Genomic DNA, 65,463 nt, shown 5'->3' with positions numbered 1-65,463 from the left:
GGAGAGAGAGAAGCTGGAAAAATAGTGAATCTCTAGTCAAAGCCTCCGTGCAGAGGCTTGGATCAGCTCAGCCTTGAAAATATTGATCTAAGAATTGCTTACTTCTCTTTCAGATACCCCAAGGACTGAACAACTGGCATAAGGAAGGCCTGATTCCCTTCCAGATGTCCCCCAAGGACTGAAGCGTTCGGGAAACCACACTGCTCCCTAATGAAGCCCAGCAACCACTCCTGTCCACAGCTGTGAGTGAGGCTGTGAGTGTAGTTTGGGTTAGGTCCTGAACCCAGGAGGGGCTGAGAGTCCCTGGGATCTGCAATAATTATCTCAGGCCAGTGTGGGATGTTGATCTTGGAAAAAGCTTCTCCAGCCTTAATCTCTGAGTCAGAGCTCCCCTAAGGTAAGTTAGGCCAGAGAGTAATTAACAACTCCCATCCACACACTATCATCACAAGCCTAGAGGAAAACACTATATGCTAGGACCCGTTCGTGCTTCATGCACATGAGTAGAGTTTAAATCAACTTCACCATATACCTGGCAACATCTTTTGAGGGGGAGCACTTAAAGGGGAGATGGTGGGGTGCCCGGCTGGCTCAGTTGGTGGAGCATGTGACTCTTGATCTTGGGGTTGTGAGTTTGAGCCCCACGTTGGGTATAGAGATTACTTAAAAAATAAAATCTTAAAAAAATTAAATTAAAGGAGAGATGCTCTGGGGAGAATTTCATCTGCAGAATTGTAGGGCAAAAGCAGCCATAGACTTTACTTGAGCAAATAGACCTGTGTTCTTTAAAAAAAAAATTTTTTTTTAATGTTTATTCATTTTTGAGACAGAGACAGAGCATTAGCAGGGGAGAGGCAGAGAGAGAGAGGGAGGGAGACACAGAATCTGAAGCAGGCTCCAGGCTCTGAGCTGTCAGCACAGGGTCTGATGTGAGGCTTGAACTCATGAACCTCAAGATCGTGACCTGCGCTGAGGTCAGACACTTAACTGACTGAGCCAACCAGGCACCCTAGACCTGTCTGTGTTGTAATAAAACTTCACTTATGGACACTAAAATTTGAAACTCATATAATTTCCTTGGGGCACAAAGCATTATTCTTTTCTTTCCAGCCATCTAAAAATGTGAAAACCAGGCACCTGGGTGGCTCAGTCCCTTGGACATCCGACTCCAGTTCAGGGCATGATCTCGTGGTTTGTGAGTTTGAGCCCCACATCAGGCTCTCTGTTGTCAGTGCAGAGCCTGCTTTGGAGCCTCTGTCTCCCTCTCTCTCCCCTGCACCTCCCCTGCTCATACTGTCTCTCTCAAAAATATATAAGCATTAAAATTTTTTTAATAAAACAAACCAAAAAAAACCCCAAAAATGTGAAAACTATTCTTAGCTTGTGGGCCATACAGAAACCGGCCTCTGTCTGGGATTGACCCACAAGGCCATTGTTTGCTAATCCGCTCTAGATTGTAATTCTGCATTCTCCACAGATCTGCTTCACTAAAAGACCAATATGCTTTCTCTTCAGAGCTCTCCAGGAAAAGGAGAATTGGGCACAATGACTAGCATAAACAAGAACCCAGTGGGGCATATTGTCTGGAGGATCTTGAAGCCAATGGATGGCAATGGGAAGAACTGGCTTTAACTCACCAGTACCAAGCCATCATTCTGGCAGACCCTTGGGACAAGATTGTCCATCTGGGGAGGGAATCTCAGAACTAAAGCCACACTGGTTTTCGGGCGAGAAGGCTGAAGAATCGAGTTTGGGAAGGGGTATGACGTAGTACAATTCTGGAGAGCTTGACATCAGGAGTCATTACAGGATGGTGTAAGAGTAATCTGGCTGAGACAGCAGTGTCTCTCTTGGGTATATAGAAATGAAAATCTATATTCACAGAAAACCAAAAGAGGGAAACAGCTGATGAACAGATAAAACATGGTGTATCCACACAATGGTTTACAACTCAGCAATGAAAAGAAAGGAAGTATCAGTACATGCTATAACATGGATGAACGTTGGAAACAAACTAAGTGAGAAAAGCTAAACGCAAAGGACCACATGCTGTATGATTCCATTTATATGTAACATTAAGAATACGCAAATCCATAGAGAAAGTAGATTGATGGTTCCATGGGGGGGCTGGGCTGTCCAAGGGGGAGAGGCTAGTGGGAGATGGGGAGTGACCGATAGAAGGTAGAGGACATCTTGTTGGGGTGGGTGATGAAAAGTTTTAAAACTGATGGCAGTGATGGTCTCACAACTCTGAATAAACTAAAAAACACTCAATAGTATACTTCACATGGATAGATTATGTAGTATGTGAATTAATACCCCAGTAAAGTTGCTATTAAAAAAAAAGAATTGGAGCACCTGGGTGGCTCAGTTGATTAAGTGTCAGGCTCTAGACTTGAGCTCATGTCATGGTCTCACTGTTTGTGAAATCGATCCCCTTGTCGGACTCTGTGTGCTGACAGTGAGGAACCTGCTCGGGATTCTCCTTCTCCCTCTCTCTCTGCCCTTCCCTCGCTCTTACTGCTCTCTTGCTCTCTGTCTCAAAATAAATAAACTTAAAAAAAAAAAAAAGAATTTAAGAGAATGTCCTTCCCCTCAGCCTCTCAGACTGGGAAAGGATTCTGTCTCTCTGTCTCTCTGTCTCTCTCAATTTCACACACACACTCACACACACACACCCCTCCCTATCTGCCTTTTTGCATCTGTGAAGGGAGAGCCACACAGATTTCTCTTTGTGTCCTACTCAGATGGCCTTAACCTGTCCCCAGCTGCTGTGAGTACCAGCTCATAACTCATGATGCCCCCTTTCCTGAAAACTGCCCTTACTCAGAAAAAAGCCATGTCTCCTGAGAGGTTATACACACACACTCCAGAGGCCAAGTTCAGCCATTGGCACACAGCCCCACCACCCCTTTGCCTCAAGGTGGAATTTGCTTTGTGCTGAATTTGTGCTCCAGAGCTGCTTTTTTTTTTTTTTTTTTTGTAGGATCAGAAAGAAGCTGGCCTTCAGCTGAGACCACATTCTCCTTTTTTTTTTTAATGTTTATTTTTGAGAGAGAGAGACAGAACACGAGCAGGGGAGGGGCAGAGAGAGGGAGACACAGAATCCAAAGCAGGCTCCAGGCTCTGAGCTGTCAGCACAGAGCCCTACACAGGACTCGAACACACTGACCACAAGATCATGACCTGAGTCAAAGTCGGACACTTAACCTACTGAGCTGCCCAGGCGCCCCAGCTGAGACCATAGTCTTGTCTTGACTTTTATTCTCTGCCCTATTCTGCTTCCCTCACTTTCTTAACGAATCACACAAACAGGAATCCCTGTCTCTGGTTCTGCCTCCGGGGAACGGGGCTAAGACAGGAAACTTATGGAACAGAGAAGTGAGCAGGGCAAGGGGGAGGTACGACTGGAGGAGAGAGAGAGACAATGGAGAGGGTAGATGATGTCTTCAGTCGACAGGCAGATACAGGACGTGGTGTCCCCAGAGCAGGGGCAACTTCCTGCACCTCTGAGCTCAGGCTGTATGGAACCCAGCCGGGAGGTGTGGCTCGGAGCTAGGCTGAGGCCATTCTCCCCGTCTCTCCACTGAACCCCATAGTCTTCGGGCACCCCAAGGGTTGGAGGCAACTGGGGCAACACTGGCATTCCTGGACAATAATGAGGCTTCTCCTGATAGCCCCTGTCCTGCAATCATTCCTAGCAGCAACCAGTGTTGCCCCCTCCTTCACATGAATCACCCAGAGTTGCTTAGACACATATATGTATATATACATGGGGGTGCCTCGTAAGAGAAAGGAATCTGTCTCAGAAGCCTTTCCCAGCAGACTTCCCCTTAGTTCTCATTTGCTGAGGTTTCAACACATGCTCATATAAAAACAAACAAACAACAACACAGCGACACCCCCAGGAAGGGAAACGTGTGACCTGGCCACACATTGGAATCACCTGGTATTTTTTTTAATGCCAGATGCCAGGGGCCCAACCTCAGGCTATTTAAATCAGAGTTCAAGGGTCTAGAGTCAGTGAAAAATTACAGCAAATCTAAAAACTAGTGCTGGGTCATCTCCTATGGGGAGGTGGGGAGGAAGGAGGTGAGGAGCAGGAAGGAAAGGAACAAGTGGGTGGGGCCAATGAGAGGGCAGGGAGAAGAGGCCACTGTGTCTCCGGGGTTTAATCAACAATTCCCCCACACAAGCTCTGTTCCTCCTACTGGTTCACGTGAGCAATAGTTACTGCGCAGGCCAGTCCCGGGCGAGAGGGTCAGAGCCGAGAACGAAACAAACACGGTCCCAGCCTTGTGCTTTTTCACTTCATGTCACGCCACTGACGTTCGGGCGTGTCGTGGCAGGTCCTTGAAATTCATGGTGTGGGCTGCTGTCGGTACTCACGGTGTGATTATAGCACAGTTGATTCATCCGCTCTCCCCCCGAGGGGCATCCGGATTTCGGGTCTGGAAAGCAATGCTGATACGAACCACTCTGTCCATTGTTCAGGAGTTTTTCCTGGTGCAGAAAGAGTGAAACCACTCCGTCACAGAACATGTGAATATTTAACCCGAGGAGATACAGCCTAACTGTGTTTCAGTAGACTGTATTCCCTGCACTTCTGTGTATGATTTTATGCTTCCGTCACCAATGTATAAGCGGCCCATATATTTATAATCCAAGTGCTCAGGATTTGTGGAATGGCATTAAATAAGTAAAGAAAAGGAGTATTAGTGTCAGGATCAGAGGAATCTCATGGAAACAGAGAGTAGGCAGCTACCTGGCTCCCTCTGGGGGCAGACCATCCTCCACCTCTGCTTTTCTCTTTCTGGGTATTCCTGTCTCCTTCTGCAGGTGAGCATCCTCTAAAAGGCTCCCGGTGCCTGTCTGCTCCCTAATTTAGACCTGCCATTGACTGTGTGTTCCACGGCACCAGCTCTGGCCTGGATCTCACGGTATCTCATAGTTCCAGGGCTTCCCGAACTCTCCTTCCATCAATTCAGATTTTAAGGTGCATAGATCTATTGACATCGCTGGGGTCAGGCATCCATGCCTGGTCCACTCTGAGGCCAAGGAGTCTTGGTCACTTTGAGGCAAACATGACTTCCTAGGTCCACACTTTTTGCGGGGACTCTAAGAGCTATTCCAAAGTAGGAATTACAGGTGAGGCATACATCCCCAAAGCATTTTTCACGCCAACTTTGCTCTCCCTAAATCAGAAGAGGCCACAGCAGACATACATGGCCACTTGGCCTCATGCAGATAAACTAGCAATTCCTCCCTTGGCACTGGAAGGCATGAAGCAAAGAATTTAGCATACTGTCTCATCCTACCGTGTAATTCTTACATGGTAAGAGTTAAGGCAAACAGACACTCTCATCCAGGACAATAGACCACTTGTAGGCAAGAAATTGAGTTCTTAAGTCAATATGTAATTCAAAAAGCAAGTGCAGGGAAAGTTATCCATTAACCACGAAACACAGTATATGTGGCTTTGTATCTACAAACTTGCATGGTAACCAATACATCTAACTGAATAACTTATGTCAGATAATGAGATCATGAAAGAAAAATCGCTGTACACCCTTTGGCAGATGCTCTACCTCATCTCCTGACAACAGAATTCAAACTATTAGTTTTCCTCATTTCTGGGTATGTAATTGGAGTCAAAACAGTTAAAACACAGGTCTGATACAAGTAGTGGGTCAAAATCTAAACACTTGTAAACATCTCCGTTCTCATGGAAAGCTCAAGAAAACTACATAAGCCAGGCGGTTTGCATGTTTCAGGCCTTGAGATACTAGGTAATGATGTTATGAAATCCTCACAATTAGCAAGACTTTTAAAAACTAAGCATCCAATTGAACTGTAGTCTTATGAAGACAAATGCCACTTAAAACTACACGCAGATACCATTTTTTATTTTTGAGATTGGAAAAAATCCAAAAGTTGGGTAAACACTGTGGAGACTGTAGAGAAATAGGCATACTCATCCATTACGAGAGGGTGTGTTAATTGGCCTAACCCCTGCAGAGGTCACACAGGCACCATCTATCAACATTATAAATGTGTATACCCTGGCCCAGCAGTTCATCTCCTAAGAATTCATGTTACAGAGACACTTGGGCACTTGTAAAATGGCATGGAGGTAAGGTTATTTGATGCAGCGTTTTTTTCCACCAAAACCCTGGAAACCACCCAAGTGTCCATCGGGTTAAATAAAGTACCAAGCCATGAAACACAGTGAAGCTATAAAAAAATTTTTTTTTAATTAAAAAAAGGAACACTTCCTACAAAGTGATATGGACAGGTCGCCAAGATATATCAAATGAAAAAAGTAAAGCACAGCACAGTGTTTATCAGTGTGAAAAAACATGCGATCTTTTCTGTAAGAAGTTGAGAGAACACAAAAAAATATGTACAGATATGTATTCATATTTGCATAAATACACCTTGAAGATACCTAAGAAACCAATAGAAGTAGTTGCCTGGAAGGTGGGAGGGCACAGTACAACTTGGGTGGGTGGGTCACAGCAGGTGAAGGGGAAATTTCACTTTATACTTTTTCATCTGGTTAGGTTTGGGGTTTTTTTTAAATAGTGTATTTATTTATTTTTAAAGTTTATTTATTCATTTTGAGAGAGAAAGAAAACACAAGCAGGTGAGTGGCAGAGAGAGAGGGAGAAAGAACCCCAAGCAGACCCCACACTGTCAGCATGGAGCCTGACACAGGGCTCAAACCCATGGACGACGAGATCATAACCTGAGCTGAAACCAAGAGTTAGACACTTAACCGACTGAGCCACTCAGGCGCCCCTAATTTTATTTACTCTTTTTTACTTATTTATTTTTGTTTTTAAATTTACATTCAAGTTAGTTAGCATATAGTGCACAATGATTTCAGGAGTAGATTCCTTAATGCCCCTTACCCATTTACCCCATCCCCCCCCCCACAACCTCTCCAGCAACCCTCTGTTCTCTATATTTACGAGCCTCTTATGTTTTTTTTTTTAATTTTTTTTTCAACGTTTTTATTTATTTTTGGGACAGAGAGAGACAGAGCATGAATGGGGGAGGGGCAGAGAGAGAGGGAGACACAGAATCGGAAACAGGCTCCAGGCTCCGAGCCATCAGCCCAGAGCCTGACGCGGGGCTCGAACTCACGGACCGCGAGATCGTGACCTGGCTGAAGTCGGACGCTTAACCGACTGCGCCACCCAGGCGCCCCACGAGCCTCTTATGTTTTGTCTCCTCCCTGTTTTTATATTATTTTTGCTTCCCTTCGCTTATGTTAATCTATTCTGTGTCTTAAATTCCTCATATGAGTAAAGTCATATGATGTTTGTCTTTCTCTGACTAATTTCACTTAGCATAATACCCTCTAGTTCCATTCACGTAGTTCCAAATGGCAACATTTCTTTCTTTTTGATTGCCAAGCAATACTCCATTGTATATATATATATACCACATCTTCTTTATCCATTCATCCATCAGTGGACATTTGGGCTCTTTCCATACTTGGGCTATTGTTGATAGTGCTGCTATAAACATTGGATGCATGTGCCCTTTCAAAACAGCACACCTGTATCCCATGGATAAATGCCTAGTAGTGCAATTGCTGGGTCGTAAAGTAGTTCTATTTTTAATTTTTTGAGAAACCTCCATACTGTTTTTCCAGAGTGGCTGCACCAGTTTGCATTCTCAATAGCAGTGCAAAAGAGATCCACTTTCTCCGCAACCTTGCCAACATCTGTTGTTGCCTGAATTGTTTGTGTTAACCATTGTGACAGGTGTGAGGTGGTATCCCATTGTGGTTTTGTATTTCCCAGATGATGAGTGATGTCAAGCATTTTTTCATGTGTCTATTGGCCATCTGGATGCTCAGACATGTTCAGTAAGAAGTTTCTGTGGCCAAGACCAAAGAGGTTTTTGCCTGCTTTCTCCTCTAGGATTTTGATGGCTTCCTGTCTTACATTGAGGTCTTTCATCCATGTTGAGTTTATTTTGGTGTCTAGTGTAAGAAACTGGTCCAGGTTCATTTCTGCATGTCGCCATTCAGTTTTCCCAGCACCACTTGCTGAAGAGACTGTCTTTATTCCACTAGATATTCTTTCCTGCTTTGTCAAAGATTAGTTGGCCATCTGTGTGTGGGTCCATTTCTGGGTTCTCTATTCTGTTCCATTGATCTGAGCGTCTGTTCTTGTGCCAGTATCATACTGTCCTGATGATTACAGCTTTGTAGTACAGCTTGAAGTCCGGGATTGCGATGCCTCCTGCTTTGGTTTTCTTTTTCAAGATTACTTTAGCTATTCGGGGTCTTTTCTGGTTCCATACAAATTTGAGGATTGTTTGTTCTAGCTCTGTGAAGAATTTTGCTGCTATTTTGATAGGGATTGCATTGAATATGTAGATTGCTTTGGGTAGTATTGACATTTTAACAATATTTGTTCTTCCTATCCAGGAGCATGGAATCTTTTTCCATTTTTTTGTGTCTTCTTCAATTTCTTTCATAAGCTTTCTATAGTTTTCAGTGTATAGATTTTTCACCTCTTCGGTTAGATGTCTTCCTAGGTATTTTATGGTTTTTGGTGCAACTGTAAGTGGGATCGATTCCTTGATTTCTTTCTATTGCTTCATTGTTGGTGTATAGGAATGCAACCGATTTCTGTGCATTGATTTCATATCCTGCGACTTTGCTGAATTCATGAATCAGTTCTAGCAGGTTTTTTTGGTGGAATCTTTTGGGTTTTCCATATAGGGTATCATGTCAAATGCAAAGAGTGAAAGTTTGACCTCCTCCTGGCCAATTTGGATGCCTTGTATTTGTTTGTGTTGTCTGATTGCTGAGGCTAAGACTTCCAATACTATGTTGAATAACAGTGGCAAGAGTGGATATCCCTGTCTTGTTCCTGACCTTAGGGGGAAAGCTCTCAGTTTTTCCCCAATGAGGATGATATTAGAATTGGGTCTTTCATATATGGCTTTTATGATCTAGAGGTGTCATCCTTCTATCCGTACTTTCTTGAGGGTTTTTATCAAGAAAGGATGCTGTATTTTGTCAAATGCTTTCTCTGCATCTATTGAGAGGATCATATGGCTCTTGTCCTTTCTTTTACTGATGTGATGAATCACGTTAATTGTTTCTCAGATATTGAACCAGCCCTGCATCCCAGGTATAAATCCCACTTGGTTGTAGTGAATATTTTTTTTAATGTATTGTTGGATCCGGTTGGCTAATATCTTATTGAGGATTTTTGTCCATGTTCATGAGGGAAATTGGTCTATACTTCTCCTTTTTAGTGGGGTCAATGTCTGGTTTTGGAATCAAGGTAATGCTGGCTTCATAAAAAGAGTTTGGAAGTTTTCCTTCCATTTCTATGTTTTGGAACAGCTTCAAGAGAATAGGTGTTAACTCTTCTTTAAATGTTTGGTAGAATTACCCTGGAAAGCCATCTGGCCCTGGACTCTTGTTTTTTGGGAGTTTTTTAGTTACTAATTTGATTTCTATACTGGTTATGGGTCTGCTCAAATTTTCTATTTCTTCCTGCTTCAGTTTTGGTAGTGTATATGTTTCTAGGAATTTTTCCATTTCTTCCAGATTGCCCATTTTATTGGCATATATTTGCTCATAATATTCTTTTATTATTGTTTTTGTTTCTAGTGTGTTGGTTGCGATCTCTCCTGTTTCATTCTTGATTTTATTTATTTGGGTCCTTTCCTTTTTCTTTTTGATCCAACTGGCTAGTGGCTTATCAATTTTGTTAATTCTTTCAAAGAACCAGCTTCTGGTTTCGTTGATCTGTTCTACTGGGGTTTTGTTGTTGTTGTTGTTTCAATAGCATTAATTTCTACTCTAATCTTTATTATTTCCTGTCTTCTGCTGGTTTGGGGCTTTATTTACTATTCTTTTTCCAGCTCTTTAAGGTGTAAGGTTAGGTTGTGTATCTGAAATCTCTCTTCCTTCTTTAGGAAGGCCTGGATTGCCATATACTTTCCTCTTATGACCGCCTTTGCTGTGTCCCAGAGGTTTTGGGTTGTGGTGTTATCATTTTCATTGGTTTCCATGTACTGTTTAATTTCCTCTTTAACTGCTTGGTTAGCCCATTCATTCTTTAGTAGGATATTCTTTAGTCTCTGTTACCTTTCCAAATTTTTTCTTGTGGTTGATTTCAAGTTTCATAGCGTTGTGGTCTGAAAATATGCACGGTATGATCTCGATCTTTTTGTCCTTGTTGAGGGGTGATTTGTGTCCCAGTATGTGGTCTATTCTGGAGAACGTTCCATGTGCATTGGAGAAGAATATATATTCCACTGCTTTTGGATGATCTGTTAAGTCCATCTGGTCCAATGTGTCATTCAAAGCCATTGTTTCCTTGTTGATTTTCTGATTAGATGATCTGTCCATTGCTGTAAGTGGGGTGTTGAAGTCCCCCACTACTCTGGTATTATTACCAATTAGTTTCTTTATGTTGTGATTAATCAATTTATATATTTGGGTGCTCTCACATTTGGTGCATAAATGTTTACAGTTGTTAGGTCTTCTTGGTGGATAGACCCCTTTGATTATGATATAATGCCCTTCTGCATCTCTTGATACAGTCTTTATTTTAAAGTCTAGATTGTCTGATATAATTATGGCTACTCCAGCTCTCTTTTGTTGACCATTAGCCCGATAGATGGTTCTCCATCCCCTTCCTTTCAAACTGAAGTTGTCTTTAGGTTTAAGATGGGTCTCTTGTAAACAGCACATAGATGGATCTTGTTTTCTTATCCATTCTGTTGCCCTATGTCTTTTGATTGGAGCATTGAGTCCATTGACATTTCAAGTAAGTACTGAAAGATATGAATTTATTGCCATTATGTTGCTTGTAGACTTGGAGTTTCTGGTGGTGGTCTCTGGGCCTTTCTAGTCTTTGTTGCTTTAGGTCTTTGTTTGTTTTTTTTTTTATCTTTTCTCCCCTCAGAGAGTCCCCCTTAAAATTTCTTGCAAGACTGGTTTAATGGTCACAAACTCCTTTCATTTTTGTTTGTCTGGGAAACTTTTTATGTCTCCTCTTTTGAGTGACAGCCTTGCTGGATAAAGAATTCTTGGCTGCATTCAGCACATTGAATATATCCTGCCACTCCTTTCTGGCCTGCCAAGTTTCTGTGAAGAGGTCTGCTGCAAACCTGATCTGTCTTCCCTTGTTGGTTAAGGACTTTTTTTCCCTCACTGCTTTCATGATTCTTGCCTTGTCTGAGTATTTTGTGAATTTGACTATGATATGCCTTGTTGATGGTCGGCTTTTGCTGAATCTAATGGGGGTCCTCTGTGCTTCCTGGATTTTGATGTCTGTGTCTTTCCCCAGGTTAGGAAAGTTCTCCGCTATGATTTGCTCACATAGACCTCTACCCCTTTTTCTCTCTCTTCATCTCCTGGGACCCCTATGATTCCGATGCTGTTCCTTTTTAATGAGTCACTGATTTCTCTAATTCTTAAATTGTGCTGTTTTGCCTTAGTCTCCCTATTTTTTCTGCTTCATTATTCTCTGTAAGTTTGTCCTCTGTATCACTGATTCTCTGCTCTGCCTCACCCATCCTAGCTGCCATGGCATCCATTCGAGATTGTAGCTCTGTTATAACATTTTGTATTTCATCCTGACTAGCTTTTGTTTCTTTTATCTCCGCAGGAAGGGATTCTAATCTATTTTTGACTACAACTGTATTCTTATTATCATGATTCTAAATTCTGGTTTAGACATATTGCTTGTATCTGTGTTGGTCAAGTCCCTGGCTGTCGTTTCTTCCTGCTCTTCCTTTTGGATGAATTCCTTAATTTCATCATTTTCAAGTGAGAAAAGGAATTAATGAGGTAAAAAAATTAAAATTAAAAAATATTAAAATTTAAAAATTAAAAACAAACACACACAAAAAATCAAATAAATGATGCTAGATCCTAGGTGTGTTTTGGTCTGGGTGTTGAAAGGGGCTTGATAGATCAGAGAAAAAAGGGGAAAGAAGAAAAAAAAAGGAAATTGTTTGAAAATTTGGGTAAATGAATACCCTGAAACAGAATAAAATGAAATGATGGAAGTAAAATAGGATTTGAAAAAAATTTACACATGCATAAAAATTATAGTAGAAAAAAATGAAAGAAAAATATTTTAAATAAAAATTGAAAGTAAAAATATTTTTTCTTTCTGTATTCAAGAAAAAGAAATGAAAAAGAGAAAAAGGAAAAAAAAGAAAATTTAATAGATGGACCAGCAAACAGAGTGAAATACGATTGAAATTACTTCGTTTTCCCTAGAAGTCAAACTGTGAAGCGCTCTACAGTCCATAAACTAAGCAGGCGGAGAGACTTGTGTTCCTGAAGAGCGAGGTTGGCCCAGTTGGCGGGGCTTAGTGTACTGGCTCTGTTCTCCCCTAGATGGCGCTGCTTAGCTTACTGGGGTGGATGGTTGGAGCACCTGTAGGTGCATATGCGCATGCACGGGAGCGGTGAAAATGGCGTCACCCAGCCACCCAGTCTCCAGTGTCAGAACTCTGTTCTCCCCGATCAGCAATCGCACACCCGTCCTTTGTTTTCGGCTTCCCACTCCCCGCTTTTATACCGTCTGTGACCAAGCCCCAGGCAGAATCTCCCTCCTGAGTTTTATCTCAGATGCAGCTGTGTTTCCCGACCCCTCACTTCTGAGGAACTGTAGCTTTGACCCGTTCTGCCCCTCTGTGGAGGGTCTCACACAGCAATGGCCAGGTGCCAGCTGCACCCAGGAACGTTTATAGGAAGGCGTGCTACTGCCGAGGCCCAGAGACTGCGGCCGGGTGCCAGCCCGCCCCAGAGAAAGTTCACACAATCGTGTAGCAGCAGCGGTTTAGGAATTATGGAAAATCACAACACGCGTCTGGCACCAGGCTTCGTCCTCAACATCCTTGTTCCAGCACCAGCGAATGTGGTTGTTCTCCAGGGTCTGCTGGGGCCTTGCCTTTGGGGGACCCACACAGCCTCTACCAGGTGTCCTCTCAGCAGGGGAACCGCTTCTCCCCATGTGGCCCAAAGACCCCTGGACTCTACTCTGCCCCTAGGGATTCACCCTTCCCACCAGAGCACCACCAGGTATCGATCTGAGGAGTTTCAGACTCTGCACTCCCCTGTTTATAGAGTCTTAATGGAACTTAAACCCTCTCCTTTCTCCTTTCTCCCTTTTTAGTTCAGTCCCTGCAGCTGTTTCCACTTTTCTACTTTCTCTCCAGCTGCTTTGGGTGGGGGTGCTTTTCCCACACTCTCCCCCCACCCTCCATCTCCATCCTCTCTCTGCATGTTAAAACAGCTCCCTGTTTTCTGAGGCTTCTCTCTCCCCCAGTTCACCTTACAGCACTGCATACCCGCTGAGTTCTGTGGTTCAGGTTGTGCAGATTGTTGTGTTAATCCTCAGATCAGTTTTCTAGGTGTGCAGGACGGTTTAGTGTTGATCTGGCTGTATTCCATGGATGCGAGATGCAAAAAAACTTCCATGCTGTTCTGCCATCTTGTCTCCTCCTTTTATTTATTCTTTTCAAGTAATCTCTATACGCAATGTGGAGCTTGAACTCATAACTCCAGGATCCAGAGTCACACACTCCACCAACTGAGCCAGCCAGGCACCCCTCATCTGGTTAGGTTTTGGACCATGTGAATTTATTCCCTATTCAAAAATTGAATTATAATAATTGTTTAGTTCAGTGTAAAAGAAAATAAAGTCTAACATCCAGAATATAAAGCCAAAGCCCTGCAGTCTGAGAGTAGAAAGCATTTTATTAACAAAATCTGATTTTAAAAGTATATGTCAACCCTAATGCTTTCATCCATGACTATCTATGGGTATCATATCAAAATAATTATGCTGAGTAAAAGGAGCCAGACTCCCCTCCCCCCAAAAAGGTACATCTCATCTGATGCCACTTTCATAAAACTCCACAAAATGCAAGCTAATCTATAGTGACAGAAAGCAGCTCGGTGGTTGGTGGGGGTGGGGGTGAGGCAGGAAGTGTGGGAAGAAGCAATTACAAAGGGGTACTAGGAAGCTTTTGTGCATGCTGGATATGTTCACTATCTTGATTGCATGATGGTTTTATAGGCGTAAACGCATGTCAAAATGTATTAAATTGTGTACTTTTTTAATATGTGCAGTTCATGGTTGATCACACCTCAACAACGCATTTTTTAAAGTTAATGTCACCATTTCCTCTATTTTTTAAATGATTTTTTAACGTTTATTTATTTTTGAGAGACAGAGCATGAGCAGGGGAGGGGCAGAGAGAGAGAGAGAGGGAGACACAGAATCTAAAGCAGGCTCCAGGCTCTGAGCTGTCCGCACAGAGCCCAACACAGGGCTGGAACCCACAAACCTGGGAGATCATAACCTGATCTCCCGAAATTAGGCGCTTAACCAACTGAGCCATCCAGGTGCCCCTCCTCAGTTTTTTGTTTCTTTTTTTTTTTAATGTTATTTAGTTTTGAGAGAGAGAGAGAGCACAAGTGGGGAAGAGGGAGAGAGAGAGAGAGAGGGACACAAAGGGTCCCAAGCAGGCTCTGTACTGACAGCAGAGAACCCAAGGTGGGGTGCAAACCCACAAACTGCGAGATCATGATCTGAGCCAGATTCAGACGCTTGACCAACTGAGCCACCCAGGTGCCCCACTATCTCCTCAATTTTTAATTTCAAAATATATCTATTATTCAGGACGGGAATTATGTATGTAATTTATCAATAGTTCTACATACAGTTGAGGGTGAGTGTTCAAAAACTTTCTGGCTGAGAGAGGCGTGTAATCACAAATGAATGGGAAAGATTGGTTGAAGCCAGTACAATGCCACATATTTAACTGCTGCACTCTGCTGCCCCCTGCTGTAAGTAGGTTTTATAGCCACCCTTACCTTCGTGCTCAGGATTTTCTTTTTTCTTTTTTTTTTTTACGTTTATTTATTTATTTTGAGAGAGAGAGCGCGCGCGTGAGCGAGTGGGGGAGGGGCAGAGAGAGAGAGGGAGAGAGAACCCCAAGCAGGCTCCACGCTGTCAGTACAGAGCCCAATGTGGGACTCAAACTCACAAACTGTGAGATCAAGACCTGAGCAGAAACCAAGAGTGGGTCACTTAACTGACTGAGCCACACAGGCGCCCCTCAAGCTCCGGATTTTAATGATGAGGAAGGATGACTCCAGAGGCAAATGACTGGAATCCATCTAAAAACAAACTCTTCTAAACCACACACGTGCACACACACACATACACACACACACACACACACACTCCCCATACATACACATACATGCATGCATATACCACATACTCACACGTGCGCACACACTTAAACACACTCAAATACACACACACCCATATACACACTCACATGCATACACACACACACGTACACACCAGGAAGCAGCTCCAGATCTTTTTACCACTACACCCGCCTCAACGGAGACCAGAAGAACCATTCAAAGCCACCAATGAGAAAAAAAACAAAGGGAAAGTGATGAGGCCAAAGCTGGAACTTCAAAACCTTTTCACTGGGAAGATGTGGGTGAAGGGGTCTTGGACTCCCCTACAGGCCGGCATTCCCCTTCATCCTTTCTCACGGTAACGGAAACACTGAAAACCAAGCCTCTTGTCATCCATCCAGTGGACATGAACACTTAACTATAAGAACTATCGTGGACGTGGTCCAAGAACTACTTACCAGTGAGCTCTAAGAGAAGCCCACACTCAGGTAAGGACCTGACAGGTGCCTCTTCACAGTCGTTTCCAAAGGCTTCCAAGATGGGTGAGCTCATGGCTTCCATCTAGGTTTGGTTTGGGGGGAAATTAACTTTTCTTTTCCAATGTTCTTATATTTTATGAAGAAAATGAAACCATTTTCTGTGGTTGTCTGTGAGACCCATCACTCTTTTACCATAAAGGCACACAGATCCGTAGGTCTACTTCTCTGCTTGTTTTTAACCTTTTACAGAAATATAACCAGCCGGGTCCTGGTAAACTTTTGACAACCAGCTTTCCAAATGCGGTTCTGAAGTGCACATTGGTTGATATTTTTAATTTACCTTAACAACAGGGAAGTGAAAAATAACACAGTAAAGACGTATTTTGGAACTTCACTCATTCTTCCATGATGTGAACACTGTCTTTGCCAAACCAGATCACAGGTTTCCAAGACTGGAAGAATGTCTCCCTGACTTCTTTTATAGCATTCCCAGACACAAAGCACTTTTAAATGTAATCTGCATTATTAGCATTCCCTTCACTTTCTTCAAGCTACGCAATCAACAACACGATAAATCAAGCCCCACTTTGCAGCATCTGCTGGCTCCCATGGTGTAAATTCTGCCACTACGACCGATTTCAAGCTGCTGATGTCATGTCACCCAGGGTGCAGGAGCAACCATTACATCGGACTTGCATCGTGCAGAGACCATGGATGTGAATCATTGCAAGAGCGGAGAGAAGTGATTAAAGTCACTTCCTAAAATCATTAGGAAGTGATGAGTTTTGAGTCTTTATTACATCTGCCTTAAATGTAATGTATTTAATTGTGGGTTTATGTAATTCAACTTTTGACGATGGTCGTGATGAACTGGCGCTCACAAAATTCTGGGAAATGTAACAATGGGCTCTTGTGAACCACTCCAGCACACCGATGAAATATACATGAAGAAGCGTTCTACAGAAGTGCCTGGGTGGCTCAGTAGGTTAAGTGTGGGACTTTGGCTGATGTCATGATCTAGCAGTTCGTGAGTTCAAGCCCCGCGTTGGGCTCTGTGCTGACGGCTTGGGGCCTGGAGCCTGCTTGGGATTCTGTGTCTCCCCCTCTCTCTGCCGTCTTTCTGTCTCCCCCTCTCAAATATAAACATTAAAAATTTAAAAAAAAAGAAGAAAAGAAAGAAAGAAGTGCCCGACAATCAGCACCCACAGTGAGAAACACAACATAACCAGATCCCCTCAAGCAGACCTCGAGGTTCCTCGCTGTCACTAGCCTCTTTTCCTCCGCTCCCTTGGTGGGTAGCCAATCCCCTGACTTCAACAGCACGGATTACTGTGCCTCTTTGCAGGTCATACAAATGGAATCACAAACCTGCAGTTTGAAGTGCTACCGATAGAGGCCTCTCGTGAGGCAAAGACTGGGCTCCCACAGGACTGGGGAAATGTTCCTCCCAAATCCGGTTCTGGGAGCTTACTCGCCTCTCGCTCTCTCTCTCCGCTGTAAGCCATGGGTTACTCGTGCCAGGGTGGGAGAAGATAGAGAAATAACCGAGCACGCTATCTGAGCATGAGTGAGTCCCCAGAGGAGATCTCGGGCCACAAGTTTCCCAGGGGAAATAGGGGAACCAAGTTTGGGCAGAGGAATCCCAGCGGGGACTTTGACCTCAAACCCTGGTGTGGTCTGCCTGGGAGCTAGCTGGGCGATGAGCAATGAGGCCTGCTTCTGCCCAGATCATAACAGGCGCGGCTGTCCCCGTGACTCCTTTATCCAGACAAGGTGAACCCCCTGAAAAACACATCAAGGGAAACATAGAGGAAAGTACAACACAGAGGTTACATTCTGGGACTCAGAGCTACATAGGTTTCAATCACTGCCTCTTCACTTACTAGCTTTGTAAACTCGGGCAAATACCTTAACTTCTCTGAAACTTTGCTTATCTATAGAATGGGAACAATAAAACTCTCCTTGCCAGTTGGTTAACGGATTTTAAGTAAGATCATATATGCGAAGCAAGAAGTCATGTATATTGTTACCAGTGATTATCTTTATACTCAGGGGATGAGGGGAGGACTTCTATTTTGCTGAGTATTACAGGCTGAACTGACAGCATATGGAAATATGGGGATTAACACTGCTCGGCATAGTATATAAACAGCTACTTTGCTTGGGCAAGGACTTATATGCACATGAATGCATACACACCTCACATATATACATTGACTTTTTCATAAATAGAATAGACAAACGATTTGGGGGGAAAAGCTTTTAAATTTTTTCCTTTTTGCCACTTTTACCCATTGGTTAGTATAATAAACAGATATACATGCTTCAGCCTATCATTGAATCTTTGTCAACAAACCAATATATTGCATTCTGTAGTTCTGTCCATGCTTGTATAAAATAATTTACATACACACACACAGACACACACACGGTTTTACAGAAATAGGTTCCTATAATGCTGTTTTCTGTATCTTGCTATTCTTAATATAACATAAAAATCTTTCCAAATTAACAAATATGCTCTATTATTTTTAGTGGCTGCATATCACCCTAATGGGTGGATGTTCTATAATTAGGTCAGCCGTTTCTCAGTTGGAGGGTCCGTGCTTTGTTTCTACTTGCTTGCACAGAGCACAATGCTGCAATAAACATCCTTACACCTTTACCATTATAAGCCTTTTAAGATATATGTCTCGATGTGTTTTTTAATACAAAATATTTTATCTTGGGGGCGCCTGGGTGGCTCAGGCAGTTAAGCATCTGACTTTGACTCAGATCATGATCTTACAGTTCATGAGTTAAAGCCCCACATCCAGCTCTCTGCTGTGAGCATTGAACCCACTTCGGATCCTCTGTCCCCCTCTCTTTCTCTGCCCCTCCCCTGTTCATTCTCTGTCTCTTTCTCGGAATAAATAAACTTAAAAAAATATTTTATTTCCATGGGGAAGATCCCCCAGAGAGGGTTTTCCAGGCCAAGGTGGTCATGCATTTTTTATTCTTTTATTTACTTTTTTATTTTTTTAATGTTTATTAAAAACAGTGGGGGAGGGGCAGAGAGAGAGGGAGACACAATCCAAAGCAGGCTCCAGGCTCTGAGCTGTCAGCACAGAGCCCCATGTGGGGCTCGAACCCACAAATCATGAGAGATTGTGACCTGAGCTGAAGTCAGATGCTCAACAGACTGAACCACCCAGGTGCCCCTGCATTTTTTATTCTAAATAGTTTTCAGATTGCATTCACAGAAGTCCGAAAAGATTTCCATTTCCACCAGCCCCATGTGAGAGTATGCTTGTTCCCAGGTCCCTGACAGTAATAGGCTTAGCCTTCTTTTTTTAATTTGTTTAGGCTTTTTACGTCTTTTTATTACGGGCATTTTCAAACATCTCGAAAAAAATAGAACAATATAGTGAACCCCCAAATACAACACAGCTTTGGCAATTATCAACGTTTTGCCATTACTTCGCCTTCTTTTTAATTTTTGCAAATTTATGGGCATAAAGTGATATACATGTTACTTTTTAAAAATCACATTTTTGCATTTCTCTGACTGCTCATGATTTTGAGCACATTTTCACATGTTTGCAGTTGATCTTCTGTGAGTTTCTATTCATATAGTCTTTGCATAATTTTTGGTTGTTTGTCTTTCTCTTGCCAATTTATAGGAGCGGTTTGTAGTATATATGTTAATCCTTGTTGTCTTCTGTCTTGCCAATATTTTTCTAATCTGATGTTTGTTTATGGTATCTTTTGTCCTCCTAAAGTTTTTCATTTTTTACATATTTCAAATACATCTGTGTCTTTTTCTCTTTTATAGTTCCATATTTTCTTTACTGCGTAAGAAACTACCCTCTACCACCAGCAGCGCCAAATGTAAGCTGGTACAACCACTTTGGAAAATTACTGAGCAAAATCCACAGAAGCTGAACATACATACATCCCTATGATCTAGCAGGTCTGCTCGCAAGTAAGTAGCCAACAGAAATACAAAGATACGGTCCTCAAGAGATAAGTGCGAGAATATTCACAGCACTCCATGATAGCCAAAAACTGGTAGGAAAAACACCTAATGCCTGTCAAGGGCAATTACCAGTAATTATATGAGTTACTATTCATATAATAGTAATAGTGGTAATTACCACATTAGTAATTGTGGTAATTCATGCAATTAATGCATTTTTTAATTGAAAAAAGAGCCAGACATAGAAGAGAACATACAGTATGATTCCATTTGTATAAATATCAAAAATCAGCACAACTAATTTCTGGTGTTGTAAGTCAGGATAGAGGTTACTCTTAGAATGTGTCACAAGCGACCTTGTGGCATTGCTGGTCATGTTCTGTTTCTAGATCTGTGTACAGGTTAAATAGATGAGTTCACTGTGTAGCCTATGATTTGTATGCTTTTCTGTAAGTTTGATGTATTTTAATAAGAAATTGACAAGATGCACACGAAAGCCTGCACATAAGTGTGTTTATATCAGCTTTATTCGTAACTGCCGAGATTCAGAAGTAATCAAGATGTCCTTCCGTAGGTAAATGGATAAATAAACTGTGTTACATCAGACGAAAGAATACTACTCAGTGCTAAAAAGAAAGAAGCTGTCAAGCCATGAAAAGACATGGCAGAACCCTAAAGGCAAATTAGTAGTTGAAAGAAACCCATCTGAAAAGGCCACAAACTCTGTAATGATCCCAACTACAGCAGAGCCTTGGATTGCGGGTAACTTGTTCTCTGAGTGTTCCACAGGATGAGCAAACATTTCTAATACATTTTAACTTGATAAACGAGTGATGTCTTGCAGTCAAGTAGTATGTGACGCTGAACATCACATGATCACAACTGAGCCAATGGTTCTTCTCTCTCTCTCTCTCTCTCTCTCACTGCAGGATTGTGGGTGATCATCTCCCATGCTCGGATGCTCGGTCTCAGGCAGAAACCAGTGATGTTTCAGAACGTTGGAACGTGCCCACAACGGACACTGCTGTATTTTGGGTCACTTCAAAGCACCTATGGACAGTCCTTTGCTTTTTCATACAAGAGTAAGCTTAGGAATGCTTTGCTTCATTCCAGGTCATTGGATAGGTTTCTTTGTAAAGTTGCACAAAACGAAAAAGATTCCATTGAGCCAACAGATAGCAGTGATTCTGTTAGTGATATGAAAATCATCCTACACAGTAACCCTCCTCTCTCGTCTCCCTCACACCAGCCATGAAGGTGTTCAAAGGTATGTGTGGGTTGATTTGTTTATTTTTCTTTATATTTTGTATTTTCTCTATTATTTTGTATTATATTACAGCATTGTAATTATTTTTATATGAATATTTTTAGGTTGTGGAACAAATAATCTGAGTTTCCATTATTTCTTATGGGGAAATTCACTTTGATCTACAAGTGCTTTGGATTACAAGCATGTTTCCAGAACAAACTATGCTCACAAACCAAGGTTTTACTGTACATAACATTCTGGAAAAGGCAAAAACATGGACACAGTAAAAACATCGGTGGTTACCAGGGATTAAAGAGGAGGGAGGGATGAAGAGGCAGAGCACAGAGCATTCTGAGGACAGTGAAAATGCCTTGTATTATATTCTAATGGTGGATGTATACATTTGTCCAAACTCATAGAATGTACCACTCATGAGTGGACCCTAACGTAAACTGCGGACCTTGGGTGCCAATGATGCGTCCAGGTAGGTTCATCAGTTGTAACAAAGGTACAGGGGGGGACATTGATAACAGGAGTAACTTATGAATGTGTGGGGGCAGGGAATATATAGGAAATCTCCGGACTTTCCACTCAGTCTTGCTATAAATCTAAAACTGCTGTAAAAAATAAAACCTATGGTTAAAAAAAGAGAGAAAGGTAACAGATGGTAGCTGCATTTGTGGTGAGCATAGCACAATGTAGGGAGCTGTTGAATCACTGTGTGGTAAACCTAACACTAATGGAACATGGTGTGTCGGCCATACTTCAAGTTTTAAGAAGGCAAATACAAGAGGCAGAGAGAGGGAGAGAGGGAGAAAGAGAGAGAGAGAGAGAGAGAGAGAGAGACATAAAGATTTACTTGCTTTCTGATGGATAATTATACCAAGGCACTTAATAAATTTTCCATTGAATTAAATATCATCTTTGTCATTTATTAAATTCTCACTTACAATGATATATGTTTATGGATTCTCTATTTGATCCAACCAATATATGTATCTACTTGTCAATCCCCATGGTAAAATTATATTGATATTGTAGTTTAACAGTATATTCTGATATCTGGTAACATAAGTCCCCTTTCCATTACTCTTCATTTTCACACTTTTCTCGACTATTCTCAAGCATTTATTCTTGCATATGATCTTTATGTTAGCCAAGTTTTTTAAAGTCGAGAGTTAATAGAATTTCATTATACTTATAACTGGTTAGGAGAAAATTGACGTTTTAATTACATGAAATCTTCCCACCCAGGGTCACAGCTTTCAATTTGTTCACATTTCGTTTTATATCCTTCATAAGACTTTATCAGTTTCTTCATAGAGGTCCTGTGCCTTTCTAGTTAAACTCATTCCTAAGCATTTTCTTTTTATTGCTCTCATGCTGGGAATATTTCTCCCGTCACTATTTCTGTTTTCTCCACTCTTTTGCTAGAATGGAGAAAGGCTATTGGTTTATGTCTATTTGTCCAAGAGCAGAGCATTTAAGAGCACAAATTGAGGTATGGAGAAGAGACGTTAACTTTACTTCGTATAACTCCATTTACCGTTTTATTTTAAGCTCCCTTTGTGCCAGGTGCAAGCAATTCAGCCCCGTCTGGTTTTTCCCAGCTTTCGTCCAGGGCGGGGTTAAGTTCCATGGAGTTTGCATAATGCCAGGAGGCAAGAGGACACTGAGTCCTTGACATCATCGGTCCTGGCTGGCATCTCTTGAGATGCCGTTGGGTCCTGTCTCTCGTCCTTACCAGTCTCTGCTGCAGTTGTTCCTCTTTCATTCTGAGGAGGCTCTCTCTCTCCCTCACTTCTCTCTCTCCCTCACTTCTCTCTCTCCCACTCCCCCTCAGGCATCTGGAAAATATTCCCCCACCTCCACATCACACTGGACAGTGGGCACCTCCCTAACCCCTCCCAACCCCCGCGGCCCAGACCCAGCATAGAGCATCTCCAGGCCCACTGCTTCTCCAGTCTCCACTCTGAAGCCAGACACTCCCTCTGCTCTTGATCCCACAAAACTATGCGGGGTCCTGTCCTTGGGTGAGGGCGATGCAGAAGCTTCCTCTCTGAGCCCAGGGGCGGGGCGGGGGGGGCACTTTTCCACTTTTCCACCCTCATTATTTATTCTCTCAGGGCTAGGTTCACGCCCTGAGGTATTCAAGCACTCAAAAGCTGAAAGAAGCTTCCTTTTCTCTCTTTCTTCCCTTCTCTGAGGCGATAAATTCAGAGCAACTCCGCCTGAATAGAAGGGCTGTCAGGGAAAATGAAGTTCTGGACGGCAAAACATTGTTAATATTTCAACATCGTAGCCCATTAAAACATACAGGCGTAGGGAAAAAGAACAATACTGGAGAAAATACAACAGAATGTTAACAGAGATGCTCTGTTTCCAGGAGGTGAAACCATGAATGAATTTTGTTTTATTTCTATTTCTCTGGATTTTATAAAGGTTCTACAATGTGTGTTATTCATATCATCACACACATAAAAAATGATTTATGTGAGTTCATTTGTAGGTTGCCTATGCAAATCGGGTTGATTTGCATGAGAAATGACTATGAATCCAAGCATAATTGACAGACACAATGTACGTTCCAAGGAAATGTACAGCCGTATGAAACATAAAGCATGAAGGAGGCTTCATTCACACCCTCAGTAGCTTGGGTTGGTTTCTAGAGCGACAAGCAATCGCTCGTGCTATGAAGTTAGGACCACTTGCCAACTGGGAGCCTTGGAACAGTTAAGCCTGAAGGGGTAACCAAGCAAACCACAGACTTTATGATGTTCACGTTTCAAAAAGAGGCCTTTCGCCATGAGGCAGTTGGGTTTTTTAAGGCTGCAGTTGATGAAAACATGATTAGAGGGTGCCTTAGATCAGGGAGGTTCTTAAAAACAGAGCCTGAGGCAGGGATTCTTGCTCAGTGATGGGATGAACTCTCTGAGAGACGGGGGAGGGAGTGAAGCATGAGAAACTCCGCAGCACAAATTGTACCAGAGGTGGCTTCACCTTGAGGAGAAAGGGCCAGTCCCCGCCCCGTGTCAGTCAGTCATGGGCAGGAGGGCACGGGATGCTCCAGTCAACCAAGGGCAATTTTGTGGAGACGCAGGCACCTGTGAGCCCTCAGCAGCCCATCCTTGGAGCAGCGGAAGGATGGGGTTCCAGCCAGGCATGATTTAGTTGGTAGTTCTAGGTAATCGTGAGCTGATTGCAGTGTGGGTCGGGGCCATGTGCGGGAGTAGGTGACACTGGAGACACCAATGGTGGCGGCATCCTTGGGGTGGAGAGGAACGCTATGGGCCAGCTAGCTAAGAACTCTTCGGTGGCTGTGGGGGCCGTGACCAAGAAGGCCAGGGATGACAGAGAGGAAGAGGCAGAGAGAGAGGCGGAGCCAGGCTGTCTGATGGTCAGATCAGCAGTGATTTTTACCCAAGGAAGAAGGAGAAATGCATGAGCCCAAACTTGACAACTCATTGGACCCCTGCAGGCCCTGGCTGACCAAGTCGGGAGGTCTGCCTACAACAAGGACTGTAACCACCCCAGCAAGGGGTGCCCTGAGGCCGTACTGTCTGATATCCAAGGCGGGGAAACGTGGAAGTTCTACAAAGACAGGTACCTTATCTGTCCTGCTTACCAGGCTGCATAATGAGTGAATATTTACTGAAAGAATGAGTCCATCAGTTCACCCATGTTTCATCACCTCTCAGTGGAGGCCCCTAGCATAGTAACAGCATGAGCTTTGAGGGGAGACGCCTGAGTCTGAATTCCAGCGTGAGCCTCAGCTTTTCCATCGGGAGTGCGGTGAAGATTGAATGAGCTAATAACGAAGGGTGTAGAGCGCTTGATACAGCACTTGGCCGGTGGGAAAGTCCACGAACGGCCTCCGCAGGTAACCTCCCCGAGCCATCTCTAGCAGGGTGACTGGGGGGTGAGTGTGATCGGAAGGGCGGGGGAAGGAGCGGGACGCGGGCTGACGTTGCGCCCCAGCCTCTGTGTACCCAAGTGGCCCAGCCCTGGGCGGAGTCTCCTCCGGGCCAGGCGGGGCCGTGCTGTCCCCTGGAGGCACCGAGGGACCGGCTATGGCGAGTGGGGCCCAGGGATGCGGCCGTTGGCCCCCGCTCCACCTCGGGCTCCTGCTCCAGCTCGCCGCGCTACTCCGGACGCCGGGGCTCCAGGTGAGAAGTGGGGCGGCCGCAGAGTCTCCCAGGTCAGGGCGGGGGGAGGGGTTGGCGCCCAGCGGAGCAACAGGGGCCGCCTTGCCCTCCTCCGGGTCCAGGTGGCCCCAGGTTGGACCCTGCCGGGAAAAACCTCCTAGCTGTGGGGGGTTGCCTTTGCCCCCGCGAACACCTGATTGGAGAGATGGGCCAGCGTGGAAAGGCGCTGGTGGAGGGAACAGCCGCCCCTCCTGCAGCGTGGGGGTGCAGGTGGAGAGAATAGCCTGGGGGCGGGGAAGGGGGTGCGGGGGCGGGGGGGGGGGGTGTTGCTTGGCCTCCTAAAAGTCCTGGGATGCGGGCTGGGACGTGGGATCAACTTAAGGGTCCTCTGTCTAGAAATGCGCCCACATACCCAGTTTTACAAATTCAGGCGGCTCACAGTCGTTCTCCCAAACCACGACTGGACCCTGGGCTCAGAACCTCTGGGATAAATAAGTAGGAGGTGTGGGAATCGGGTCCAGCCCCCCTAGGAGGTAAGAGTCCGGTTTTACAGAAATGCCTGGAGTGGGCAAAGGCACCCAGGCTAGAATCCACTCGTCGGGCCTGAAGCCCCAGGAACACTAACTGGATCATGCAGGTGGCTGTTCGCGCCATTCCGCTGTCCTGCTTCCAGCTCTGGGTCCACCCTTGGTTGCCAAGTAGGAATGGGAGCCGGGTGTGGCCGCAACAGGTCTCTCCAGAAAATTTAGAAAGACTGGAAATGAGACAAATTAGAAATTCAGATTTTTAAAAGTGAAACCTCTCCAATTTTAAAAATTGGTCGCTAATTAAAAACACATTTGTAAACACATGGATGGTCAAGCCACTCAGCTGTGGGCAATCAGCCTGCAGCTTCTTCTCAGAGCGCAAAGCAGGCTGGGAGAAGAGAGGGGCCAAGAGGCTGTTTGCTGCCCCTCCACCAAGACCGTTGGCTCAGCTCCAAACCTGAGGGTCCTGGAGCAGGATGTGGCATTTGCAAGGGTGCGGCGGGGCCACCCGGATGTTAGGGTTCCTGCTAGGAGCCCAGCCTCACCCTGTTTGCTCAAGGAGGGGCTAGAGCAGGTGAGTTAGCCCAGTGGAGGCCAGATGCAAGGGCAGCTCTGGCCCTCCCTCCCTTGGCCACCCCGAGCCTTGGTCCACAGGACCCCTGGAGCCTGGCACCAGAAGCAGCTGGGCCGGTTGGGGGGGTCACCCCAAGAAAAGCCACAGTGTGGCAAAGGAGGAAAAGGTTGCAGGTATCAGAGAGATGCCAGCAGTCGTTCCGCGTGCTTTTAGGCTAATTACCTAACCGGCATGAGCCTCAGTCTCCCCGGCGCTGGGGAGAATAGCACCCATCTCGTAGGGAGACTGTGAAGTCCTTTCGTAAAGCCCTTTCGTCTTCTTTGGAAGACCAGGAAGAATTGAGGGGTGGGGAAGAGGACAGATTTTAGACACTGTGGGAGCCACCTCACCCCCCCACCCCCCAGTTCCCACTGTAACCCCTCTCTAGGGTCAAGGAGATCAATGGGGGCAGCCAGCAGCTTCCCCAGTCCTGCTTCCTTCTTTGTCTGCCCCCCGCCCCCCGCGAGGAGGGGAGTCACAGCCAGCCTTGCATGCAGTGAGGACAAGGGGTGCCCCCAGGCTCCTCAGAGAAGGTGACTTTGTTTCCCACTTCAGGTCCAGAGCCTCAGGCCGGAGAGCCTCCTGCTGGTGTCCACCCTGGATGGAAGTCTCCACGCACTGAGCAAGCAGACGGGGGACTTGAAGTGGACGCTGAAGGATGGTGAGCAAGGGGCAGTCACTCTTCCTTCCTTGGACCCTGAGTTGGGGGTTGGGGGGGGGGTCACCGTGCATGGAAGATAAGTGCCTGGGGTCAAGTCTCCAACAAGCCAGTCTCTGCAGGCAGCTGCACCACTTCCCAGCTGCATGGCCTTGGGAAAGTCACTTCGCCCCTCCGAGCCTCAATGTCCTTACCTGTAAAATGGGGCCAAGGGTAATGACCCTACTTCACAGAGTTCTCGGGAGGATTAAATTACATGCATGTCAAGTGAGTGGCTCAGTGCCTGGCCCACAGTAAGCACCCCGTGAATTTGAGCTGTGCTTGTCAGCGGGCGGTATGGAGGGGGTTACTCATACTTCGTGTCCCTGTGCCCACAGATCCCATCCTCCAAGGGCCAATGTATGTCACCGAGTAAGTGAACCTGCGGTCTTTGAAGGAGGGGGCATCGGGAGATGGGGAGGCCACAGTTGTCTGGAGGGGGTTCGGCGGGCCGGGGCTAGGGGCATGTTGGAAGGAAGGGAAGAGGTTTGGATCTGGAGCTGTGTGGCGCCTCCTACTAGCTGGGGAAGATGGCGGCAAAGGGGGCCTTCAGGAAACCAGGGGGCATGAGCCTAACCCTCCCCCTGTTCCTCTCTGCCCCACAGGACAGCCTTTCTCTCAGACCCAGCCGATGGCAGCCTATACGTCTTGGGGACCCAGAAACAGCAGGGATTGATGGTGTGTTTCCTACAGTGCTTGGGATGGGAGAGGGCCTGGGCTTCCGTTAGCCAGAGCATGGGGGCGCCGAATGGTCAGCGTCTGTGTGCCCTGCAGAGGCTCTGGGTGCATTATGGGAAGGCTGTCCGGAGGGACCTGCTGAAAGGGGGTGGTGTGGTGGTTCGAGCCATCTACAGAGCAGGCTGTCGGGCCTCTGAGGGTGTCCCAGGGCCTTCTCCAGGACTGTGGGGGCTTCAAGGGGGGAAATGACGCATCATTTAGTTTTGCCAAGTGAATAGTTACCCCAAAACCCAATGGCTGAAAATGCCAGCCTTATTTACCCCACAATTCGGGGGGGGGTGGCACTTCAGGCTGGACTGAGCGGGTGGTCTTGACTAAGCTTTCTCAAGCCTCTGTGGCCGGCTCCTGGTCTGCTGGATGGTTGTCGTGCCGACGGTTGGTGGTTGGCTGGCTTTTGAGAGGGGCCGCTGGGCCACGTGTCCCTCATCCTTGTCAGGTGAGCCTGGGCTTGTCCACGTGTTGGCAACAAGGGAGCCAAAGAGAAGGCCAGGCCTGTGCACAAGCACTTGCCCAACTATGCTTGTATCACATTCTCTGATGTCTCATTAGCCAAAGCAAGTCCAGTGGCCGAGCGCAGAGTCAAGCGGTGAAGAAATAGACTCCAGTTGTTTGGGGGAGTTGCTGAAAAGTCGCAAAGGGGCGTGCACAGAGGGGAGAAGAACTTGCGGCCGTTTCGGCTGCCTTCTACATCAGGACGCCTATGGGGGCTGTTGAACGCGACTCTGGATTTGTCACAAGGAACGGGGCGGAATGTGCTGTGTCAGAACTTTGTGCCATAGGAAGGCTGCCAGAAAGGTCTCAAGTACTTGTAGGAAGCTGAGTTGACAAGCGATGTTAGCACGGAAGTCAGGCGAGGTCCCAGCAGCAAACAGCACATTCCAACAGGTTAGCTCGAGGACGTGCTATTAAAGGACTGACCTACAAAGGTGAGGGCAGAGTGTGGGAAGCCACAGGGCCCCGTGCAGTATCCCGTGGCCCATAACAGTGGGGGGCCGTTATCAGCCCTAAGCCCAGGGGGAGCGGGGACGTTGGCTCTTACGGTGTCCATGCAGGAGCGACACGTGTCTCTTCTGCTCCGTTCCCATTGGCTAAAGCAAGTCATGGCCGCGTGTACTTTAAGCAGGAAAGAAGGACAATCCCAGAAGAAGAACCAGAATATTTGTGAGAAGTGTTCCTCCTCCCCCAGCCAATCTTCCAACTCCAATTTAAGGTCCAAGTTCTTTCCCAGCCTGTGACCTTACAGCCAGCCGCCCTCACTTCCGGCCACTCTTCCTTTCTCTACCCCCCCCCTCCCAGGTTCGCTGGCCTTCTTGCTGTTCCTCAAATATGCCGTGACCTTATGGCTCACCTCCTCGCTCGGCTTGGGTTCTCACTACCCTGGCCCGCTGCTCTGAAATAGCATCTCAAGGGGTGCCTGCGTGGTCGAGTGACCGACTTCCGCTCAGGTCATGATCTCGTAGTTGATGAGTTCGAGCCCCGCATCAGGCTCTCTGCTGTCAGCGCATTGCCCACTTGGGGTTCTCTCTCTGCACTTCCCCTGCTCTCTCTCTAAAATAATAAACATTTAAAAAATCTTTAAAATAGCATCTCAAACCACTCTATCCCAGTTCAGTAAGTTGTTTTTTTCCTTTTTTTGTGGCATTCATCATTACTCGGTGTTACGTTATGTATTTTGTTGTTTATTATCTCTCCCTTCCACACGCCAGAAATGTAACTCTACGCAGGAAGGAACTTTGTCAGTCTCCGTTACTACTGGTCCTGGCACCTGGCTAATAATAGGTGCTCATTAAATTGTTGAATGAATGAATGAACTCTTTCCAGCCATCTTTCTTCAGTCCCCCACATTAGGTAGTTCCACTTGTGCTTTCTCATCACAGCACGAGCTGTGCCTACCAATTACAGGTTGTAATGACTCCTTTTGTTGTCGGTGCTGACTACGCCCCTGGGAAGCCCGGCTTCTCTTGCCCTCAGTCCTAGAGTGTGCTTCGAGTGGCGACAGTTCTGTATGTGGAGTTTGGGGATTTTTTTCATTTTGATACAATTTCCAACATAAGAGAGAAAAAAGCAGGGCGCCTGGGTGGCTCAACTGGTTTCAGCGTCTGACTCCTGATCTCTGCTCAGCTCATGATCTCACGTGAGTTTGAGCCCTTCATTGGGCTCTGTGCCGACAGTGTGGAGCTTGCTTGAGATTCTCTCTCTTTCTCTCTCTCTCCCCCTCCCCTGCGCTCGCTCTCTCTCTCAAAAAAAAAAAAAAAAACTTAAAAAAAGAAAGAAATGGGGCACCTGGGTGGCTCAGTCGGTTAAGTGTCCACCTTTGGCTCAGGTTGTGATCTCATGGTTCGTGACTTTGAGCCCCGTCTCGGGCTCTGTGCTGACAGCTCAGAGCCTGGAGCCTGCTTTGGGTTCTGTGTCTCCCTCTCTCTCTCTGCCCCTCCCCCACTTGTGCTTCTGTCTCTCAAAAATAAACAAATGACATCAGAAAGAAAGAAAAATGCAAGAATAGTACAAAGAAATTCTTTATTCCCTTTACACAGATTCATCAATTTTTAACATCTTATTACCTTTGCTTTATCATTCTTCCTTAATGGATAGGTGATAGATAGATAGACAAGGTATATACACACTTTCTTTTTTTAAATTAAAAAAAAAATTAAAGTAATCTCTACACCCAAGGTGGGGCTCGAACTTACAACCCTAAGATCAAGAGTCCCGTGCTCCACCACCTGAGCCAGCCAGGCGCCCCTATGCAATTTCTGTTTCTGAACTGTTTGTGAATGAGTTGCAGACCTGCCTCTTCACCCCTCAAGGGGGACTACGTATTCCTAAGGATGAGTATAAATGATCAAAAGCAGGAAATTTAACGTGGATGCGATAGTATTATCCAATCCACAGTCCATGGTAGTTTAAGTGTCCCATTGGTGTCCTTTATTGTTTTCCTCATCCAGAATCTGACCCAGGATCACCTGCTGTGTTTGGTCATCATGTCTCTTGGGTGTCCTTTAGTCTGGAACCGATCCTCAGCTTCTCTGAGGCCGTCCTGGCCCTTGAAGCCCTGAGGTCCCTGCAGCTGTTTAGAGGAGGATGTCAGGCCGGATCCATCAGGTGGCATCTCGGGAAGGAGCGGGGGATTTCCCCAGTTCAAGAGGCTGTGTAGCAAAGTGGTTAAGTGTGCTGGCTCCGAAAACTGATCACCTGGGTCTAAGACCTGGCTCTGCCGTTTACCAGCGGTGTGACAATAGCTGAGTTACTTACCCTCTCTGGGAAAGGAAGATTCGAATAATTGTACCTAGTGAGTAGGTCGTATGTGTTTTTCTGCTCTTTCTCCTTCCCGGAAACTTTCCCTCTCAGAGGCTGCCATTTACCATCCCCGAGCTGGTTCATGCCTCCCCGTGTCGCAGCTCTGATGGCGTCTTCTACACAGGTAAGCATCTCTCCGGCCTGAGGGTCCAGGTCCGGCAGGGACGGGGACCTAGTCACGGTGGGCCAGCTGGGCACAGGACAGCCGGTTGCACAGCCTGTCCCAGGCCATCCTGAGGGCTGGCACGCCTTCCACCTCCACAGGCCGGAAGCAGGATGCCTGGTTTGTGGTGAACCCTGAGTCGGGAGAGACGCAGATGACGCTGACCACAGAGGGTCCCTCTACCCCCCGCCTCTACATCGGCCGAACACGTGAGTCAGGCCCCAGCTGCTCCCCAAGCTGTGGGTGTCCGGCCCCCTCCTTTGTGCTGCCCAGGCCTGGCTGTTGGCTGTCCAAGTTGAATCCAGGCCAGTCAGTCAATCTTTAGTCAACAACCATTTCACTGAGTGCTAAACAAGGAGCTGAGGACACAGCAGTAACCCAAACATCCTGTGATGCTCACAGACTCTGGCCTCCAGGACGGGTGCCAGATGGTACTCCCTAGGGCTGGGGGTGGGGGAGGACTCTCACGTGGGTACCCCTGGTAACCCTGCTTCTGGGCACTCGCAGAGTACACGGTCACCATGCATGACCCCAAGTCCCCGGCCCTGCGCTGGAACACCACCTACCGCCGCTACTCGGCACCCCCCATGGATGGCTTGCCTGGGAAATGTGAGTGTCCCCTTTCTCTGGCTCCGACCTTGGAGCAAGGTCCCCAACTCAGGGGACTCTGAGTGGCATCCACGACCAAGCCCCACCACATTCTGAATGACACACCCTTGATGGGTGACCCTAAGTGAACCCCTTAACTCCCAGCCTGACACCCACTGAACGATCCTTAACATCCTAGTTCCTCCATATCCCCAATGAGCTGAGCCAGGTAACTCTGGGTGACTCCCCTTGTCCTGAGTGACCCAAGCAACCCTCAAACACTCTGAGGAGTCCCCACATGTCCTAACTGACCCCCAATGTTGAACGACCCCTGAGAGATGACTCTAAGTGATCTCCCCCAAGATTAACCCCTCTCAGGTAATTCTGACCACTCCCTTGATATTATGACTGTCCTACCCAGTTGCCTGAGTGACCTTACAGGTGCCCCTAAGCTACTCCTTGTACGCTGACTTCATCGTTTTATGAGAACCCAAGCAAATACACATAAACATCACAACGGACACTCCAGGGCCCCTAACTAATCCCTTCACACTCTAAATGGCTCCCAAGTGACCCACATGCCTCTAGGCCACCCTGATTGACCTCTCCTGGGTGATATGATATCAATCAGACTATGGCTGACTACCCCACATCCTAAGTGACCTCTCTCAAGTGACCTGGACTGATTCACACACCTTAAGTCACCTTTGGACCACCCTGACAGAGCCCTCCATTCTACACAGCTCTCCAATTGACCCTGACTAGTCCCCTGACCGATCAAAGCGACCCAGGGAAATGTGACTGACCTTCCCATGTCCTCATAAGCCTCCAGGTGATCTCACCTGGCCCCCACACACCTGAGTGGCCCTCCTGATGGCCTACCTCGGGCAGCTTCCCCACCCCAAGATGCTCTGAGATGCCTCACATCCAAGCTCCCTGGCCATATCTCCCCAGCTGTCTTTCTTGGCAGACATGAGCCACCTGGCATCCTGTGGGATGGGCCTGCTGCTAACCGTGGACCCAGGAAGTGGGGCGGTGCTGTGGACACAGGACTTGGGCATGCCCGTGATGGGAATCTACACCTGGTACCAGGACAGCCTGCGTCAGCTGCCCCATCTCACGCTGGCTCGAGACACCTTGCATTTCCTCGCCCTCCGCTGGGGCCACATCCGACTGCCTGCCTCAGGCGCCCAGGACACGGCTACCTACTTCTCCGCCTTGGACACCCAGCTTCTGTAGGTGCCCATCCCTGGGACTGGGGAGGAGCCCTCTGGACAGGTGTGATGTTTGAGGATGACACACTTGTACAGCTGAACCAGCTGGTTCAAACTGGTTATTTACCAAACTGATTGATAAATAACCAGTGCCCAGTATCACCCCCCCCCCACCCACCCACCCAAGTGCCCCCAGGACCTTCTGGATAGCCCTGCTATTCAGCGACTTCTGGGTACAATCTAGCCTAGAGGGGGCCTCCAGGTCTCCACTCCAGCGTACAGATGGAGACTGTTCTGCTTGGTAGGTGCAATGCCTTAATTGTTAAAGACTATTATTCTTACTTATAGTACCGAATACCCTAGAGTTCCCATCTTAGGAAATAAAGAGACAGACTGGTAAAATCAGGGGTTATCTATTAATTCAGTTCTTTACTCTTTCAGTTCATCACACAAATAATAATTGAGCACTTACTGTGTACCAATCACTTGTTAGACTCTGGAAGTATGATAATACTTCCAGTGTTCCCATCTATAGAAATCTGAGTCTAGTGGGGGAAACAAGTGTGTAAGAGGGCAATTATAATATGGTATGATAGAGAATAACAGAGGTATAGATTCGCCATAGGAATGTATAGGAAGGGTACCTAAATTGAGACCAGGGACAAGAGGCAGTCATGGAAAGCTTCCTGGAGGAAAGGACATATACATTGAAAACTGAAGGATGAATAGAAAATAAGAGAAAGAGCATTGCAGCCAGGGAACAGAAATTAAATAAGCCTGGAGCATAGATCTGAGCAGTGTTAAGCAGGGATCTGGTAGGATCATTTAAATGGTTTGTACATTTTCTCCTAAGGCTAAGGAAAAGTCATTGGAGGGTTTTAAGCAAAGAAGTAATTTGATCATCTTTTCATTTTAGAAAGACAACTCTGGCTGCAGTGTGAAGAATATCTTAGAGCTGTGTAGTGAGGAAGGACACACATATAGAATATTGTGTTAGTTCAGGCATGAGATAAAGACCTTCTGGGCTATGGAAACCATAGAGATGGGAAAAAGTGGAAAGCAAGAGATATGAAGAGGGAAAAACAGTAAGAATTTGGTGATCAGGGAGTTTGGTGATTGTGAGCAAGGACTCAAGGGTCATGTTCAGGTTTCTAGAAGCACATGGATGCTATTGTTTTCAGAGGTAGGGAGCACTAGAGGAAGAAGAGGAGGAGGTGGTAAGGAATGAAGTGACGAGTTCAGATTTAGAGAACTGAGCTCTTGAAAGAGGTCTGGGCCAGACACAGACTTAGAAACCATGACTATAGAGCTTGTATCAGTTAGCTTTTGCTGCATAATAAAGCACTCCCAAAGCTTACAGCTTAAAAAACAATGAACATTTATTATTTTTCAAGAGGCTGTGGGTTAGCTGAGTGGTTTTCTGATCTGAGCCATCTTAGTATCTGCAGTCAGCTGGTTGTTTGGCTGAGCCTGGGTAGTTTGGGTTGGCGCCTCTCACCTATATCATAGTTAGTGGGCTGTTTAGCCTGGGGGGTGTCAAACGCGGTCTCTCATGCCCCAGCAGGCTATCCTGGGTTTTCTCACATGGTGGTCTCAGGGTTCCAGAGAACAACATGGGAGGACAAGCCCCAAAGCACAAACACTTCTCAAGCCTCTGCTTGTGTCACATTTGCTTTTGTCTCCTTATCCAAAGCAAGTCATATAGCTAAGCCCAGAGTCTATGTGGGAGGGGACATGACAAAGACACCAGTATAGTGGTAACTGAAATGACTCACCAGAATCACTCATCCTTCTCCCTTTTTTCTTCTCCCTCATTAGGATGACACTGTATGTGGGGAAGGATGAAACTGGCTTCTATGTTTCTAAAGCACTGGTTCACACAGGGGTGGCGCTAGTGGTGAGAAGGGGTCTCTGATGGGCTGGAAGGAGGGGATGCAGCAGGAAAGGAGTGCCCTCGCTCATGACTCTCTATCTTCTGCCATAGCCTCGAGGACTGACCCTGGCCCCCATGGATGGCCCCACCACAGATGAAGTGACACTCCAAGTCTCAGGCGAGCGAGAGGGCTCACCTAGCACGGCTGTCAGATACCCCTCAGGCAGTGTGGCCCTCCCTAGCCAGTGGCTGCTCATTGGTGAGATTCTTCTGGCTCAGGTTTGGAGTAGATGAAGGATCTATGAGCCCAGCTCCTGAGCTGGAAGGCTGAGGCTACCTTCAGCCAGCTGACTTTTGCTCTGCTTCTTAGGACACCACGAACCGCCCCCAGTCCTGCATACCACCATGCTGAGGGTACATCCCACCCCAAGGAGTGGCACTGTTGAGAACAGACTCTCAGAGAGCACGCAGCCTCCAGCCCTCTTCCCGGAGGTCAGCGCTAGCAGGGCAGAGGGCATGGGAGGGGAGACTTGGCATGTTGGGAGGTCATCCAATGGACCTTTTCCTCAGCCTACTAGGAATAACATTTGAAGGTGGGTCAGTTGATCCCATGCAATTTCCTGGAAGAAAGACATACACATATGGTGTTATTGCCAGAAAGGTATAAGAAGGGTCAAAGGATATCTAAGCTGTAAAATATGGATCACAGTTTTAATTCTTCTTCAGTGTAAAAGTTACAAAATATTTATCAAGTGAGAAAATGTAAACAGAAAACCTGTAAAAGCATGCTCTCCTGGGAGAGGGTTGGGGCAAGAATCACTAGTAGTTCAAGGTTAGAACAGCCATGATCTGGAGCAGTAATTCTCAAGTTCTGGTTGCTCATCAGAATTACATGGGAGCCTGCTCAAGCCCCACTGAATCAGAATCTTCGGAGATGGATATCTGAATTTCTTGGTGATTCTCCAAGACTAATCTGTATTTTTTAGTGATGTCCCAGGAGAGGCTGTTAATCAGCTGGGTTTTGAAGACCACGCTCCGGGGACACAATGATGTTTCAGCACCACGGACAGCACCATGTTTCCCACCATGTGGCCTAATTACTCCCTGCCCCGTCAACTAAGCCCAGAACTAAGCCCAGCAGCCCTGTCCTGAGTGATGAAGAAGGGTAGGGGTTCCACACTGGGTGAGTGTGCTAAGAGTGTTCTTTTGTCCTCAGCTCCTGAGCCTGAGCCGTGAGAAGCCTTGGACCCCGGAGCTGCATCCTGAAGAGAAAACCCCAGAACTGTATCCAGGGCTGGGACCCCAAGACCTATTGGCAGCTAGCCTCACTGCTGTCCTCCTGGGAGGGTGGATTATCTTCCTAATGAGGCAGGTAAGCCCTTTGCCCCTGACCTCAGGTGCGTCATAGGGTCTTCCTAGGGGGAATTCTGCTCCTTCTCTCCAAGACCACTCAGCAGCTCTCTCCCTCACCCAGCTCCCATTCTGCCCCCTGCCTTCCTCCCAGCAGCTCCTCGAGCCCCCACTACTGTGTTCTGTATGTTCACGGTCCCATGCCAGGCTGTCTCAGGCACCGCCGCGGGGCCCCTCACGGGGCAGGGCCTGGCCTAGGCTGAGCCCTCTTCGGCCCTGTATGTCAGCAGCAGCAGCTGGTGGAGAAGCAGCAGCAGGCCCTCCTGGCACCTGCAGACCCTCCTCACATCACACAGCGTGCTCAGCCCCAGCCACCAGGGGCCACCCCACAGAGCCAGAAGGGCCTTCGAAGCCCCTCAGAGCAAGCCCAGGCAGTCGAAGACCCAGAAGGTAAGCCTAAGTGAACAGTAAAGGGCAGAGTCAGGGACAGAGAAAAAAGGGGGCGGATTTAGCTTTCAAGTTGGTTTAGTAGAAGCCATTACAGTATGGTGGTTAAGCCCAAGTGAGTTAAGAGAATATTTCCAATCCAGCCTTCTATGCAGTTAAGCACTGGAGACATATCTGCCATCATTTTTTATCATTATTTTCAAGGACTCTGGATGCACATAAAACTGGGTATAGATCAAACCCCACTATCGGTTAACTTAGGTTGCTTTCTTTCCTCCTCTGAGCTTTGATTTTCTCATCTGTCAAATAGGAAAAATAACACCCACCTCACTGTGAGAGGCTACCAGCATTATTATGATTAAATCACTCCTAGGTGATGTTAACAACATTTGGGTTAGTTTGACGTCATATTTGGTAACAGTAATAGTAAATTACTATCATTTTGTTCTTTTTCCTCTCTCTAGGGCTTTTTAATTTTTTTTAGGTTTTCTTTTTAAAGGTGTGAGCCAGTATTTTTATATTTTTTAAATGTTTAGTATTTTTGAGAGAGAGAAAGAGAGCACACGCAGGAGAGAGGCAGAGAGAGAGGGAGACAGAGGATCCAACAGCAGAGAGCCTGCTGTGGGGCTCGAACTCACAAACCATGAGATGATGACCTGAGCTGCAGTCCGACGCTTAACTGACTGAGCCACCCAGGCGCCCCCTAGGACTTTTAAACACTTCTCTTTTGTCCATTTAATTTCAAGCTGGCTTCTGTGGGATGCCCCAAGGGGGATTTCACATGCTTTTGTTGTTCAGTCTGGGCTATTTCTCCTGCTTCTTTGGCTCCAGACTGGACTGGCCTTCGGTCCTTAGCATGAGCTGCTCGCTGCTACCTCCTGGTCACTGCCCAAACCACTACCTCACGCCTTGGAGCCACTCTGCTGCCCCCTTAACTCCAGCTGAAGCTCCCCCAGCCCCACCCACGCTCGGCCTGACGCTTCAGGGCTGCTCCCTGCGTCCACCCCTGTGTTCACCCTGCCTTTGCTGAGACAGAACTGCTCCCCTTCCTACAACTGTCAGAAGGTGCTCACCACAAAGTTGCCTGAGCCCTGAGGGGTTACTGTTCTTGTCACTTCACTGGCTCTGGAGGGTCCACATAATACCCACCCAGTGCACCCAGAATCCCTCAACTCCTTGGGTCTTCGGACTCCAGCTTTCCCCAGACAGGCCAGATTCCATCTTTTCCCAGGATGCTTCTCACCAAAGCGTTCCTCTTTGTCATTGTCCTTTATCAGCCTTCGTGACCACAGTCCATTAGAGCCCTGCCTTCTGAGCTGCCAGAAATGGGCCCGCTCTTACCTGTGCTTCCAGGCCCTGAGACCATCACTCCCGAGAGTCCAGGGTCTACAAATTTAGGTTCCTGCCCACATCTTGCCAACAGATGGGAGTGAATTTTTACCAAAATAATCCAGAGCAATCCTGAGGGACAGCTTGGTACCCTTCTCACTGATCCTTATGCTACTTTTCATTTGCTTTTCCTGGAGCTAATTGCAGAGACCGAAGCGGGCAGCACTTCCTGAGTAGAGTGTTCTCAGGGCCACTGCATCGCACAACTCTTGGGGCACCGTATACGTTGAATTGTATGAATGGTGTCCCTTGGGGCTGAGCAGGGCATAGCCATACCTGGGTCACTGTGAAGGGTCTCTCGCGAGCTACCCAAAGGGAAGAGTGTAACTGTTCAAGACTACAACTCTCTGCCTGCCTGAGCCAACCTCATCCTTAAGAGGAAACCAAGGCATTCCAGGGGCTCCCTGCCACCCTAGGACAGGGACAACTCTGCGACAGCTTAGCATCTGAATGCTCACTGCTGCCCCTTCCCGTTGGGGGCAGTCTCTCCTGGGACGGCACTCACCCTTACTATGCTGCCAACTGTTTAAAGCCAGTTCCTCAGTGAAAAGGGTTTATTATAACTGGCAAGAGTGGGGTGGGGTGGGGTGGGTGGGTGGGAATCCTGGCAGAGGAAGTAAAGAAAGAAATCTGGGCAGCAACAGAATGAGGGAGGATGATAAGGAGGGTAATCTATCAGCCCTCACCACCACTCTCCTCCCACACATTCATTTAATCCACAGTAATGTGTGTGGGATCGTCAACACGAGTCCCACTTTACACATGAGAAAACCAAGGGCACAGGGGTTAAGTTGCCAAGGATGTACAAAGAGGAAGTGGCAGCCCCAGGATGGGCGTGGAGGCAGCGGGAGGGACTGGACTGAGGAGAGGGGAGGCTGTGGGCGGAGCAGAGCTCCCTGACACTGCGCCCTCTTCTCCGCTAGCTGAGCAGCTCACCGTGGTGGTGGGCAAGATTTCCTTCAACCCCAAGGACGTGCTGGGCCGCGGGGCAAGCGGGACGTTCGTTTTCCGGTGAGTGGCAGTCAGGAGCTGGGCTGGAGGTGTGGCTGTCGCGGCACTTTTGGCCACTGTCCCTCGGGGAGCCATGCTTTCCCAAGGCTCCCCGAGGTGGGTGCAGGCGGGAGCCTTTTCCTTCGTCTTCCCTCTCTGAACCTCCCAGGGGCCAGTTGGAGGGCCGGGCCGTGGCTGTCAAGCGGCTGCTCCGTGAATGCTTCGGCCTGGTCCGGAGGGAGGTCCAGCTGCTGCAGGAGTCGGACAGGCACCCCAATGTGCTCCGCTACTTTTGTACCGAGCGGGAACCCCAGTTCCACTACATCGCCCTGGAGCTCTGCCAGGCCTCCTTGCAGGAGGTGAGCCAGAGCTCGGAGGGGCGGTGGGGCGCTGGTAGGGTCCCGGGTTGCAGAGTGACTCTCTGTCCCTCACCCCCTCAGTACGTGGAAAACCCTGAGCTGGAGCGCTGGGGCCTGGAGCCCGGGGAGGCGCTGCAGCAGCTGATGTCCGGCCTGGCCCACCTGCATTCCCTACACATCGGTATGCCCCGCCCCCGCCCTCCATCCCAGGCCCCGCCCTCCCCACCCTGGCTCCGCCTTCCCCACCCCTGGCTCCGCCTTCCCCACCGCCAGCGCTCAGCTCTGCTCTGTTCTCAGTGCACAGGGACCTGAAGCCGGCCAACGTCCTCATCGCGGGGCCTGACGGCCCTGAGGGCCGAGGCAGGGTGGTGCTCTCAGACTTTGGCCTCTGCAAAAAGCTGCCTGTCGGCCGCTGCAGCTTCAGCCTCCGCTCGGGCATTCCCGGCACGGAAGGCTGGATGGCACCCGAGCTCCTACAACTGCTGCCCACCGACGGCCCTGTGAGTCCTCCCCCCTCCCTGGCCGCGTGCCTCTCCAGATATGGCCAAGCTTGTTTCTTCATCTGTAAAGTGGGCACAGTTCATCCCTTCTCACCTAGAGGAGCAGTTCTCAACCAGGGACTGTTTCACTGCCCAGGGGACATTGGGCACTGTTTGGAGACATTCTTGGTTGTCATACATGGCCACGGAATCGGGGCTTGCTACTGGCATTGGGTGGGCTAGAGGCCTAAACACCCTACAATGCACAGGACAGCCCCCCATGACAATTATCCGCCCCCAGGTGTCAATAGTACCAGGGTTGAGAAATCCTGAGCTGGAAAAGGGTTTTCAGTCCGCACTGTGCTGCAGAATCACTGGGCAACTCTGAAAAGTCAGATGCCCAGAGCTCATATGCTGTGATTCTGACCCGATCAGCCTGGAGTAGGGCCCCAGGTGTTCTAATGTGTAGCCAGAGAGAGCCACTGGTGTCAAGGGTTTGGGGAGCACCAGATGAGCGAATACAGTTGAAGCCCAGAGCAGTGTCTGACTTCCAGAGACGCGGGAGTCTGAGACTCCAGGCTTACGGAGTTTTGAGCTGTCAGTGTGCAAGTGAAATATGAAGCCATGCACACAGATGGGAGTTAACAGGAATGGTCAGGCACTAGGCAAAGCCACACCTGAGTCAAGAGAAAGCAGGAGGTGGGCACCTGGAGGCCAAAGGGACTGATGTTATAAGCCCGTACAGATTTTATTAGCGGCCAGTATTTTAACTTGAGGAATTCCACGTTACAATCTGGATTTCGGGATCCTCTTGGCAAATCAAAGCTCTGTCACCAGGGAGAGTCCCCTGGAGGCAGGCAGCTGGAGCGAAGTCCGGCTGTCACCACTGGGAGGGCAGGTGCCACTTCATTGCCTCGTGCCTGGCCAGCTTCACTCCTGTTACCTGCTAGACCTGGAGGAACACAGCTTGGACACCTGCACCAGTGGCTCAGTAGGGCAAAGGTTTTGGATGAAAACCATGGGCCCCTTCCAACGGCGCAGAGGGGAGGAGATCCCAGGCCAAGGAAATGGCGCTCAGGACGCACCCTGGAGTTCTAGTCTGAACCAAAGCCCTGGCTACTGTATCAGCCCATGGGAGACTTGAACCAGAGAGGCTTCCTGGAAGCAGGGACCGCTTCCTTACGTCTGTCTCTCTGCCCCCAGACAAGCGCAGTGGACATCTTCTCTGCAGGCTGCGTGTTCTACTATGTGCTTTCTGGCGGCAGCCACCCGTTTGGAGAGAGTCTTTACCGCCAGGCAAACATCCTCGCAGGGGCTCCCAGTCTGGCTCACCTGGAGGAAGAGACCCACGGTGAGGGGCCTGGGCCTGGCAGAGGAGGGAGGAAGCAGGGCACGGGGCTGGGCAGGCCTGAAGCCATCCCTCGTTGGTCCCCGTTACAGACAAGGTGGTTGCCCGGAACCTGGTTGAGACCATGCTGAACCCCTCGCCGCAGGCCCGCCCCTCTGCTCACCAGGTGCTGGCCCACCCCTTCTTTTGGAGCAGAGCCAAGCAGCTCCAGTTCTTCCAGGTCAGAGGGAAATCTTGGCAACAGCCCCAGAAAGTCCCAAATCCGGGTCTTGAGTGATAAGGAAGGGGAAGCCGGAGTGGCTGGGCAGAGACTTGTCTGCCTGTTCCAGGCATCCCAGCTCCTTCTCTAAACCAAGCTCGGACCTTAGACTCCTAGATGCTGCCATGTGGACACTCCAGCTGCTCACTACCAGACTTCCCGGCCCCGCTGCTGGTCCCCAGCACCCCTCCTCCCCGCCCCACTTGACACACGCCCCATGCCTAGTTGTCACTTATGCTAAATGGGTGCCCGGATAGTCCACCCCACTAGTGGGACCTCGAGCAAGAGACTCTGTGCCTCGGAGCCTCAATGTGCTCATCTGTGAAATGGGGACAACAGTACCTACCTCACAGGTTGGTGAAGACCTGGAAGGTAACATGGAGACATGGCACAGAGAAGCTGGACTCAAGGGCCACCAATCCTTACCCTAACCCAAGAAGCTTCTGATTTGCTCCCCCAAGCTGTAGGGCACTCCTGGCCTCTGAAACTGGTCACGAGGCTCAGGAGCTCTGTGGGGTCCTAGGACGTCAGTGACTGGCTGGAGAAGGAGCCTGAGCAGGGGCCCCTGGTGAGGGCGCTGGAGGCGGGAGGCCCCGCGGTGGTCCGGTGCAACTGGCACACGCACATCTCCGTGCCGCTGCAGATAGGTAGAGGCCAGGCTCGGCCCGGGGCGGGTCCGGGAGGCGGAGGGGAGTCTGGTGGGGGCAGCTTTGCCAAGGAGTTGCCCGCCCACAGAGCTGAGAAGGTTCCGGACGTACAAGGGGACGTCGGTGCGAGACCTGCTCCGTGCAATGAGGAACAAGGTGTGCTCTAGGGTTTGAGTGGGGCCTGGGGGGCGGGGCAGGCTGGTCACGGCTGAGCCGGGCGGGGGCTCTCTGCTCTAACTCCCTCCAGAAGCACCACTACAGGGAGCTCCCGGCTGAGGTGCGGCAGGCGCTAGGCCACGTCCCGGACAGTTTCGTCCAGTACTTCACAACCCGCTTCCCGCGGCTGCTGCTCCACACGTACGCGGCCATGAGGAGCTGCGCCTCTGAAAGTCTCTTCCTGGCCTACTATCCGCCGGCCTCGAGGCCCAGGGGGCCGTGCCCAGGGGCCGCGGGGAGCTGAGACAAGGAGCTGGGCCCGTGGCCAAGGCTGGCCTCAGCGTCAGAAGAGACGGACAGAGACTTGGCAGCCTGGGGCTTCTGGAGCAAAGATGTGCCCAGAGCCCAGGCACCCCTCAGGGACTACAAGAAGAAAAAAGATTCACGTGTTTAATGTATATAAAGGCAAGGAAAGGACAGTCCCGGATTCAAGAGCAACATTCTGTACAATTCACATGGCGGGGTTGAGAGGGAAGGGAAAGAGGCCATAGAACCCACACCGGAACATGTACAAAAATAACTTACACGGAGACACCCACCAGCAAGGATAATGTAGCTCTTCCCAGCCCCCAGGGCCGGGGGCCACATTCTAGAAAACAGCACCGTGGGAGCTAACCAGTACGGGCCGAGGTGCCGGTGGGGGTGGGAGGGGCACCAGTCCGGAGGGGAGGAAGGCCTACGAGGAGGCCTTGAGACGGTTGGTGGCCGAGCGGGAGCTCAGCAGCTTGTCCACCATGGTGCGGGCGTAGCGCAGCCGGCTGGCCAGCTCCTTGGAGCAGCCATACTCCTCCAGCAGGCTCAGGCGGTACGTGCGGAAGTCCCGCTTCTCATCAATGTAGGTCACGGCTGCCATCAGCGGGCACAGGATGAGTTTGGTATGGTCCTAGGAGGCAAAGGAGGGCAGAGAGATGGAAGGGAGTTACGGGCGGGCGGACTGAAGGCCCCAGCTGCTAGTGTATGGGGGACTGGAGGGGAGACATTGTGGCCGACGAGGGGTTCCCACCCGCCCACTCTCTTCCTACCGCCTGATGCCAAGGATGGGTCCCACGCCGCCCCACCCAATCCAACTGCCAGGCACAGGCATCCCGCCCCAACTCTTCCCCACCCCGGCTCACCTGGAAGAAGTTGATCTGCACAGAGCCGTTGCTGAGGTGCAGGATGATGGCGCTGCGGGTGCGAAACCAGGTGCGCAGGTAGGGGAGCCGGGCGAGCTCATCGCCTTCCCGAGGCGTGATGTTGGCGCCTGCCTTCAGCAAGTGTTCACTCATGTAGTTCCGGAAGTACTTCAGGAGGGTGATCTGGTTGGAAGGGGAGGGAGGGAGGCCAGGGTTGGAGACTGACCCCTGGCAAGTGCCTCCCTCCCAGCAACCCCAGGCCGCGGGGACCAGCCAGCACTCACCTTCTTCATCAGGGAGTTGGGATGGGAGCTCACAGTGAGGTAGGACTCTGTGCCATCACGCTCTATGTACTGCAGGCTGTCGCCGTCATTGTAAAGGATCAGGCGTGTCGAGTCGTTGAAGAGCACCCCCACACTGTTGTCGCACAGCTGGTACCCTGGTAGGTGGAGGGGGGCCTCAGGACGGGGAAGTAGGGAGCAGGGGGGGCACTGGGAGCTGGAAATGGGATGCCTGGGACGGAGAGGAGATTGTTGAGAGGACCTGGGAACCGCACAGGGAAGAGCCTGGAACAGCTCGAAGGGTCACTTGGCTTTATCTGAGCCGCCCACCCGTTCTGGAAGCAACCTACCAAGGCCGTACTTGTCTGAATAGTCCACCCATTTGCTGACCCAGAAGATGGGGATGCAGGCGGGATCCTCAGCCTCCTCTGTGACAGAAGCAGACAGACTGTTGGTCAGGACCAGCCTCCTCCCCTCCAGTCCATTCAGGTGGCCGACACCAGGGAGGGATGCTGAACACCCTGCCTGGACTCAGTCAAGAGGTCTGGGACCCCAGAGGAGAGCCAAGCAGGGCTGTGTCACCACCAAGCCCTGGCAAGCAACAGGACGGACAAGTCCCAGGGCAGAGCACCCCGTTCCTTTCATTTTACGGTCCATCCATCCACTGATCAAAGGCCTACCGTGTGCCAGGCACTGTCTCAGGTACAGTGAGCAAGGGCCTAAAACCCAGGCTTCATGGAGCTTGTGTTCTTGTTATAGGGACAGAGGCTGAGCAGCGTAAATATGGATAAGGTCTCTAAGTTACTTCTATCATGGTGAGAGTCAGTGGCCAACAGACTAGTGAATTTTCTGGTCCGAATGACTAAAAAAATGTGAGGCAATATACAATTCCAAGTATCTCAAAATGTCATGTTCTGTGCACGCAATAATCCCCTATTTAAATGCAAGAAACAAATATAGAAATGAAGAATTATGGAGAAACCCACAGCAGCTGAGGGGGACAAGTGCTAGGAGTGGGGGGTGGGGAAATGCTCGTGGGCAGACATCGGGAGGATGTGAGATGGGGAGGAAGCATATTACAGAAGAAGGGAGCGGTAGGAGCAAGAGTCCCGAGGCTCCTGCAGGTGAAGCAGGAATCCACAGAACGGCAGAAAACAGCACGTGCAGATGTGTAAAGGCAGCATGCTGGGGTTCTGGAAGACGGAGACAGAACAAGTGAATCAGAAAAAGAAAGGAGGGGCCTTGAATGCCAGGTTACTCCATTTGGATTTTGATCTACAGAAAATGGGGCGACTAAAGGTATTGGGGTGATTGGGGCCTGGACAAGCCACCGACCTGCTGCGGCCGAGACTTCCCTGCCCTCTCCAGATGCCCAGGCGCCCCCACCCCCAGGCCCCCACCGTGCCTACCTTGTCTCACCAGCCCCCGCTCTGAGGGCTTAGAGGCATTGACACTGTGCAGCTGTTGCAGCATGTCGCCTAGGTGGCCGTCGACTGCCTCATTGGTCTCCCGGACCACTGGTTCCTCTTTCTCCCGGGGCCGCTCGGGCGTGGGGTTCTCCATGCCTAGGAAGATGATGACACGTGCTCCTTAGCTGGGCACAAAGGCAGCAGGGTGGGAGGGGCATGGGACCCTCTACCACTGCTGGTATTCTTCCCAGAGAAAAATCATTTTAGCTGCCATTGCTTTGGGTAAACTGAGTCAGTGTGGGATTATAGAGCAGCAGGTGCCATGCTCACGTGACAGGAACGTGGTACTCACACCTCCAGGGCCAAGGCAAGCCCTTAAGGAAGGTTTCACGGCCACATACAGCCGCAGAGCCTCAGACACTCAGACCTCTACCCCAATGCTGGGCATTTGATGAAAACAGATTTTTTTTCCACCCCTAAATTTTGTACAGATGTCAAAAGAGTCTGAAAAGATACCCTTTGAGATTTGTCTCATAGGCTCTATTTGAGTGGTAGAAGCCTGATGACTTTTATTGTCTTTATGCTCAAGTGTTTCTTTCCCGACCAACACATGGTAGTTCTTGTAGAACATGATTTTTGTCTTATATTTTTAAGATCAGAGTTTTCAGTTAAAAACAAACTATGCTGTACTAAGAACTTAAATGTGAAAATAATAAGATATTTGGGATTTGCTTTAAAAACTCTAGGAAAAAGGAGAAGTTGGAAATAGATCAAAGTAAGTATAGGCAAATGTTGCTAACTACTCAAAATGGATGATGTGTACATGGGGATTCTAGTACAGTTAATTCTCTCTACTTTTGAGGAAGTTTGAAAATTTCCAGCAGATCTTAAAAAAAAATCCCTGGTGTTCAAATTAAAAAAAAAAAACAAACCAATCTTTAAAATGGCAATATTACAGCCCAAAGAATAAATCCATGAGTGTGCACTAATGTACATAACCAAATAAATGAGAGAGAAATGACAGCTCTTCCTTATAGAAGAATTTCCATGAATTCAGAAGGAGAGGGGAAGAGAGGAATTTGCATTAGAACACCTCAGTAGCAACTGCTACAGCCAGATCCACAGAGCTCTACCTAGGATGCTAACATTCCTGGGCAAGAGTTTGAGGAGGAACAGGGTCATCTCAAAGTAGCTCGGCGAGACATGTATTCATTACAAAGGGAAAAACTGTAACTCTGCAGTGGAAAAGTCCATCAGGCACTACCCTAACCAAGTGACCAAGATTAACATCACCCATGAAATGGCGAAAACAAAAAGAGACATCCTTAACGATATTAGATTACGACAGGAACAAATGAATTTATGTTAAATTGGTGCTATATTCACCCAAAGAAAAAAAGCATTTCAAATGACCTTTTTAAAAACATTATATATCCTTAGTGAAATACTCTAAGGAAAATAGTACTTCAATAAAACGTCATTTAATAAGAGGAACTTGTGTATAGATGCTGAAAAAGTTATGTTTATTAGTGTGAGGAAACAAGAGGGTCAGTTGAAAAGAAATACAAGCATAAAATAAAATCATGGGTGCCTAGGTGGCTCAGTTGGCTCAGGTCATGATCTTGCACGCGGTTCTGGCTTCTGCGTCTCCCTCTCTCTCTGCCCCTCCCCCATTCGTGCGGTCTCTCTCTCAAAAATAACATTAAAAAAAATTTTTTTTAAATAAAAATAAAATCAAAGTCATAATATTGTATTTGGACACTCATAAATTACAAAAAGAAAAGTAGTAACTCCACAGCTGACAAGATTGTATCAATGTTAAATATCTTGAACTTGCTGTGTTATGTGAATGAATCTTTGTTTTTAGGAAATACACTGAAGTATTAAGTGGTAAAGGACAGGAAGTATACCACTTACTCTCAAGTGGTTCGGGAGAAAACAGTGGATACACACAAATATATAACTTTATATATATTAAAAAGAGAAAGAGGTAAAGTAAATGTAGAAAAACGTCATTTCGTGGAGAAAAGGAGTTATAAGATACAGGAGCTTCCATTTGTCCACGTTTTCATAAGTTTGAAATAATATCAAAATAATGTGGTGAAAAAAATGTGAGTCAGAAATAGCAGTACAAACTTCAAGTTTTTCCCCCAAAGTATGTACTTCCTCATTTTGTCCTCTGAAGAGAATCAGACATAATGACAACCCAAGCAAGGTGTGTAGTCTTATAAAAAGTGGCTGTCCCTGGGGCGCCTGGGTGGCGCAGTCGGTTAAGCGTCCGACTTCAGCCAGGTCACGATCTCGCGGTCCGTGAGTTCGAGCCCCGCGTCGGGCTCTGGGCTGATGGCTCAGAGCCTGGAGCCTGTTTCGGATTCTGTGTCTCCCTCTCTCTCTGCCCCTCCCCCGTTCATGCTCTGTCTCTCTCTGTCCCAAAAATAAATAAAACGTTGAAAAAAAAAAAAAAAATTTAAAAAAAAGTGGCTGTCCCTTAAAAAAAATTTTTTTTTAACATTTTTCTTTTTTGAGAGCGACAGAGAGTGAGTCACAGAATCAAAGCAGGCTCCAGGCTCTGAGCTGTCAGCACGGAGTTCCACACGGGGCTCAAACTCACAAACCACGAGATCATGACCTGAGCCAAAGTCGGACACGTAACTGACTGAGCCACCCTGGCACCCCTAAAAAGTGGCTGTCCTTTTAAAGAGAGACCTACTGAAGCCTATGGGGGTAAAATGGCAAGATGTCTGGGATTAACTGCAAAGGAACAAAAATGGAACAGTGAAGCAAACGTGACAAAAAATTTTGCTAACTGTTGAATGTGGGCCGGGGGTGGAGTGTAGGGGTCCAGTGCATTATGCCCTCCGTCTATATTTGGAATTTTTCATATTTTTTTTCAATGAACCACGAAAGAGGGATGTTAGGAATTTTTTAAGTAAGAGTTTTGTGAGCATGGCATTCAGTCCACTCTCCTCTTTTTGGGCACAACAGGTCTGGCCCAGCCATGGTAAGGTCTTTCTTGCTAGGGCTGGCCCAGGGGAAGCAGGGCATTTTGCCCTGAGAGGATGGGAGGCCATGGACTCAAGGACTGGAGTCAGTCCTACTGCACACCTGGGTTCTGTGGGCCATCAATCCACACATCTGAAGCCTAGGCTCTCTCTGGGGGTCTGCTGTCTACGCAAACCCTTGTTTTACCTTTATTGAGGACTGTGAGAGGCTTCCGGTTGCTGGGGTCCAGACTGCTGGGAGCAATTGAAAACCGTGGTGCAATGGTGAGGCAGGTGATGGGGAGCCGGGCGGGGATATAGCCAGAAGTAAAAAACTCGTCATTGAGCAGCTCGTGAATGGTTGGGCGGGCAGTAGGATCTGTCTGAAGCATCTTCTGGATGAGGGAGGCGGCCACAGGGTTGATGTGCTAGAGCAGAGAGGGACAGCTGTAAGCAGGAGGTGATGGGGGACCCAAGGGCAGCACTGCCATAAAGGAACCGTGGCCCCTGGCCCACATGCATGGCTCCCAGATACCATGTTTGGTGGCCACATATCTACCAGGTGCCCCACTGTTGGCTTTGCTGAGTTGACAAGTGTCAACCTAAGTTGTGAGAATGATCACTTCTCCTTCCTTTTGAGACTCAATTTTAATGTGATTTCCCCTGAAATTTTTCTCGCATAATTTAAGTTGCTCACCACTAGAGTAGTACTTGAGAATGTAGGCGTGAGGTCATAAAGACCTGGTTTAAGTCTCTGTTCCGTCCCTAATACCAGCTAGGACAAGTGACCTGACTTTCTAGGGCCTTTGTATCTTCATCTAGAAAATGAGACGACATAGCACCGAGCCTGAGCCCTGCAGGGTTCAATGGGAGATAACCCAGCACAGGTCAAATGCATAGTGACAGCCTAGCATTAGCTGTGCACTTACTCTGTGCCAGAACAGTGTTCCAAGCACGTCATGTACATTAGCGTGTTTACCCTTCACATAAAACAAGGGGTGGCAGCCTCTATTACCATCTCTCGTTTGCAGATGAAGAAACTGAACACACGTTAAGCGCCTTTCCTAAGAATACACACCTAATGAGTGGTGAAGCCAGCTCGCTCACCCACTCTGAACCGTCTGAACCCTTCAGGATCTGCCCATCGGACAGTTAAATGATCCTTTGTGACAGATTTCACCTCTCTGCCCTTATGGAGATGGGGCTCTTGATTTCACACGAGTCAAGGATCCCAAACTGGAAAGCAGCCATGAGTCGGGCTTCTGCAGAAACAGGCTACTCCTTTCAACGCGCTGACAGCAGTGGTTGTGAAAAGGCACACCACTCTGGATTCACAGTGGTTCAGGATTCTGTGAGCACTTAGTGTATACAAGGCGCTCTGCGAGCCGCTCCAGGGGTAGTAACTCCACCTTATAAGTGGGAAACTGGAAGCCAAAAGATTCAGGCCATTTGCCCACTGTGATCTGGCTGCCACGTGGCAGAGACCAGTTAACTCGAGAAGGTCCACTTCCAAAGCTGAAGTGGCTCTTCTACGTCTGCCTCCTGCTCTTCCCCACCCCACCTTTTTTTGCTCTTTACACATTTTGGGTTATATACCCAAACTCTAAGGATCTACAAATCCTCTCCCCTTACAATAAATGCTTTTGTGCACACCTATCAAGTTCTGTATGTTATTTCAGACACAGATCCACTAAAGCTGTGTGGCTCCCCTAGCAGTGGGGTTGACCTATCTCTAGCCCCGGGATATGATTGGGCTCAGTAAACAGCTTTTTGGGGGAAAACAAAACAAAACAAATTTAAACTTCAAGTGTTTTTAGTCACCTTGGGAATACTGTAGTCATTTTTCTTGATCCGGAGGTAAGTCTCTTTTAGGCAAGATGTCTCAAAAGGTGGTTTGCCCACTAGCAAGGTATACCTGTAAAAGCACAAGGTGGGTAGATTTGGCTCAAGGCTCGCAGCCAAAACTTAGATGCCAGAGGAATCATCTCAGGGCCAGAAGGGAGGCCGGGCATCTGGAAATTCTGAACTTCGGGCCCCTGAGGACAATCCTCAAGCCCACAGGAGCCAGGATATGGGCCGGGGTGAGCCCTCAGAAGACCGGTGATAGCAAAAGTGACTTTTCAACTATAGCTTGTGGTAACCCGGGGCCCCAGAAGCTGCCGGCCAGTACAAATCAGGTCCAAGTGCGTGGGCTACCTTCCTCTACAGAAGCAGCGCCATTTTGATAGTTCTGTATTCAAGGCCTGGAGCTTTCAGTTGAAAAGCTCCACTGCAAATAAGTATGAAAGCCATTGCTACAACTCATTTCTAGCTCTCCAGTACTCAGATCAACAGCAATAAAAAAGAGAATACCCGAAGGGCCCAACCCTCTACCCACTGCCCACCCACCTCAGAAGGCCTCGATCCAGATAGACTACAGGCACCTCCTTCTGTCAGCTCTATTCCTGACCTAAGTCCTCCCTCCCAGGGCTGCTTTCTAGATTGGTGCTTCTCAAACTTTACTGCGCATGGGAAACACCCGGGGATCTTGTTAAAATCCGGATTCCGATCCAGTCAGTAGTCTGGGTCCTGAGATTCTGCATTTCTAACAAGTTCCTAGGTGATGCTGCTGCTCTGTGGACCACACTTTGAGTAGCAAGGACCTAGAACAGATTTAGGGGGACACCCCCACCCTTCTCCCCCACCTTCCCCAGACACACAGCCCAGGCTGCAGGAATCCTACAAGATAACCTGTGACAAGGAAAGATATGGAAACTGGGCTTTGTTTTGGGGCAATCTGTTCTCTGGAACAGCCTCTCCATAGGCAGAAAGGTCCACAAGGTCAAGTCAGCCAGGTGAGACATCCAAAAGGGCCCTTGCTTAGGCCATGTGGGTCCTGAGACAACTCCCAACTTACATGATGCACCCAATGGACCACACGTCCACCTCGAAACTGTGCCCTTTCTTGCTCAGCACCTCAGGAGCTATGTAATTAGGAGTCCCACACAGGGTCTTCTTGCGTTCCCCGTCATATTCGACCTTGGTTGCCAGTCCAAAATCCCCTGGGACAGAGGGAGGAAGAGGGGGTGCTCAGATGCTAGCCTCTGTCATCTGCCAATGCAGAAAGCTGGTACAGGTTTGAATGTCAAGAACAGGGTCATTTCCCCTTTTGCCCCTATATCTTGTAGGCAGCAGGGCTGCCCAGGCTTCCTCCCACCCTGCTGGCCCAGGGGAGGGGCCTCCTAGGGAGCCTCCTTGCCCCCCCTTCCTTAGAAAGGAGGGCCCTTCTAGAAGGGAGTTGATGGAAACAGCACAAGTCAAATGCCTTCAAGGATCAAGCAAGTAAAGGTCAGTACTGCTATTTGGCAAGTTTGTGAGGAAATGATAGGGAGTGGTGAGGACTGTGGCAAATCCCAGGGGGTCTAAGGGGAACAGCTGCTTTTCAGCCAGGCAAAGAGCAGCCGGAAGGGATGCTGTCTCAGAACTGCTGGAGCTTCCAACAATATATGTTTAATATGTTTAAGAGGAGTCCAAATCCAAATTTGTATGTCAAGCATCCCAATTTGAAAAATGGAAACTAATTCAAATTCTTCTTTTAAAAAATTACTGCGTAGGAGCACTAAACAATGCGTCTGCAGGATACTGGCTTGTGGCTCTTTATTTTAAATTTCGGTACTAAAGAGGGATTCTAGAAGCAATCAACAGCCCAGACTTCTACCATCCTCTTCCTCCCTCCCTGCCTCCTTCCTATTTTCCCTCTTCCAGCACCTCCTCATTCCCACTTCCGGTGGTGTCAAGCACCCCTTCCGGGTCCAGCACTCACCTATTTTCACCTCCAGATCCTCGTTCAGGAAAAGGTTGCCCAGCTTGAGGTCCCGGTGAATGACCCGGTTTCGGTGCAGGTACTGGCAGCCAAGGACGATCTGCCGAAGATAGTAGCGGGCTTCGGGCTCCGTCAGTGCTTTCCTCCGCTTGTGCAACTCCAGGAGAGACTGGTTGGGGTTAAGAGAGGAGGAATGCGGAGCCGGTAACGATGCACTGGATAAAGGCAGCCGAGGACGCCCCACCCCCACCCTTATTTCTTCTCCAGGACAGCTACGATCCGTTCTCTCCCCTAAGCCTGGCCACAACCAGTCACAGCACCCCTTCTCCCACTAGCTCCCTCCCAAGCCCCCTACCTGGGATACCTCTTCCAGACCCACTCCTGGAAGCTCAGAGTTCTCAGTATCCCTCCCCAGGCCTTTTCGTAGCAGTAGATCCCTGTCCAGCCGCCTCCCTTCCCGGAAGCTCCTTGGTCTGGCTCCAACCACCCCTCTCCCTGACCCAGCCCTACTCCGGAAGCTCCGGGTCTGCAGCACCCCTTACCCGGGACTCCTCCCTTAGCAACTCCGGAAGCCCTTGCGTCCATTGCCAGGATTCTCCTCCGACCTGCACCTCCCCCACTCCGCTCAACACCTAGCGTCCAGGAGCTGCCTTCCCTAGCAGCAACAGGACTCGAGCGCTACTTAATCGCAACCCCTTCCCCTTGCAGCTCCAAGTGCAAAGCACGCTCTCCTCGAGTCCTTTACAATGCCTAGCCCAAGGTTTCCAGCACCTCTTCTGTAGCAGCTCCGAGCCCCCGGAGCCCCCAACCACGGTCCCCGGGCAGCGACACTCACTCTCCGGCGGCAGAGCTCCAACACCACGAACACGAAGTCGTTGTCCTCGAAAAAGCCGTGGAAGCCTACGATGTGCTGGTGGGCGAGACTGCGGTGAATGGATATCTCCATGGACATCTTCTCCTTCTGGTGAGGCTTGAGCAGCAACGACTTAGGCACGATTTTGCCAGCAAACACCTCCTTAGTGTCGGCGTCCGAGATCTCGAAGCACTTAGCAAAGCCGCCCTTCCCCAGAAAGCGTCCCCGCAGGTAGCGCCGCCGGCTGCGCGGGTCCACTAGGACCTCCGGGATCTCTTTCGCCGGCGGAGCGGCCGCTGGAGCCCCGGGAGCTGCAACTCCGGGGCCCCCGGCTTTCCCTGGGTCGGCTGGTGCCCGCGCCAGCTTCCCTGCAGTTGCCGCCGCACTCATGTTCCCGGAGTTGCTCCGCAAACCTAGCAGAGTCTGGGCAGAGACCTGGCACCGCTTCGCTCCTCCTCGAATTCAAACGCGGCGCCGGGAACGTTACAAGAGCCTGCGCGCCACTGATTGGCCGCGGGGATTTAAAATCCAAACCCGCCCGCCGCGCGGCACGATGGGAGCGTTCTGCACCGCTGCTGCCTTTAAACCCTACCCAGCTCCGGGTAGGGGAGAAACTTGATTGACAGGCACTCGCTGGGCGCAGACACGTGGGATGCCTGGGAAACCGTACACGGCGTGGGGATGCAGAGACCCAGCCCGAGAAGAGGGGGAGTTCAGGGCTTCTCCCTTTCTCGACGGCCGGGGAGGTTCCTGCAGTTCCCATGCACCTCCTCCAGGAAGCTTTTCCTAACACTTTCCTCCACCCCCACCTGCCTTCTAGATTATAACCTCTGAGAATAGAGACCTGGCGGCGCAGCCTTAAGCACTTGCCTCTGATGTCCTCAGCTCCAAGACACCCCAATAAACTAAAACTCAAGTAAAAACACGGTGCTTGCCAGCTGCTCCTAAGCTCCTCCGGAATATAGAGCAACTCTACTCAAAGCATATATGGTTCAGGGATCACCAGCATCACCATCACCTGGGAGCTTGTTAGAAAGAAAATTTCAGGCCTTACTTACCCCAGACCTCCCGAGTGAGAAAGCTGCCTTTCAGTGTGAATGCCAGGTGATTCTCACACATCCTGATGTTTGAGAAGCACGGTACCAGACACCCCCACAATGCAAGAAAGTTGTCTGGCTCGCTCATTGCTAGATTTCCCAGAGCCTGAAAGAGTGGACCCTCAGGTCTTTGGTCTGAGGAGGGATGGCTGGTTGGCAGAATGCCTGGCAAGCCGGTAGGCCAAGGCCAAATTGTCCTGCAGGGGTGTTGTGTTTGGCCTCCCACATTTGAAAATTTGGATTCGTTTACAGCACTTAAAACTCAAGAGAGCTCACATAAAAATTCAGATTTGTGGCTTTTCCAAAAAAAAAAAAAAGGAAAAAAAAGCAAAACAAAACTAGAGGCTCTGACAACTCTATACCCACATACCTTCCCTGTTTGCCGCTGTTCTCAGCCATCTCCCTCTGCCCATTTCCCTGACTTTCGAAAGTACTGGAGTAGCAACCCTAGAACGGCAAAATACCCAGGTTAGAAGCACTTTCTCTGTGCCCCTTGGCGCCCTATGATGTCTCTGATAGAGCCCAGCAAATATCAGCCATATTATTGTAAGTATATCTTTACCTGCCTCCCAGTAAATGCAGAAGCAATGATGACATCTTTCCTAGCCCATGTCCCAAACTCCCAGAGCAATGCCTAGTAAAAAAAAAAGGGGGGGGGGTAACTGAAATGTTTGCTGAATAAAAGGAAGGTTTTTTACTTTTACTCTGGTGGTGTGTAATCTCTTTATTGAAGTTTAAGATATGTAGAAAGCGTATATATCATAACTGTACAGCTCAATGAATTTTCACAACTTGAACCCACCCCACATAAACAACACCAGACTGAGAAAGAGAACACTACCAACACCCCAGAAGTCCCCCCTGTTCCTGTTTTGGGACTCCCCAAAGTGCCCCCCCCCCAGTTTGATGATTTGTTAGGAGACTCACACGACTCAGCATATAGTCTTACTGACAGCCGACTATAATTTATTACGGCAAAAGGCTACAAAGCAAAATCAGCAAACAGAAAAAGGTGCATAGCACAAAGCCCAGAGGAAACCGGGTACAAGCTTCCCAGAGCCTTCTCGCAGTATAGACACAAAGAACACTTAATGCCTCCAGCAATGAGTTATGACAGCAAGTGTGAAGTGTTATTTGCCAGGGAAGCTCCTTAGAGGCTCAGTGCCCAGGGTTTTATACTGCTGGCCCAATAGGCTGGCCAAGTAGACACCCTCTGCCTGGCACATACCAAAATGTTGGATTCCTGGAAGAAAAGCAGGCATTTAGCATAAACCATACTGTCTGCACAGTTTAGGCACAGTGAGCCATTCTTACTATTTAGGTAATGGTGACAACCCACTCAAAATCCAATTACCCAGATGCCAGCCAAGGGTCAGTCTTGCAAACAAGGAGAGCAGTCTCAGGCTTACTGTGTTAACTCCCTTCTGCGCTGTCCATCCCCTTGGCCCTTGGCCTTGGCTCATGCTTCTTTGCAGCAAATGTATTATCAGTAGGACCCCATGCAAAAAGATGAGCCCAAACTGCAGTGCTGATCTGTTATGCCTGCCAGGGGTCCCGTTAACCATCAAAGTCTACTTTAGATATAATGTTATATGTCAACTATACCTCAATTAAAAAAAGAACAACAGTCTATCTTAGAAAGCCAAGTGGCTTCCTCCCTAAACTTCTGTATGATTCATTTTTACCTGGCCCCAGGCACCAATTCAGGTACAGCACAGCTGTGGCCAGTAAGTTCAGGCTGATCTGAAGCCTTCCAGGGCTGAGGCAATGTGGTGACAGGGCACAAAGACATTAGTACAGTCCCAGAGGGCACATGGTCCCACTGGAAATGAGTTTTCAATGTTAGGGTACCTCAAGCAAGACATATGTTAGGCAGTGAAGGGTAACAGGGCCCCCAGTGTAAGCCTCTTACCACGGTTCTCCCGCCCTAGGGCTTCCGGTCCAGTCTGGAAGATCCAGCCAGCCCTTGGTATCGGAAGAGCTGCGTGAAGGCAGTCAGTTCCAAACAATTCTACTTGTCTGTGATACAAGTGTCCCCATCTCATGAGTGTGCATTCTGTGTGGAAGTGCAGGGCCCTGGCCCCCTCTGTCGTCAGAGCCAGGGCTGCCTGGTGTGATCACAGGCTCAGCGGTCTGAACTCAAAGCACTCCAGAGCATGGAAAGGTAGCACTGGAGCTTTCCGTGAGGAAGAGGGGAAAGCTTCCAAGATTATTGATGCCCCCCACCATTTCCCCCAGGCTCTCCAGGTGCCAGGACTTTGCCTTTTCATTGCTACAAAATCTGTAGGCCCCGCTGTTCAGCAACCCAACAACATTCTTCCAATCCCCTCTTAGTCTCCTCCAGGCTTTTTATCTGCAAAGGCTGTATACAAGAGACACAAATACATTTTTGCAGATAAACATTTTTATCTAACTTAACCAGAAAGACAAATTCAGGCATTGGTCAGGATGTGTTACAGGGGTTGAATTGTGTCCCCTCTGCCATTCCTATGTTGAAGCCTTAACCCCCAGTACCTCTGAATTGTGACTCTATTGGGAGACAGGACTTTCAAAGAGCTGATTGAATTAAAACAGAATCACTAGGGTAGGCCCTCATCCAAACTGACTGGTGTCCTTAGAAGAAGAGAAGATCAGGATACAGACAGCACAGAGGGGCGACTATGTCAGGACACGGTGAGAATCTATAAGCCAAGAGAGAGGGCTTGAGAGAAGTCAAACCCACCAATACCTTGGTCTAGGACTGCAGGCCTCTAGAACTGTGAGAGCACATGTTTCTCTAATTTAAGCCCCCCAGTCTGAGGCATTTTGTTCTGGGAGCCCTGGAAGACTAGTGGAGGATGAAAGCTTGAATTTTCAAAAGTTTCCAAATGGGTGTACATCATCTCCCATTCCTTTTATTCAGTGAACAGCCTAGATCAATCCCTCTTGAGACAGCTATATTCAAATAATGAACCTACCTTACTAGGTGTGTATGGGGGTGGGAGGGTGCAGTAAGGAAATAGAATCAGGCTATCAGCCCACTGTGGTTAAGCTGCAACTAGTCTAGAAAGCCAAACACAAGTCAACACCAGTGAGACATCCTTGCCAAGAAGGCCCAGAGTCTGATCTTCAACAGCAGGTGGAGGGGTCACAGTCCCTGTGATGTGCCCTCCCCCAACATTGGCAGGGATCACAAATCAGGATGCAGGTAGCCTCCACATTCGCGACAAAGAGCTGACCAGCAGCTTGATTGTAGATGGTCCCATCAGAGAATAAGCCTTCTCCTGTGGGCATGTGTATGTGGCCCGACTGTCCGGCCAGCATCCACGATGTAGGTTTTCATAATGAGAGCTCTACAGAAGGGGTCCTAAACCTTCAACGGTCCCAGGGTCTGAGTCCTATTCATGGAGCCTGTGTCTGCTTCCAGGTCAGCACAGCTCCTGCTGGGGCTGAAACAGCTCCCAGAGGCCAGTTTTCAGCTTAGTCACATGCAGACTTTTACAATTAGTGAATCTGGGATTCCAAGAGAGCCAGCTGCTTTTCTTTGGCTTCTTGCAGAAAGTCATACTGCAATACCAGACAGCCATGGTCCAAGTCCAAGTGACAAGCAAGGCTTCCTTTTCATGTTGTCAGTCTGACCCACTCAAAACCATGTACATCATGCTGGCCTGGCATCAGCCTCTAGGCGTTGGACATTTCACCTGGGGCTCACTGGCAGTGCAACTGCTTTTTCAAATTCCAAATGTGCATTTCCATCCAGAAATTGCTTCTCTTTTCATGTTGTCTCCCCTTCCAGAGGTTCCAACAGACACAAATCATAGCAAAAATCAACAGTTACATGAAAACTTGTTCTGGTTCCAACACTCAAAGAATTTAAACTCCAACACATCCGCCAGAAGCTGTATCTCACCAACACCTTCTTAATTTTTTTTTTTTTTTGCATCTTTCTTTGATTGGGATGATCCCTCTAGCATTTATGAAACTGTGAAGTATGTGACATTTTAAACCAGTTTTATATTTCCAGATACAAGAGCTACAAAATACAAAATCATTTTTAAAGACTTCCCTTTTTTCCTCATTGCAAATTTACTCAAACCCCTAGCAGTAAATTCAGCATCAAGAGAACTGTTAATTACAGGCCTGAAGTGCTAACTCTTCTGCAGAGGCAGAAACAACCCCCACAAGATAAGACTTTTAAGCAATGGAATCAACCAATAATACATTTGAAGGCCACTGAGTACCCACTGCATGTATATTCTATTTATTCCATTTAGAAATGGACACACACTTAAAAGACAAAGCATTGGGCACCTGGGTGGTTCGGTCAGTTAAGCATCCGACTTCGGCTCAGGTCATCTCACAACTCATGAATTCGAGCCCCGCATCGGGCTCTGTGTTGACAGCTCGGAGACTGGAGCCTGCTTTGGATTCTGTGTCTCCCTGTCTCTCTGCCCCTCCTCCCCCCATACTCTGTCTCTGTCTCTCAAAAATGAATAAACATACAAAAAAAGAAAAAAGAAATGACAACGCATTGAAAAAACAGTAATTCCCTTTGACGTTTAGCAACTGTTTTCTTTTTCATATTCCCTTCTAGCTCTAGTCAACACGGAGTTTCCATTGATACAGCTGCAGTGATGCCACATTAATACAATCTATCTGCAGAGCGTCAGTGATACTAACAGTGAGCCCTCACTGAGCACTCTGCATATACCAGGCATGGGGCTAACAGCTTTACGGAGATGATCTCACTGCATCCTCAAAAAGACCTTATTCCCATTTTGAAGATGAGGACACGGGCACTTCCGGATGAGGTTACTGCCCGAGGTCCTGTAGCCAGGGAATTGCAATCCAACTCTGCTGACTCCGGAGTACGCCTCATCCTGCCTCTGGGGGCCTTGTCGGTCTGGCCAGCCACAAATCCCAGACTCACTTGTTCACTCCCTCCCTCCCTCCTTACCAACAAGCAATACGATATATTGGTTAAACTGAAGAACTCTGGGTTCAAACCCTCCTCCTTACAAGCTGTGTGACATTGGGCAAGTTACTTAACCTCTCTGTGCCTCTATTTCCATGTCTATAAAATGGGGATACTTAAAGTGCCCATCTTCGGGGCGCCTGGGTGGCGCAGTCGGTTAAGCGACCGACTTCAGCCAGGTCACGATCTCGCGGTCCGTGAGTTCGAGCCCCGCGTCAGGCTCTGGGCTGATGGCTCAGAGCCTGGAGCCTGTTTCCGATTCTGTGTCTCCCTCTCTCTCTGCCCTTCCCCCGTTCATGCTTTGTCTCTCTCTGTCCCAAAAATAAATAAACGTTGAAAAAAAAAATTTAAAAAAAAAAAAAAAAAAAAAAAAAAAAAAAAAAAGTGCCCATCTTCTAGGATTCTATCTGTGATGTGCCCATCTCCAAATGTTCTTGTAAAGAGCGTCTATGAGGACAGCACTTGAAACACACTGGGGACATAGTCATGTCAGTTGTTGCTATTATTATTGAAACAAAAAGAACCTGTACCTACTCCCAGGGAGCTCAGAGTCTCCAAGAGGCCTTAGAGTTTCTGAGTCTCAGATTTCCTTATTCTCCCCCTCTGGCCCTACTGCTTTCGCAGGCTCTCGCTGTTCCCATGCGAAGTCAGAAAGTGCACTCAGCAGACACCGAGGGTTGAGATGAATACAGCTGAAAAGAGGGATGTTGGTAGGGCCCAGAAAGACCATGGCCGAATGTCTAGACCCAAGGTCTGAAAGCCAGAGAGGGTGTGGACTCCATTCTTGTGTCTCTTCTCTTGGACGATTTTCTTATGCATCGACCATATGTGTGATGCCCAGCAGACTTAAAGATACAGAACAAGCCATCTCCTCTCCTCAGGGAAGCAGGTCGTCCTGCGCTAACTCTTCTTGCTCCAGGGTCTGGGTCAGAGTGCCTAATGAAAAGTAGGTGTGCCCAACTCACCAGCAAAAACTTCAGGAAAACAAAGAATTAACTGACTGGGCAGCAAGGATGGTCCTCAGCATCAAGTGCCTTGGAGGCTCAGGATACTGGGGGACTGCATAAAACATGGATTCTGGCTCAGTCATTAATTAGCTTTGTGACACTGGGAAAGTTGACTTAACCCTTCTGAAGATCAGTTTCCTCCTCTGTATAATGAGTTCTAAAAATCCCTACTTTTTTGACAGGAAGATTAAATGTTTTCTAATAAGTGCCTGGAATCTGGTAAGTGCAAAGCAAGGAAGGGTGATTTCTGTTTCCCATCTCTTCTTTGTGGTGGATTGATTATAAATGAGCTGATGTTCTTTCTAAATTTAAAAATACGTAAGAATGCTGTACCTTACACTATGAAGGATTTTACTCAAGATTTTTCACTTACTAATAATAGTTGTTACAAACTACCAGTCACTAAGCACTTACCCTGAGCCAGGGCTCCTGCTTTACACGTCTGAGTGCATTTAAATCCTCATAACAACTCCTAGGCATCTTCCCCATTTTATTGATGAGAAATCTGAGGTTCCACAAGGGGAGATAACTTGCCCAAAGCCACAAGGCTAGTACACGGCAGGGCTGGGGTTTGATCTTCCTGCCTCCAGTGCCCACTCTTCACCACTGTGACCTGAAAAGGGGCCCCCAGGCCTCCATTGGGGAACTCTGTTTCTTTGGCTTTCTCTCCCCTACTAAGCTATAACATCCCTACCGACAGGATCTGGCTCCATCTTATTGTCTACTGTATCTCCAGGGGCTAGGGCACCGCCGGGCACTCAGCAGTGGCTCAAAAGGTATTTGGTAAATGAGCAAATGAGTGATATAGCATGTGCTCAGGGCCCCGCCTTCCGAGCCCTAAAGGTAGCAAGTGCATATTCTAGAAAAGCACATTAGTGGGGGCTCTAGAAGTGTTTCAGTGATCATGGACTTGGAGAAACTGGTCCAAGCTGGCAGGACACTTTGTTGACAACTTTTTTGAAATAATCAAGCCTTAACACAATGTTTCAACACTGCCAATGTCATTACAGGGGCCTTGCAACTCCATTGAAGCTACCCCCTGGGGATCAGCCAGCTAGCTCTGATCACCCAAGGCAACCATCCAGGTCCATTAATGTCAATTTGTCCTAGAGAATGGCTGAGGGCAAGTCAGAATGTGTCTGGGGCTCCATGTTCTAGACTCTTGTGGGCTCTCACTGGCCACATCAATACACCAAGAAAGACCTACCTAGCCACCAAGATCCCTTCTTTATAGCTGAGAAACTTCCAAGGATGTATTAAATAGAAGTAATGTTTGTCTGATTCACTTCAAGTCTGCCATTACCCACATGGGTCAGTGACTAAGAAAGGAAGCGTGGCCTCGGGCTCTGAGTGAAATGGCCCATGCAGAAGTGACTAATTCTGAAGCCACTGCACATCCCAAACAACCACAGTAACCCTGTGCAACCACATGCACCAGAATCAGTCAACAGAAGGCACACGAGTCAGTCATTCAACCTTGCCCCCTGTACCTGGGATCTTGCAACATAACACTTATCTAGGCTGGGTAGGGACTGAGGGGAGGAGGGGCTCACCCCGTTAAGTATGGGCTGGATACCCACAGGCTCACATCTGACTCCTCAGGAGCTCACAGCTAGTATGGGCTCAGACAAGAACACAAGTACATAACTAGAATTCTACCTAGACCTTGACAAGGGCTCCTCTAACAAGGTGCTATGGGGTCCACAAGGAAGAAGTTCCAGGCAGAGGAGCATCCTCTAAATGGCTCTTTATTATTATTACTTATTTTTTTAAGTTGGCTCCATGCTGGACATGGAAGCCTGAACTCCCAACCCTGAGATCAAGACCTGAGCTGAAGGGTGCCTAGGTGGCTCAGTTGGTTGAGCATCTGACACTTTCTTTTTTTTAATGTTTATTTATTTTTGAGAGAGAGAGAGAGAGAGACAGAGTATGAATGAGCGAGGGGCAGAGAGAGATGTGGAAACAGAATCCAAAATAGGCTCCAGGCTCTGAGCTGTCAGCACAGAGCCCGACATGGGGCTCGAATCCACGAACCTTGAGATCATGACCTGAGCTGAAGTCGGACGCTTAACCGACTGAGCCACCCAGGCGCCCTGAGCGTCTGACTCTAGATTTCAGCTCGGGTTATGATCTCGTGGTTCATGGGATCAAGTCATGGTGGGTCAGGCTCTGTGCTGGCAGCACAGAGCCTGCTTGGGATTCTCTCTCTCCTTCTTTCTCTACCCATCCCCTGCTCATGCTCTCTCCCCCTCAAAACAAATAAACATAAAAAGAAAACAGAAGGGTGCCTGGGTGGCTCAGTTGGTTAAGCATCGACTTTGGCTCAGATCATGATCTTGCAGTTCATGAATTCAAATCCCACATCGGCTCTGTGCTGACAGCTCAGAGGCTGGAGCCTGCTTCTGATTCTGTGTCTCCCTCTCTCTCTGCCCCTCTCCTGTTCATGCTCTGTCTCTCTCTCTCAAAAATAAACATTAAAAAAAAAAAAAAAAAGACCTGAGCTGAGATCAAGAGTTGGACGCTTAACCAATTGAGCCACCCAGGTGACCCTAAATGGCTCTTTATCAACACTTCACTTTGGCTAAGCAACATCCTCCCTGTGCCAGGCCCAGGTACAACCAGAGGCATCCCACCCCCAAGACCAAGGGTAATGAGAGATTGGACAGGCAGTAAGAGTAGGCAGGTAAACAGAGGGCAGTGAAGACAAGTGGAGAAAAGGAAGAGGCCTGAACTGGACAGCAGGTGATTTTTCCTGCCCAGCATCCATTCATCCCCTCTTCTGGCAACATCACCACAGCCACCCAACACCAACTCTCGAGCCATGTGAGGATGTGTCCCTGGTCTAGGCAATCAGTGCATTCTACCTTCCTGGCCACAGTGATTACTTGAGGCTGAATACATCCCAGGTTTGGACCAATGATAGCCAGGTCCAGGGGTTCTGTTGGGGAAAGGGAGCTCTTTCTACCAATAACTGGAGCTACAGGGTAACTCGTGAAGCCTGAGAATGAAGCCAGCTCAAAGGAAAGCAGAGTCAAGAACTGAAGAGACAGATCCCTGATGATGCTGTTGTGAGTCTTGGAATATGGCTTGAAGCCTAACCTGGCCCTGGCCTTATCAGCTACATGAGCCAATTAATTTCCCCTGTCCCCTAAGACAACTGGAAAGAGTCCCAGCCGAGGTCTCTCCCATCTGTCTGCTCTTCGGAGAGTATTGTGAAGACAGGGAGACTTTCTTCTCTGGGGTTTTAAAGGTAATTATCTAGTGACAGATTGTCCCTGGGGTGAGAGCCACCATGGAGACAGAGTCCAGCTGGCCTTTCCTAGGACACATATGACCACCAACATCCTTTCCAACAGTATCAGTAACGAGTAATTATAGACTCGTTTACTATTTGTAGTAGCTATTATTTGCCTGCCCAGCATCTTGTTTTGGTGATGGGCTCTGCTGTTCCTCAGCCATGGGGGGGGATGGAGGAAAGCTCATGACCTACATCAGGTTTATCATAGGGCTGCACACCCTAGGGCAGTGATTAATCCAAGAGGGTATGGGACTCGCCAGAAACCACTGAGGACCTTTCTATAAGGATTTTCCAAATTAGAACTGGGGGGAAGAAGCCTCTCTCTCAGGGCTAGTAAGCTGGGAGGGTAGAATCTGGAGCAGTCAGCTGCCATGGGCTCCAATGCATGAGAGAACCCGCTTACAGTAGGAGAAAAGGAAGCCAACACAGACCTGGGAGAGCTTGCTTACTGTTTCCCTGTGTCCAATCTCCCCCTCTCCCTTTTACTGTTAGAATCTCCTTCCTCAGAGTTTTAGCTATGCAGCCAGTGACTAAATTTGCCTCCTCCCTTGTAGCTAAATGTGGTCACGTGACAAGATAGTAGGACCTTGGGTATTTGACGGTTTCCTGGAGCCCACACCTATCTGCGCTGAACAACCTGACTATCCCCACACTGCTAGGTGAGAGACAGCCACTGTAGTTCAGTGGTCTCTTTGTTACAGCAGCCCAGTCTGTACCTTTACTAACGTACAGGTGAAAAAGAAATAGAAAACAAAGAGCCATATTGGGTTTCAGTCTCTGGATATAATTATCCCTGCAATGATAATGTTATTACTTGCAGAGTGCTAGGAACGATCTTTAATGTTTACATATAGTACCTCATTTAATCAGAACCAATTCTACGGGGGTGCCATTGTCATCCCCATTGTACAGCTTAGGGTACAGGGCAGAGAGATTAAGTAACTTGCCCAAGGTTCACATTACATTGCTTCCGAAGCTAACCTTTTCCATGATCTGTTGTGTAAGCCAATAAAACCCCTTTCTTACTTAAACTGGCTCAGGCTCGATTTCTGTCACTTGCAACAAAGCATTCTAACTGGATTTTTATCTAATCTAGCTTGCAGATTCCTCTATAGAGTGCCAACTATATGGTACAGAATTTTAAGACACTATTTACTGACTGCAAGCAAGACACAGTTCCCATGAAACCTGCTCCCATTTAGCTCTTAAACGACCACTGCAGCTACAAGACAGCAAGGCACGTTGCAAGGAGACAGTCTTCTCAGGGGGACACTGGGCTTCCTGCCTGGGGCAGCCACTACTGGATGGTTCATCCCATACCCACTCCCAACCCCCTTTCCCTTGCCTGCCTGAAAAAGCAAAATACTTTCTCAGCTTTCTGAACAGTGAGGGCTGGCTGGATGATACAATTTTGGGCAAAAAAAGGTTTTACAACAGAGAGGAATTCCAGCATAGTGATGAAAAGTATGGGCTCTACATGCAGACTGCCTTGACTCACCATCCCATCAGATGTACAAATTTGAGCATTTTACTTAACCTCTGTTCCTTGGGGAAGAGTAATGGTACCTACCCCTGGTGGTGGTGAGGACTAAAGAAGTTAATAAATGTGCAGAAGTCAGAAGAGTGCCTGGTACATGGGGGAACACTATGTAAATATTAGTGACTGCCATTTTTATCACCTGTATGTGCCAAAGGTGGAACCGCCTCTAAGGTGTATCATTCCGTAGAAGCAGCAAGGTGCAAAGCTGCACGCCTACTGTGTGCTCACAGTTGTATGAATACACAGGCTGCGGTATGCATTCGTATCTGCTGTTGCATGCAGACAGTCTCTGGTAGGACACACCAAAACCTGTTCAGAGTAGTTGCCCCTGGGCAGTAGAATATGCAATCGGGGTTCTAGACTGGGAAGTTCTACTTCACTGCATGTCCCTTTTCCACTAACTGGATTGGGTTTTTGGAATCTCGTACATGAGTTACTCAAGGCTTTTAAAATTGTGTTGAAGAAGCTTTTAAAAGATCCCACTTTCTCTTAATTTTCACTGTTCACCCACAAGATGGGCAGTCAAAAAATTATATGTCAATTACATTTCAATGAAGCTGGAAGAAATAAATTGAAAAAGAAAAATGGACAGTTGCATAAAGTGGTACGCTTCCTTCTGGAGGTATTCAAACACAGGCTGGATGGTAATGTTAGACATGCCCTGCAGGATTTCACTAGCTAACAAGAGGGTAGTTTAGACAGCAACAAAGCTCTGCCAATTCCAAGATCTGCCTTTATGGTGGTACGAAAGGAGAAGTGAGTTGGGGGAGATGCCAGGAAATGACATCAATCAATCAAAACAAAGTAAAAAACTGCAACCATCACAGACTACTGATATCAAGTAGGACGCACAGCAGATGTGCTCCAAGGGCAAG

At 48.1% G+C, this 65,463-nt stretch overlaps 2 protein-coding genes across 3 annotated transcripts; one reads left to right on the top strand and one right to left on the bottom strand.

Annotated features, from left to right (window-relative positions):
* Positions 1–24,982: 24,982 nt before the first annotated feature.
* Positions 24,983–42,673, top strand: ERN2 (endoplasmic reticulum to nucleus signaling 2). Its single transcript, XM_030300857.1, has 22 exons — positions 24,983–25,078; positions 26,753–26,858; positions 27,233–27,266; positions 27,500–27,572; positions 30,981–31,053; positions 31,194–31,301; positions 31,600–31,701; positions 32,651–32,915; positions 34,713–34,791; positions 34,879–35,026; positions 35,138–35,259; positions 35,984–36,139; positions 36,405–36,567; positions 38,877–38,964; positions 39,113–39,302; positions 39,384–39,483; positions 39,600–39,802; positions 40,985–41,132; positions 41,222–41,349; positions 41,912–42,035; positions 42,124–42,191; positions 42,283–42,673. The coding sequence occupies exons 1-22, from the start codon at positions 24,983–24,985 to the stop codon at positions 42,493–42,495; spliced, it is 2,787 nt and encodes a 928-aa protein (XP_030156717.1). The 3' UTR covers positions 42,496–42,673.
* PLK1 (polo like kinase 1) lies at positions 42,628–58,146 on the bottom strand. 2 transcript variants are annotated; one of them, XM_030300859.1, is made up of 11 exons: positions 54,160–58,146; positions 52,675–53,348; positions 51,840–52,008; positions 50,934–51,078; positions 49,859–49,952; positions 48,246–48,465; positions 45,057–45,212; positions 43,998–44,075; positions 43,651–43,805; positions 43,367–43,549; positions 42,628–43,134 (listed from the first exon to the last, which is right to left on the bottom strand). In XM_030300859.1, the coding sequence occupies exons 2-11, from the start codon at positions 53,080–53,082 to the stop codon at positions 42,928–42,930; spliced, it is 1,815 nt and encodes a 604-aa protein (XP_030156719.1). In that variant the 5' UTR covers positions 53,083–53,348; positions 54,160–58,146; the 3' UTR covers positions 42,628–42,927. The 2 variants fall into 2 exon arrangements, with proteins under 2 accessions (XP_030156719.1, XP_030156718.1); XM_030300858.1 differs by having other exon boundaries at positions 52,675–54,236; positions 54,352–58,146.
* Between the last annotated feature and the right edge of the window lie 7,317 nt (positions 58,147–65,463).

Source organism: Lynx canadensis, chromosome E3 (assembly GCF_007474595.2).
Source record: "Lynx canadensis isolate LIC74 chromosome E3, mLynCan4.pri.v2, whole genome shotgun sequence".
Classification (NCBI taxonomy): domain Eukaryota; kingdom Metazoa; phylum Chordata; class Mammalia; order Carnivora; family Felidae; genus Lynx; species Lynx canadensis.
The sequence above is the reverse complement of the archived record's forward strand: the minus strand, read 5'-3'. Positions and strand labels throughout refer to the sequence as shown.

What these genes read in the sequence shown, in the direction of transcription:
- ERN2 (XM_030300857.1), top strand. Translation starts at nt 24,983, where the DNA reads ATGGCGAGTGGGGCCCAGGGATGCGGCCGTTGGCCCCCGCTCCACCTC. An exon ending in GAAGTGGACGCTGAAGGATG is followed by an intron (nt 26,859 to 27,232) that starts GTGAGCAAGGGG and finishes CTGTGCCCACAG; the next exon opens with ATCCCATCCTCCAAGGGCCA. An exon ending in GGCAGTCGAAGACCCAGAAG is followed by an intron (nt 36,568 to 38,876) that starts GTAAGCCTAAGT and finishes CTTCTCCGCTAG; the next exon opens with CTGAGCAGCTCACCGTGGTG.
- PLK1 (XM_030300859.1), bottom strand. Translation starts at nt 53,082, where the DNA reads ATGAGTGCGGCGGCAACTGCAGGGAAGCTGGCGCGGGCACCAGCCGAC. An exon ending in GGATCTGGAGGTGAAAATAG is followed by an intron (nt 51,079 to 51,839) that starts GTGAGTGCTGGA and finishes CCTCTGTCCCAG; the next exon opens with GGGATTTTGGACTGGCAACC. An exon ending in CCAACTCCCTGATGAAGAAG is followed by an intron (nt 43,550 to 43,650) that starts GTGAGTGCTGGC and finishes CCTTCCAACCAG; the next exon opens with ATCACCCTCCTGAAGTACTT.